This window comes from Trachurus trachurus, assembly GCF_905171665.1.
Source record: "Trachurus trachurus genome assembly, chromosome: 21".
Taxonomy (NCBI): Eukaryota; Metazoa; Chordata; class Actinopteri; order Carangiformes; family Carangidae; genus Trachurus; species Trachurus trachurus.
The window spans coordinates 29,409,163-29,474,016 of NC_139899.1; the positions used below are offsets into that span (position 1 = coordinate 29,409,163).

General features: G+C 40.1%; 3 protein-coding genes across 3 annotated transcripts in view; 2 read left to right on the top strand and 1 right to left on the bottom strand.

Moving 5' to 3' along the window:
* The window catches only part of LOC311004104 (alpha-N-acetylgalactosaminide alpha-2,6-sialyltransferase 1-like), a gene marked incomplete at both ends in the record, with an annotated part of 14,187 nt that extends 5,629 nt beyond the window's left edge, over window positions 1–8,558 (top strand). The window contains 6 exons of the mRNA XM_083996051.1: window positions 5,812–5,974; window positions 6,445–6,583; window positions 7,248–7,351; window positions 7,520–7,603; window positions 8,054–8,153; window positions 8,367–8,558. Coding sequence (XP_083852177.1) covers window positions 5,812–5,974; window positions 6,445–6,583; window positions 7,248–7,351; window positions 7,520–7,603; window positions 8,054–8,153; window positions 8,367–8,558 — 782 coding nt within the window. The remainder of the gene's footprint in view (window positions 1–5,811; window positions 5,975–6,444; window positions 6,584–7,247; window positions 7,352–7,519; window positions 7,604–8,053; window positions 8,154–8,366) is intronic.
* A 4,376-nt stretch (window positions 8,559–12,934) lies between these two features.
* Window positions 12,935–23,222, bottom strand: LOC311004879 (dual specificity protein phosphatase 19-like; the record flags this gene model as incomplete). Its single annotated transcript, XM_083997070.1, has 4 exons — window positions 12,935–13,141; window positions 19,060–19,212; window positions 19,311–19,357; window positions 22,997–23,222. 4 exons carry the CDS (start codon window positions 23,220–23,222, stop codon window positions 12,935–12,937), a joined length of 633 nt encoding a protein of 210 aa, XP_083853196.1.
* Window positions 23,223–32,472: 9,250 nt separating this feature from the next.
* frzb (frizzled related protein) lies at window positions 32,473–56,832 on the top strand. Its single transcript, XM_083997061.1, has 8 exons — window positions 32,473–32,784; window positions 46,292–46,540; window positions 49,903–49,938; window positions 50,515–50,574; window positions 51,495–51,560; window positions 53,876–54,080; window positions 54,167–54,230; window positions 55,636–56,832. The coding sequence occupies exons 1-8, from the start codon at window positions 32,571–32,573 to the stop codon at window positions 55,699–55,701; spliced, it is 960 nt and encodes a 319-aa protein (XP_083853187.1). The 5' UTR covers window positions 32,473–32,570; the 3' UTR covers window positions 55,702–56,832.
* The last annotated feature ends 8,022 nt before the right edge of the window (window positions 56,833–64,854 follow it).

Sequence of the window (64,854 nt, forward strand, 5' to 3'; positions counted from 1 at the left end):
ATTTCACCAAAGACCGACGTCCCGTGGTAAAACTAGTCCCGTGCGAATCTGCATCTCAGTAATTGAGGGGCATTTTTTGTTGTAGCCTATCTGTGTTTTTAAGAGCCAAGTCACCACCACACACACCTTCACTGCTGCCGATAAAATAAAAACTATCACTGAGTGCTGCATTTCGATTTGAATTTGTGAGCCTATCAAGTGCATTGTTTATCAATACGGCATGCGTATGGTCCGACCTGACCCGAGTTAGTTTGAGTTTATTTAGAAGAAGTTTAATTGGTGCTGATTAAACTTGTAAAGTGTAAATGATGCTGCTCTGGATCCGATTCTTTCCTTATATTCTGACTCTTTTAAACAGTGCAACAGAACCATTTTATTATATTAGACTATAGCCTATATTTCCATCTTTGCTGAGCATATAAAGGTTTGTTCTAAATTAAATAAAAGCCTGTCCCATATAGACGCGTGTCCATAGTGCGAAATACGGGGGGGTTTGGGGGGGTCGGACCCCCCCGATTAACCCCTTGAGACCCCCTGAAAGACTCAAAAGCAAAATCTGAGGGGGGTCTCAATCTTGTCAAAAAATGAATAATATAATATAATATAATAATTTTATTGTGGTCAATTAAATGTGTTTAAGATCACCATGTCCAGTATTCATAATTCAAAACATTTATTCGTTTAACATTAAGCTGAACCACGTCACCTGCGCATTATGCAAATTAGCCATGTGCGCCAGCCCAGCGCAAGAGTCGAGCCCACTCGCTATCAGAACAGAGGATCCCGTTCCTCTCCACCCTCTGCCGAAGAAAGTGAAGTTGAGGCTGAGTGCTCTGAAGACGTAGCCGCAGCCCCTGCTGCTAGCACTGGTGATTGGCCGCTTTTTTTTTTTTTTTTACACCTAAGCAGGTGGGGTAATGGAAATACCGCAACCCTGGGCTTGACATTAAGGCAGGAAAATAACTTGAGGTAAGAGGCTAGCCTGCTTCAGCATACTATGGCCTGAACCCCCAGTGGTGTTGTTTGGCCAGGCGCCTGTTGTGAGCTACAGTATTTGTCTGTGCTTTTTCAATTTTCATGATGGCCCGTTATACGAATGTGATTTGTGGATGTGTTCGATGCTGTGTTTAAACGTATTTGCCAGATGGATGGTTAGATAAGGTTACATGATCGGTCATAGTTGCAGGCTGAGGATCTCGTGCACATAATTGCACGTCAGTCTCCGATCTCCAGATTTATACAGTTGGTTGTTATTTGAGTGCACGAGTTTGGTGTCTTTCATTCATTTTAATTATTGTATTTTATTTATTGTCTATTCGTTTCTGCATCGCCCTGATCGCGCCAGTCTCCTATACCTGGCATTTATTCATTGTTCAAGTGCGCCAGTGTGGTGCCAATTATTGTCTTTTATTTATTTGAATTATCGTCTATTTATTGTCAATTACTTTCTGCATTGTAGTGCACAACTTTGCCTCTCCTTTTTAGGCTATAGGCTAATTTTCTTGGCTTATTGTAATGTTATAGTCCTACTTTATAAAAAGAAAAAAAAATAACGGTATTGCGCAACAATCGCGAGTTAGGGACCCCCCCGAATATTGATGGGTATTTCGCACACTGCGCGTGTCTCTCTAGACGGGTCCGCTCGGCGCACACACACACACCCTCCAAAAAAACTATTGTCAGAAGTCCGGGCTGTGAGAACCGACAGTCTACCTCTGGTATGGATAATCAGCGTGATGATCCAATGGATTTGATCGATCCCGGAAAATCTGTTGTTGTGACTCATGTGTTTTTATAATGTTTCATAAACTGGATACAATCACCGCAACTCTGTCCGGAGCTTCCCTACTTTTATTTCCGTATCCTTGGTAACAATAACCCCCGGTACAAGATACCCCCCCCTCTCCCCGCTTGACTTGAAGTTATGCCCCCCCCCCCCCCCCCCCCCCCCGTCCAGATGCGTTCCGCGGTCCATGCAGCAGCGGATGTTACGACGTGCACAGCTTTGACGTCATATCGGAGCCTTAATGTCAGTAAATTCGAGTAAAAATACAGACATCACTTATCCCGTGCGAATGCACCGCAAGAAACACAGACGTGGGGGGGTAATTTACAAATTACCAGACGTCCCCAGGTAATACTAATCCCGTGCGAATAGGGCAATATTTGAATTTGTTTCCAGATATTGAGTTACTGGTATTGTGACTTTGCTGTTGTACCTAAATATTGCTGCTGAAACATGCACAGTAGCAGTCATAGTCATTTCTTGGTTTTGTGTGTGTACCCTGTAGGCTTTTTTTCTGCAAGCCATGTTAATGTGCACCCAATACCATATTAGCCTCAGCCTACCAGTTCAGAAGTCATGACTCTGTTTCGGGAAGTTGGGAAATTGGTCCAACATGTTGACTGCAGTCCTGAAGGCGTGCAGGCTTTCTCTACCGACTACATAGTAACTGTAATTTATTTTAATTTATTTATTTTGATATTAAAGCAGAAGTGAGCGATATTTTTGTGTTAATAAGTCTTAAATAGTTATATCTTCCGACAGCAATCACTTACATAGAGTGTCTGTCAGTCACTCTGCTCTGCTCTGAGCCGAGGAGAAAACATTTCTCGTATCCTACAATTTTTATCCAATGAGGAGAGAGAACGGCATGAAGGGCTGTGTGTGCAGCCAAGGGATGCGCGTGAATGTGGTGACGTAGGGACGAGGACTGTTATGGTGCGTTCAAGGCAACTCGTAACTCGTGTTTTTCCGACCTGTGAAGTCGTACCAGTTCGATCTGGTACGAGTTCATGGGTCGGAAGTTCCGAGTGGCCGTTATAGTGACTTTCACAGGTAAAACAGGTCGGAAAAACACGAGTGGGTTGCCTGGAACGCTACAAAGTCGTAAGTTGTGACTTGAAGCTGTAATTTACGGTTTCAAAAGCCTGCCTGTAACGCAGCATTAGCCAAAACGACCGGATTGCTTACTTCTGTTTTAAGGCCTGAAAAAATTGCCCTTTTCTGATGTTGAGCCCCTGCCCCTCTATAGTCATGTGCACATCCCTGCTTAGAAAGCAGTACAATATAATATTTAAAAATAATAAACAACCATTTCATGAAAAGAACACTTCTGATACACATAACATTGTGTAAATATCATCAATATCATGTACGCCTATCTAGACTGAAAGAGGCTAAACAAAAAACAGAAACTTCATGAACCGTGTAGTAAGGCAGATTACACATTACACTCTCATACATCAATTTCTTGACCTATCTACACTTTCATCACATACCTCCATTTCTTCACCTTCCCTTCTCCTCATCCATGAATGGCCAGTGGGAGGTTTTGTCTGAGCGCATTTCATTCAATGTGAAACTTCACAAAACAGTTACTCTGTGTAGTAAAGCAGAGGTGCACATCACATTTTCTGCACATGACCTTTGGTGTTCCTGGACACCCAGGGACCCTCTGGGAGACCAAACAGTGACATGTGCAGCACTGTACCAAAGAACTCTTCAAGTTCTTCAACTGTGAGGTTGAGGGGCTTGGTAGGATTGGCCTGGACACTGTACAGGTTTGTCTCATTGACAGTGTGCTCAAGGATCTCATCAGAAAAAAAACATTTGAAATAGTGGTAAGGAGACTGAATATCACCAGGTGGAGGAGGAATGTCTGTCCATTCAGGATGTTCTGGTGGAGTAGCTGAATGAAATGTTCTCCATCGAGGTTTTTGGAAGTAATCTTCAGGAGGCTCTTCATCATTCGGGTCTTTCTCTTCTTCCTCTTCCTCTTCATCCTCGCTTTCTCCATCTTGAAAGGTTATAGAGATATTTAATTAAATGTTTTTAATATTACCTTTAATAACACAATATGATGACTACAGCTTGATATCTCGAACCTCATCTCAACTAACACAGTTCCCTTCCACAATGTAAAAATGAGATCAATAATAAACAGAAACAATATTTTATGCCCTATTTTTTCACTTCTGCTCAAACCTTGCTGTGGAGTCCAGTCCTCATCATTGTCTATCTCACTGTCCTCACTTTCCGATGGGATTTCCCTTATGTGCTGGTTCCTCACTTTCCCTCCATAAAACTGTCTTACGTCCATGTTGGCTGTCGAAATGTGTGAAAATTAGTTATTCCCAGTAAACAAATTGGTTAAAACTCATATTTAGAACTAAAACTCTTCACACAAACATGTAATAATGTGATTACCCCTCCAAAACAATGTTCACACATACACTTTTAAAAGTTACCCCTTGGCTTAGTGCACAACGTTGCCCTCGGGCAACAAATAGAAAAACTGTATTTCTGAAGAAACTAAATGAAAAAAACTTCATAAAACCTGACAAAAGGCTTATTTACACCTTTATGCGTGCTAACATATTTTTTATTTGCAGTTTATATCAGTCTAAATAAGTTTAGTAGTACAAAAGATCTTACCTTTTTCTCAGACCATGTGCTGTGATGGCCGCATGTCAGAAAAGAGCTTCCCGCCTCCAAATGATGCATCACCGTGACTCCCACTCCTCATTGGATTATTCTTAGATAGTTCTTTGACTAATCTGATTGGTTTTTACAATTTAAAGAAACTTGTATTGGACATGGGGCCTAAGAAAACTTTGCGTTGCCTGAGGGCAACGCTGTGCGGTAGAGGGTTAATATAATAGGACTATTATTGCAAAAACGAGAAAAACCAGAGGATTCTGGGAAATGAAGTCCTACTTTACTCTGTCTTCTAGAAGCAATATAAAAGGGATAATCTGTATATTTTTAACATGACTAAGATTATAGAAACCCAGTAATATAAAGAATGAATGTTTATACACATTTTTAGAGGTTTTTAGAGAACCCTACATTCACTTTACATTCAAACAAACTAATGTGGCTGCCACAGTTGTAGAAGACCAACATTTATCTGCCAGAAGGAATTATATCAGCGTCAACTCCTCATTCCTAATTACGTTTAGGGTGACGAAAACGTCCTCTTTTGCCCGGACATGTCCACTTTTCATGTCCTGTCTGGGTTGTCCAGGTTTTTTTTTTTTTTCAATAAAATCATGAATATGTCCGGTGTTCATTGTTTTTCACGGGACCGCGCCCTGACAGATTAAATTACCGACACACGGGGGCTGAAGCCCAGACCGGCGTGGCCTGACTTAATTCTCAGTACCGGCCCGTTGAGAAGTTAAAGCAGAAGTAAGCGATATTTTTGTGTTAATATAAGTCTTAAATAGTTATATCTTCCGACAGCAATCACTTACATAGAGTGTTTGGACTGAAACACGGGTCTCTCAGTCACTCTGCTCTGCTCTGAGCCGAGGAGAAAACTTTTCTCGTATCCTACAGTTTTTATCCAATGAGGAGAGAGAACGGCATGCAGGGCTGTGTGTGCAGCCAAGGGATGCGCGTGAATGTGGTGACGTAGGGACGAGGACCAATAGATCCATGACGAGGGCGGGGGCTGCTAACTCCATCGGCTGACAAGACGTTATGGTGCGTTCAAGGCCACCCCGTAACTCGTGTTTTTCCGACCTGTGAAGTCGTACCAGTTCGATCTGGTACGAGTTCACGGGTCAGAAGTTACGAGTGGCCGTTATAGTGACTTTCACAGGTAAAACAGGTCGGAAAAACACGAGTGGGTTGCCTGGAACGCTACAAAGTCGTAAGTCGTGACTTGAAGCTGTAATTTACGGTTTCAAAAGCCTGCCTGGAACGCAGCATTAGCCAAAACGACCGGATCGCTTACTTCTGCTTTAAAAGTAGGCTAAGCATTTTAGCATCTTAAGTCATGCTATGTGTTTCTTGTTTTGCAGATGTGATGTCTTCAGTGAAGCTGATCCCAAAGCCAAAGGAGCCTCTACTCTCCCCAAAGCCAGGTGGTGATGGCTGTGTGCGCTGTGCTGTGGTGGCAACTGGGGGGATCCTCAATGGCTCTAAGATGGGAAAAGAGATCGATTCCCATGATTATGTTTTTCGGTAAGAAAGATGGAGACCAAACAGCCATCAAGGGACAGTTGTTAGAATAAGCTGTATTTACCAGGACAATGTTTAGCTAGCATGGTAATATAAGTATTTCTTCTTCATATTTTTAAATACTCAAACAAAGTTTCATTGTATTTCTTTACCATGGCAATAAAAAACAATCTATATGTAGAGGAATGTGTGTGTCCACTGTCCAGAATATTTCAGTCACACTGCTGTCTTCAGTCAATGTACTGAGACAGACATAACTGGTTGGTGCAGATTTTTATTACAAAACCTTTTTTTTTCTTTCAGAACAGAGCAATCCAGTTTTTTTCACCCATTGTCATCTCAGACTCTTTAGTCTGATTCTCTGTGTGTATCATCAGTTCATTTTAAAACCGATGAAATTTCTTTCCAATGTCAACCCTGTCAATCCTGTTGATTGCAATTATGAAAGACGTGTGGATGTGTTTGTGTGGCAGGATGAATGGTGCCGTCATCAAAGGTTACGAGGAGGACGTAGGCAACAAGACATCGGTTTATGTCCACACAGCCCACTCCATCACCTCATCACTGTACTTGCTCAAGAAGTACGGATACACCTCTATTCCTAACGATGAGGTACTGAAACTCACACGTCAAAGGTGTTAATACGGGGATTGTTTAAAGCAGAAGTAAGCGATCCGGTCGTTTTGGCTAATGCTGCGTTCCAGGTCGGCTTTTGAAACCGTAAATTACAGCTTCAAGTCACAACTTAGGACTTTGTAGCGTTCCAGGCAACCCACTTGTGTTTTTCCGACCTGTTTTACCTGTGAAAGTCACTATAACGGCCACTCGTAACTTCCGACCCGTGAACTCGTACCAGATCGAACTGGTACGACTTCACAGGTCGGAAAAACACGAGTTACGAGTTTCCTTGAACGCACCATAACTTCTTGTCAGCCGATGGAGTTAGCAGCCCCCGCCCTCGTCATGGATCTATTGGTCCTCGTCCCTACGTCACCACATTCACGGCGTTCCTTGGCTGCACACACAGCCCTTCATGCCGTTCTCTCTCCTCATTGGATAAAAACTGTAGGATACGAGAAAGGTTTTCTCCTCGGCTCAGAGCAGAGCAGAGGGACTGACAGACCCGTGTTTCGGTCCAAACACTCTATGTAAGTGATTGCTGTCGGAAGATATAACTATTTAAGACTTACAGTATATTAACACAAAAATATTGCTTACTTCTGCTTTAAACGTGCTCCAAATACAAACTCATCAGTCCTCCTTCTCCTTTTCACAGGGTATAAAGCATGTGCTGATTCCTGAGGGGATGAGGGATTGGCTCTGGCTCCAGGGTCTTCTGAAAGGAGAAAGGGTTGAGGCTGGTTGCTACCGGAACAAGCGGCAAGTACACACTAATACACATGCAAATATCCTATGACATCTACAACAATGTACTGTCCAGTGATTATAAATATGACGCGACTTAACGGTAACAAAGTAGTAACTAAACTTATTACCATCATGTCGTTCTTCAATAATCACTTTAGATTTTGTATTTTCTCCCCTCAGACCGAGGACGTACTATGGCGGGCAGTACAATGAGAGTCGTTTCTATGTCCTGCACCAGGATTTCCTCAGATATGTGCGAAACAGGTCACACTCAAACTTTTTACTTGATGTGGTTTATTATAACAATAATGAAACTTTTCATGTAGCGTAACAGCCAAAATATCTCACAGGACACAAAAATTCAAACCAAAAAAAGAATAATGATAAACAATAGCAACAACGGCAAAACTATATGTATGGCAATGAAACCAATAGTAAAAGATTCAGTTGAGTGTCAAATTAAAACGATGGGTTTTTTTGATTGACTATTTCTAGAAACCACTGGTGAAACTATACAGTTGTGAATCGTCTGCGTAAAGTGATATCTTACCTCACAGACCTACTTCCCAATGTATTCATTAAAATGCCACAATCAACCGTATTAAAACCAAGATTCTAAACATTGAGGTCATTTTGGAGGCTGAATTATGTTTTTTTCTTATAAAACACATTTGAATACATTATGTTGATTTTATATTTCACCATCACTTACAGGTTTTTACTGTCTCGTAATGTGAATGCCTCCTTCTGGCCACTTGTCAGACCGACCAATGGGGCATTCACTCTCTTCCTGGCTCTACACACCTGTGACACTGTAAGTTAATAATTGATAGTTGCTGCACCTTTGTAATATGACCTAATATGTCACACTTACTGAAAATCTATAATAACCTCACACAACCCCACATCAAACTTTAGATGTAGTTTGTTAACTCTTAAAGGAATAGTTTGACATTTTATTAACTGTGCATGTACCTTGATGTAACTTCTTCTTCTGTGTTAATACTCAATTTATTCCTTTTCTCAGGTAAATGCGTATGGATTCATGACTGAGGACTACAAGAAATACTTCAACTATTACGTAGAAAGGGGCGCCAAAACCCACGTCGTTTTCTACATCAACCACGACTACACCCTGGAGATGAAAACTTGGAAAAAACTACATGACACTAAAATAATGAAACTGTTTCAAAGAACAGACTCAGACACAACGACATGAGAGCAAATGTAATACTGATACAATGAAGATTTAGTACACTTTTTTATTCTTGTGATAAGTGAAACTAGATAAGCTCAGTGTAGTGGCTATTTGTCTTTAAGTCCAACTTAAAAATCAACAGGCCTCACCCAGAAAAAAACATGAAGTAGTAAATCAATAGATAGATCGGTCATACTGTGACCGAGTGAGATTAACATAAAGACACAGTTTTAGATCTTCCTCTGCTGTTCTCCCTCTGGTCCCATCCCCATAAATTCAGTTTATGTTTTCATATGCAGCACATCGTGAAGTGTATACTGTACAAATAACACTAGTTTGACAAGGTCAGTACTGAAAATATAGACTTTACCACAAACAAGAATGTTTGTCAGACCTGTTTGTATTTGAATCCATAGTTTAAGTAAGGGATAATGCCCGACGAGGTGTCCATTATCAGAAATTAATGGACGACGCGGAGGCGTGAACCGTCCGACGCGAAGCGGAGGACGGTTGCTTTCGCGAAGTCCATTAATCTCTGATAATCGGACACCTCGAAGGGCATTATCCCGCTTATACCATGGTCACTTACGAGATAAATACATATTAAATCAATTACTTGTAATTTAATGTTGTTTTTACCGTTAAAATGTTGTTTTTACCGTTAAAACCATACGTCTTTAAGCGGCTGCCGAGCGGACTATTTAATAACACTCGTCGGCGATAAAAGAAAAAAAAAGAGGGACCCGCTGTGACCGCAGCGTAACGTTACAGCCAGTGACTCTGCCACAGCCTGGTAGTTGATCAGTGAAGGGAGGTGAGGTGACCATAGATATAGAAACATAGATGCCGCGTTCCATACTTTCGAACAGCGCCACCATGCGTCTGCTGGCCGCCATGTTGTGCAGGGCATAAGTTCTAAAGGACTGACGTTCTAAACGCTGTAACCATGGTTGCAACCCCAGATTTTGATTAAATCTATTCACAGGCGTCATTTACGCTGGGGACGTTAACTACATTATCCTAGAAGCAGCTGAAACAGTGTGCACGGCACAGAGCTTCCTGTACGCCGGAGCCAACTCGCAACAATGTAGCTTCAATTAAGTAGTTCTCTGACTCTTTCTGTCATCTCCCGCTTTGGACAAAGAGGGATTTCAAGACGCACCACGGTGATATGCTTAATGTTTGGGTGCAACAAAGTCCCTATACAAAATCAACATCTAACCTGCATCTGGTGCGCATCTGCTGTTTCTCTCGCGCTTGCTCACTCGCTCACTCTTGATCCGCATATAAATTAATATTATATAAAAAATAAAAAAGGAAAACACACAGACACGCAAATTGAAATGACCAAACTGTAGTGTAGTCTAACAATTCAGTGACCTAGAGCTGTAGACCTGTAGATATTCCCAAATAAATTTAAATCAAACGCAACTGGACTTGGTTATTTTGTCTAGGAAGACGTTTCACCTCTCATCCAAGAGGCTTCATCAGTTCATGTACGCATCAGACTGATGAAGCCTCTTGGACCTGGACAAATGAGAATATTCACAGGCTTTAGACGTTCTGTGTCCTGCACAATATGGCGGCCCCGCTGACGTATCGCCAGATATAGAACGCGGCATCTACGTTTATATATCTATGGAGGTGACGGCTCAAATGTTACGTGACACAAAGTTTTTCAGAGGGCCAGTGCACTTCTTACCGCTGGTGTGTTTACAGACTCCAGTGCCGTGATGCGCTGAAAAAAAGTTGTTATGGTCCGAGTGTCCGTTGCCGTGGTTACTAACAAGCGTTTGAGCCAGCGCAGTAATATTTAGAACGTAATCAGGCTATTTTACCGGAACATCTTTATGGGTGTCCATTATCACTTTTTAATGGACACCCAGCAGCCAATCAGAATCGAGGATTCACCCAGACCATGGTATAAAGGAGTGTAAAATAAACTGACTAATCACTTAGTTCCTGAACAAAAATAGTTACCGTATATCTGTCTATCTGAATATCATGAAATTGTGAACATTTGCATACAGTTTATTTTTGCTTTGTGCATATACGGTACGGTTCTTTAATTATTGTATTTCTGCTGGTGCCATCTCCACCTGGATTTTACAACACACAGTGACAGGTGGTAGGGGAAACCAGGGCTGGTTGTAAGATTTTTTTACATTTTCAAAAGTGTTCAAAATGTGATACTAACTAGTTACATGTGTCTGCTATTAAATGGCATGTTGGCAACTGTTAACTCTGCAACACAAACAGAAAATGCATGGTTTAGTCTCAAACACAAGGAGTCAAATGTTACAGTCTGGGTTAAGCTGGGGACACACTATGCAATTTTTTTTGCCCAATTTTACCCACGATTCACAGTCAGGTCTAGTCTACACCAGTCGGCACTAGTTGGGGACAGTTGGCATGGCGAGCTGGCGCAGAAATCTGTTAGTGTGTGATGGGGAACAGACTCAAAATGGCAAGTGTGTGAGGCGAACAGTGATGTTATGAAATTGTAGCCTTGGTTTTTTATTTGTTTGTTTTTTTGTCTGTTTTGTTGCGGTTTTGTTTCTTTGAGGTAATGTGGGAGATTATTTTTGGATTATTCTATTATATGTATTTAAGTGATATTATGTATGGGTTATTGAAGTTTCTAATGGTATATTTGTGTTTATTTTTTGTATGTTGTCATTATTTTGAGTCCGAAGTAGAGGATTTATATCCTGTATCAGATGTATTTTCATTAAATTTCATTAAAACAATAAAAACACAAAAAGTTCTCTTACTTGAACCTTGAGTGTTTCCTGCCAAAATGAAGCATGTGGGTCATGTCAGAGTGCAAGTCTAAAAATGTCAGTGCCAACGTTTTGTGGCAGCGCCCCCTAGTGGCTGAGATATAATGAATGTGACAACTTACCCACGAGACAACTTACCCCACTCTCCCCTACTTCAGCACTCCGACCGAGCCAAGGAATTTCTTTAAAAAGCCTTTATTTTAATTAGGGCATATCTCTTTTTAAAATATGAGATGAGATTTCTGATGTTTTTCTTTTCTTTTTTAGGCTACTGGAAAATGTATACCTCAATCATGGCGCCATCTGTCCAGACAGTAGGCTAGTATCAAGACGCCAATAAACTGAATGTGATGTTACATTTTAACTTTTTCCATCTCAGGCAAAGAAAAAAAATAACTGCAATAATTTGATTATGTGACAAGGTATAGGCCTACACAAGACAACAACAAGGTTCAAAGACATAGCTAACTAATTTCAACAGAGAAATGTGTAGGCCTATAATTAAGAGAATTGCCTTTTAAAAGCTTAACGTTTAGCAATACCAGTGAAATTTGCAGCAATCACAAGTTTTTATTGATTTTTATGTTTAGAAATAACATTCTGGAGTTTGTGGCAACCCACCGTTTCAAAACAATGAGGATGGGTCAAAATTCAGAGGATAAATCTCATTTCTTAAAGCAGAAGTGAGTGATATATTTGTGTTAATATAAGTCTTAAATAGTTCTATCTTCCGACAGCAATCACTTACATAGAGTGTTTGGACTGAAACACGGGTCTCTCAGTCCCTCTGCTCTGCTCTGAGCCGAAGAGAAAACATTTATCGTATCCTACAGTTTTTATCCAATGAGGAGAGAGAACGGCATGCAGGGCTGTGTGTGCAGCCAAGGAACGCCGTGAATGTGGTGACGTAGCGACGAGGACTGTTATGGTGCGTTCAAGGAAACTCGTATTTTTCCGACCGTGAAGTGGTACCAGTTCGATCTGGTACGAGTTCACCGGTCGGAAGTTACGAGTGGCCGTTATAGTGACTTTCACCGGTAAAACAGGTCGGAGAAACACGAGTGGGTTGCCTGGAACCCTACAAAGTCGTAAGTTGTGACTTGAAGCTGTAATTTACGATTTCAAAAGCCTGCCTGGAACGCAGCATTAGCGAAAACGACCGGATCACTCACTTCTGCTTTAAATATTAATCTAATGTAACAAAACACAGAGATGACTATGAGAACGACAGCACCAAAACACAACTAAGACACCATCATTAAAAACAAACAAACAAGACCATAACCATTTAGAGTCAATATTGTAACTCTAAAGTCTAAAATTCAAAGTCAAAACTATCTGCACAGGTTGATACGACTAAGACTTTTTTATTTAGATAAAAGTCTATCCTTTTATTTTCAACTTGTGGCATCAACTATTTAAGTAATGTTTTATGTCAACCTCACATTCTCACATAATAGATAAACAAACCAAAACAGATCTTCCTTCTCAGTCCAAACACAGAAAACACACACAATTTGTACATTGCAATACGTGTTCTAGTTTTCATTTAAATCTACCTCCTTTATTTTTAAACTGTCTAATTAATAGTGTAGTATTGATCAGTATGAATATTCAGTGTTTGGATCCGTTCATCGTCGGTGTTTTGTAGCTCCTGAGCTGGTCCAGGAAGCCCGGGTTCGGGGAGGAGGCGGGCCGAGCTGATTTGACCAATGAGAGGGCGTCGTCGAAGGACTGGCCGTCACATGACATCAGGTAGCCCATGACCACAGCCGGCGCCCGGGACACGCCGGCGTTACAGTGGACCAGCACCACACCTTTCTGATAGAGACAATAACACATAGATAACATTATTAAAGGGATAGTTCAACATTTTGGCAAATTGGCCCATTGCCATAATCCCTATAGTCATAGCAGTAGGTTTGTTACCTTTATTTGTCGGTGCAAGCTATTTTTAGAACGGCGGAGCAGAGCCGCGAGCTGCTCAGAGCTACGCTACGGAGGCTCATGGGATTTCTTGGTTTCCCTCATCAAACTCATCAAATACACGATCCAACAACTCCACAACGCTCTGGTGGACAAGTTGTGACCTGCACATTCACCACGCTATGAGATAATAACACAACGTTACCAGACAGAGTTGTTTTAGAGGGAAATTCATGCAAAACCACTGATGCACGTTGCCTTCAGGGACAGTTTTTCATCAAGCAGTCTCTGTATTTACCTCTAAAACAACTCTGTCTGGTAACGTTGTGTTATTATCTCATAGCGTGGTGAATGTGCAGGTCACAACTGGTCCACCAGAGCGTTGTGGAGTTGTTGGATTGTGTATTTGATGAGTTTGATGAGGGAAACCAAGAAATCCCATGAGCCTCCGTAGCGTAGCTCTGAGCAGCTCACGGCTCTGCTCCACCGCTCTAAAAATAGCTTACACCGACAATTAAAGGTAACAAACCTACTGCTAAAACTATAGGGATTATGGCATTGGCCCAATTTGCCAAAATGTTGAACTATCCCTTTAAAGAAGCTGCACGATTGTTGTTTTTTCTTGTTGGTCACTCGGAGGCAATAGAGCTCCATGAGGCGTTCAAGAACACACAATGAGGAAAAGTTTGTTAGTAGCACATCCAGCAACATGATTAGTATCCCATTTTTATCCCAATATAAAGCTGCAGTGATGCTGTGTGAACACCAGGGGGCTCCACAGACCAACAACAGACCATAGACTCTCAACAACAACATCACAACCGGTGAGTTCCTCCACTGACGTGCTGTTTAGTTAATAGGCGGCTTGTTTTGTTAGTTTGTTGGTGTGTCTGGATTCTCATTACGTCTCCATTACAGCTTCTGTTTTCCTTCTCACCCACAAGCTGCGAGTCCCAGGTGTCAGTGCTGCGTGCGTTCACTCACTGCATCCACAACTACACAAACACAAACACAACAAGCTTCTCATGTGACCCCGGGAAACAAAAACCTTGTTGCTATTGACATGAGAATTATGTAAAAGAGAAATGTGAGAAATCTTCTGAACATTCAGGTAAAATCAGACATGAAATTTGCAGCCGAAGAGACAAAAAAAGAAAATTCAAATGTATAGACACACATAGCTCATCATTTGAAGATAAAATTCAACTGGAAATTTGTGCTTAATGTGCTTTTAGTTTTGTGCCAGAATTTCTTCACTTTTCCACAATACCCAAAAATATTAGCGTACATCTTTACACTACAGCTGATGAAGCACTGAGAATATTTATACAGTAGAAACATTCAGGTGAAACCAAACCTGACATTTTGAACAATTACATTAAACTTTCAGGCAAAAAATAAGAGAAAAAATGAAGATAAAGTTCAAAAAGATCAAGAAGATTCATCTGCTCTCAACTTTTTTTCATTCTTTATTTATTTATTTTATGTTTAATTGTGTTCTGTTTTCTTTTTTTCTTTTTCAGAGTATTTAACTGTGTTTTTAATGAAATATGTGTTTTTCTTACGGTGAGCCGAATGCAATTTTCCATGCTGGTGGACAATAAAGTTTTATTGTATTGTATTGTATTGTATTTGATCAGTTTTCAGATCTGAACTGGATTTTTTTTTACATTATTTCAACACAACATAGACTTTATTATTTTAAAACACTTCTGTGGGGCTTTATCTAAAGTTTCAAGTCATGTTTCGATCCTGTTTTTATGTTTTTCTTTCTGAACAAGCAGATCCAGTGATGATAAACTGGTGTGAACGTCTTTCCTGAACGCTCTGGATTTCAAATTTCTGAAAATGTGAGAAAACGTCGTCCCTCAAAACTCCAGTATCTGGGTCACATGATGCTGCTGTGTTGTCATGACAGCATCAATAACTGATCAGTCATTATTGCCTCCAGCCAGATGGCCTGCTGGGTAATCTGAGCTGGCTTTTCAAAGTAAAAGCATCAGTTTGATTATCAGGTCTGGAATTTCCACATAGAACCATATCATAATGAACACACACACTTTCTGTAATCATACACCCCTAATGACTGCTTAATGACTCGCCACTCGCCGTGTGTGTGTGTGTGTGTGTGTGTGTGTGTGTGTGTGTGTGTGTGTGTGTGTGTGTGTGTGGTATCATGTTAAGGTGAGTCGCAGGCTTCGCTGCTAAAAGCTTGTATGACACTGAGATCTGATCTGTGTGCAGTTTAATAAAACATGAACAAAACTACACATCTATTATTCAGAGCAGAGGAAGAGGATGACGAGGAAGAGGAGGAGGAGGAAGAGGAGGTTTTAAGACCCTGGGATCTGCCTCACTCTGCCCATAATCCCAGAGCATTATGGGATTGTTTCTGGTTGTTCAGCCTGATCCAGTCGTTTTGCTTCACCTGAGCTACAGAAGCGTCTGTCGCCTTTTTATTTAATTAGTTCAGTGATTTAATGATGGAGACAAAAAAAAGCAACGTCAGTGACTGTTGTTTTATAGTTTTTGTATGTTTTTTGTATATAAACTTAATGTTTATTAATTAAGTTTTTTATTAAGTTTGAAATAAGATGTTTGAGAGAGATCAGAAGTTATTATTTCACCTTTGACTGTTTTCTACGGTGGCCCTGAGGGGTCAAGTCACTGCCAAATACAGACATGCTTCAAATTTGGAAAACAACTTCATCAATTTGACAAAAAAAAACTCCCAACACAACAGGAAGTGTTTCTGAACGATAAAGTGAGTTACCAGGCTAAAGGCTAATGCTAAGCTAACAGAACAGTCCATGTGATAATAACATTATTATTAATATTATAACGATATTGACGTTCTAATAAACCAAACAAACTCAGCTTATAGTCAAACTCACTAACAGGAAGCTGTCTGCACAACTTCTAAAGTCAAGAAGAGGAACAACTCAAGGCTCCAGACCGGTCCCTCGTTTTATTGGGCCTGTCCCAATTTGCACACTCGATCACACTTAGACACTTGACGTGTGCGTTAATCATGGGCTTAGTCTAAGTGTGTCCCGTTTCTCCAATGACCAAAAGTGCAGCGCGCTTGATTTCCACTTTATCCACTTAGATTAAAACGGGGTCATTCCCGTGTTCCCTGGGTCCTATGTTCCCCGCTTTTCCCCAAAAGGACCTGGGGAACATGACATTTTTGGTCCCATACCTGGAAGTGGAGTTGTGACTTTGCAGATTTTTAGCCTATTTTTGAGTGAGAAGTTGAGTTGTGGCTCTGAGTGAGAAGTGTAATTGTCCCATTGGTTGGGTTTAGGCAATGAAGAAAGGAGTTGGTTAAAGCAGAAGTAAGCGATCCGGTGGTTTTGTCTAACTTCCTGTCAGCCGATGGAGTTAGCAGTCCCCGCTCTCTTCCCTACGTCACCACATTGACGCGCATCCCTTGGCTGCACACACAGAGAGGACCGCCCCTTTATGCCGTTCTCTCTCCTCATTGGATAAAGGTTGTAGGATACAAGGAAAGTTTTCTCCTTGGCTCAGAGCAGAGCAGAGTGACTGACAGACCCGTGTTTCAGACCAAACACTCTATAGAAGCGATTGCTGTCAGAAGATATAACTATTTAAGATTTATATTAACACAAATATTCTGCTTACTTCTGCTTTAAGTTTAGTAAAAAGACCAGGTAGAGGCTAGACATAGATAGATAGAGTCCACATAAGTAGAGAGTCCATCGACCAGCAACAGCGGGGAACACTCTTTTTCAGAAAAAGGGTCCTATGTTCCCCAGTATGTATTGCGACCGGGGAACATAGGACCCTTTTTAGGCAAAACGGGAAAGGATCAAGGGAACATAGGTACAGTACGCTCCCGACTGCAGTAGAGCGGTATTTGGCCAAGTATAAATCCCACAATGCACCAGCTGGTGATGTCTGCCATCACCGGGAGCAACAAGCCACGTTTGGGAAATGCCACTGAATACATTTCAATAAAATTAATTTGACTTTCTATCTCATAATTATGACTTTTTAATGTCAAGTTTTATCTCATATTTTTCAATTTCAGTTTTGTTTTCTTTAGGCTTCGTTTACTTTTACATCTGATCCTTTTTTACCTGTTATCACAAATTATGAATTATCTCTATTGATTATACCTTATGTGAATATTTTTCATCACACACTCACACTTTTTAATACTATGTGTTTTTCTTTTTTTCTCTTTTTTTTATTTATACTTACGATTTAAGACCCACTGATTGAGTTATAGGGCCCTAGTTTGCTGGCGCAGCGCAGGTGGCGCAAGGTAGTGCAGCCGGTCTAATGCAAGTTTCGACCAGCGCAGCCTAGCGCAAAGTCAGATTGGAAGATTGGCAGATCGCGCTGCGCTGAGATAGGCGTGGCCGCGCAGCAGGGGGAGGCGTCACAGATTCAGCTTGGTGCAGTGGAAGTTTTGTGCGAAAATGTCTCGTCGAGGTTGCGCTGAAAGCTCGCCACCTCCAACCAGGTCTAGTCTCAGCGCAGGGCGGAGCGCAGCAGGTGCAGTGGAAGTTTGGCTGACTGACCTGCAGTGCACACACGTCACCAAGACCTCACAGGCAGATCTCCACAGTTCCAGACACATTTCAATGCAATAAATATCCACAATAACCACTATTTAATGCAACTAATTGAATCAACAGTGAATTTATATCTATATAGATTGTCCCGTCACATCTGACGTCAGATCAAAGCAGAGATCAAAGGCTGTCGGTGCGTAAAGGAAACTCCACCTGAATTAACACAGCAGGGACGAACTGGCACTGAAAAGCAGCTGTGGATGTCCCAAGCAGGACTGAGGGTGGATGACTGCATGTCGCTGCCGTGTTGAGATACCACTCTGCCCTTGTGATGATCGCTTTATTTATTTATTTATTTATTAATTAATTAGCGCGAGCGACCGCATCAGGCAGCCGTAATGAAAAACAAAACACAAATCTTCATCTCTCTTAGTCCACCACCACAGCCTCGGTATCAGATAGTCAGTATATAGCCTACTACAGTATACTCAGCATCTCTTTCACAGAAAAAAAAGAGAAAAAAAGAGACGGACAGAGAGAGAGAGAGAGAGAGCGTCCTTTACGCTGATTTCATCCGTTACGCATGGTGTTTGTTTATGTTGTGATTAGTGTAGCCTACACCTCTCATCTTGCTTACACAGCGTTTGAATAAATGTGAGTTTCTTTATTAGTTTATTAGTTGTTGTTTCTTACATTGGGCAGGGGTTCTCAGTGTATCAGATAAAACCTGATTAAGGATATTTGTATTATTATTAGTAAACTCATTGGTCACTCTGAGCTCGGACCTCCGGACCGCACAGCTGTTTCCTCCGGGGAGAGGTTCGGCCTCTGGCGTCGCTGTCTCCTCCGTCCATGTCCAAGTATAAAATGACAAACTTGCAGCGCGCATCACCCGTGGCGCAGTTAAAGGTGAGGAGAGGAGCTCATTTGATTGGTGAAGATCTGACTCGGCTGTGTCAAACCCACTCCACGCCTTTATCTCCTCCTCCTGTCTCCCTCCCGCCCTCTCTCCTCCCTCTTCGCCGTTTGCGCCGGTGGGAGGGACGAGGGGAGGGCTTGCGCTGGTCTAAGTCTGACTGCGCGGCCCACCAATCTTGCGAAATGGACCTGGTCCACGCCCCGTTGGCGTGGCGAAGCTGCCCTGAGGTTAGACTTCGCTCGGTCTAAGAAACTAGGGCCCATAGTGTAAAAGATGACGATGGTTCATTGATAAATTGATAATAAATTGATGACACAGTGACAGTGACAGTGTGAGTGAGTGTGTGTTACCTCGCTGCGAGCCTGCTGGATGAAGTCACAACAGTCCTGGATGTGAAGCAGCAGATCGGCGTCGGGGAGATCCAGGATACTGACGGTCTTATAGATGAACAGGTCGGGAAACACGTTCTCCACGCCGAAGGCCACGTTCAGGATGTGAGACACCTGAGGAGGAGGAGGAGGAGGAGGAAGAAGAGTCTGTATCTCCATAATAAACAGACTCTAGTCACAGTTGCACCCAACAGAGATCAGTTCAGACTCACCTTGTGTTTTCTCAGCGTCCCAAAGTCGTGCGCAGCATCTTGAGAACCTACACACACACACACAGGTGAATAATTAGTCATTAAGTTAATTAGTTAAAGGGATAGTTCAACACGTTGGCAAATTGGCCCATTGCCATAATCCCTATAGTCATAGCAGTAGGTTCGTTACCTTTAATTGTCGGTGCAAGCTATTTTTAGAACGGCGGGGCAGAGCCGCGAGCTGCTCAGAGCTACGCTACGGAGGCTCATGGGATTTCTTGGTTTCCCTCATCAAACTCATCAAATACACAATCCAACAACTCCACAACGCTCTGGTGGACAAGTTGTGACCTGCACATTCACCACGCTATGAGATAATAACACAACGTTACCACACAGAGTTGTTTTAGAGGGAAATTCATGCAAAACCACTGATGCACGTTGCCTTCAGGGACAGTTTTTCATCAAGCAGTCTCTGCATTTCCCTCTAAAACAACTCTGTGTGGTAACGTTGTGTTATTATCTCATAGCGTGGTGAATGTGCAGGTCACAACTTGTCCACCAGAGCGTTGTGGAGTTGATAGATTGTGTATTTGATGAGTTTGATGAGGGAAACCAAGAAATCCCATCAGCCTCCGTAGCGTAGCTCTGAGCAGCTCACGGCTCTGCTCCGCCGTTCTAAAAATAGCTTGCACCGACAATTAAAGGTAACGAACCTACTGCTAAAACTATTATGGCAATGGGACAATTTGCCAAAATGTTGAACTATCCCTTTAAGTGTTTGTCTTTGATGTTTTGGGAGCAATGAGCCGACGACCTCACTGTCGGGTCACAGTGTCATCAGGCTCCACCTGAGCAGGTGAGCGCACACACATATACACACCACCACATCACATGTGTTTAGCTGTAATTTAGTAATTAGCTGTGACCAATCAGAAGCCATGAATTATAAACCACTACGTTACCGTGGCAAAGCAAGCTTCAATTTCTGCCACATGTGACGAAATCTACAGTATAAAAAACTGTTTTAATGTTTTATAAAGGTTAAGATCCAGATGTTTCTTGTTATGAAGCTGCGACATGAAACAGCTGACGAAGAATAAACTTTATTTATTTTTATCCTGATGATAAAATATTTAATAGGTAATTGGCTGACATCACACTTTACTTCCTGATGATCCTGTTTTACCTGATCCCTACAGCCTTTTTAATACTTTAATTATTGTTAAGGTTTTTAATTCAATGTTTTTGTGGCTTTTTGTTGTTTGATTTCTCAACACTTCTTGATTTTCATGTTGTTTTGCTGTGGTTTCTTGTGTCTAAGACATTTTTATTTATCCTTTGTTCAGGTCTCTGCTACTACTAAAGTAAAGGTTGAATAAATTAATGAATGAATGGATTTTGTTCCTCTGTAAAACACTTGAGTTTCCCTCATGTTAAATGTGCTACACAATTAAAGCTGCGTCACCTTTATACACTCACAGAGTCAAATGTTAATGACATAATGTTTTTGTTATATTATTTAAATCCTATTCAGTAAATTCAAGATGTCATTAATGATTAAGTATCATTAATAAAGTTCCAGGTCAGACTCAAGGAGCCACTTCGCTCAGCTAATCAATAAATCAGCGGTTGTTAACCTTTAATCACACAGCACCTGAACCTGAGTGTGCTCATTTAGTATCAGTTGGTTAAGTAGATGGTTGGTTAAGATCATGGGTCGGGGTTTTACAGGTGGACCCGTGACGTCACCACACGTCATGTGACCGGTGTGGTGGCGACCCTCCAGCATAGCGGATTTAGTCAAAAAAAACATTTCAGATATCCGCAACATTCTTCCTATCCACAATTGTCATTTCAGATACATTCTTCCTATGGGACAAATGACATCACTTTTGCCATTCATGTGTTTGGGGTTTGTCATTACAGATATCTACAATTCAGTTGCAGATATCCGCTATGTGAATTACAGATATCTGTAACTGAATTACGACTAGTAGTAACTCCAGTTTGAGATATCTACAACGTCATTTCACCTTGTCAAAACTTAATTGAAGATATCTGAAAAGGGACATGTAGATATCCTTAATTGAGGTGAATTAAAGATATCTTGAACTGGAATTATGACTAGTCAGAATCAAATTGTAGATACCTCAAACTGAATTACTACTAGTTGTAATTCAGTTACAGATATCTGTAATTCACATAGCGGATATCTGCAACTGAATTGTAGATATCTGTAATGACAAACCCCAAACACATGAATGGTTAAAGTGACGTCATTTGTCCCAGGAAGAACATAGTTGTGGATATCTGAAATATTCTTTTCAACAAGGCAAAACTGAATTACAGATATCTGCAACACACATCCAGTCTGGCTTTTAAATGTTAAAATGGCTAGTTTACCTGGTGACATCATACTCTACAGGTACCTTTTTTTAAATATATTTCTTCTCAACAGCTTTATTTAAAAGGAGTTGAATACAAATAGTATACAGGGAACAGTACTGTATACAAGGAGAACTTAATGTTCATTATACAACAAGGTTATACATACTGTATTACAAAGGTAGTATATGGTTTTAAAAGCCTTTTCATTTGCTGATTTGGTGATTAGCTTAAAGTAAAGTTCAATTTCTTTTTGAAAAACATAAAAGCAAGGGGTTTTCTTAGAAAATTCACTTATGAATATGAAATTTTGCAAGAAATAAAAACAGATTTATTAAAAAGTAACACTTTCTTAGGGTAATTATGGAAACCAAAAACAACATTTTCCCAAAGTAAAATAAAATCTAGTGAGAGAGTCAATAATACATTTGCTAATCAAGGTCTGCCCATAGTTTTTTGGTGTAAGAGCAAAGAGTCAGTTAGCAGTCCTCATCCTCGTCCCTACGTCACCACATTCACGCGCATCCCTTGGCTGCACACACAGAGAGGACCGCCCCTTTATGCCGTTCTCTCTCCTCATTGGATAAAGGTTGTAGGATACAAGGAAAGATTTCTCCTCGGCTCAGAGCAGAGCAGAGTGACTGACAGACCCGTGGTTCAGACCAAACACTCTGTAAGAGCCATTTTAGCTTTATTTTGTTTTCTATTTTATTGTGATAACCTCCGTTGACATCGGAAGTGACATCACACGCTTCCGGGTCGCGGGGGTGATTTAAACCCAGACAATCAGTGCCAGGTGTTGCTGGTCCGAAGGCACACAGTTTTTGACCGTGTCATCGTGTTGTTTCATGCCTGCCACTACACGCAAGAGGTATTGTGTTGTTAATAAATGTTGTTTTTACTATTGGAACCTTGTCTTGGGCACTTTTTGATTGATCGCACATGCACGCGTCCGAACACCTGCAAGACCAGCCGCCGTGACCTTCTCCTATCACTGGGACGGGAAGAAGGCCACTTCACACTCTATATAAGTGATTGCTGTCGGAAGATATAACTATTTAAGACTTACATTAACACAAACATTCCGCTTACTTCTGCTTTAATGTCCTTTTTATATTTTTGATTAGCTGGATAATATTTGTGTATGATTTTGTAAGAAACCTCCTTAACCTTATCTGTGATTAAAAACTTGTTAGGAAGCATCCATGTTTTTTTCCAATCAATACGATATGTGAAACGATTCCAATAATAATACTCTACAGGTAGCCTACCAGCACCTGTTTTACTTCCTGTTTGTCATCCGGTGTGACGTCACTCACCCAGCAGCAGGTGCGGCTTCACGGTGCCCACCTGCACGTCCCAGGAAGTGTCCGGGACGTATCCCAGAGTCTTCTCCTCCGGGGGGGCGGGGTCTTCCACCACCGTGATCGTGGTACCTTTCCACGTCTCGATGATGCGGCGGCCGCTCAGTGACGTCACGCGAGTGCACTGCTTCCGCAGGCGCGTGCGCGAGAAACTCTGGATCTCCTCGGTCAGGAACTGCATGGCCGAACCGGACCAGACCGGACCGAACCGGACTGTGATGAACTGGACCGGACCAGACTAGGTTTAACTGAACTGGACCTGAAAGATGAAAGATGAATAAAGTTAGTGAGATTATTGATTTCCTACACGTGCATCTCAATAAATCAATAGGCTATATCATGGAAAAGTTATTCATGTTAGTAATTCAATTCTAAAAGTGAAACTAAAACATTATATAGATCCATTGCACACAGAATGAAACATTTCATGTCTTTATTTATTTAATTTCTTTTTAATTGTAATGATTATTGCTTCACATTTATTGAAGAGCTAAAATTCAATATCTCAACAAATTTAAATATGACAAGAGACCAATTGAAAAATAAAAAGCATTTTAACCTAGAACTTAGAAGACTTTATTGTCACTGTACAATTGTACAGCGAAATTCTAAGGCTTACAATCAATCAGACACAATCAATAAAAGACAAATAAGACCATAAAAGGACAGTAAGACAAATATAGAAAACACCAGCAGATAAAAATAAATAAAAGTAAATCCATCTATTATGCACTCAAGGCTACTTGTTTGGGGCTTTTTGGCCACTGGAAATTGACTTTTTCATGATATTCTAGTTTATTGAGATGCAGTGGAAAGGAAAGGAAAGGAAAGAGAAAGAGACGGTGGCCCGAGGGTCCAAAACACTGCAGATTAGTAAAAACATAAAGATGCTACAAAAAAACAACTTCATCAGTGTCCCTGCCTGGTCACTCACTTTATTGTGTTATCACAGAGACTCTGATCAGAGGAGTGATCGATCAGGTCCTGATCAATATCAAAACATCAATAGTCAGAAACATGCAGTTCTCAATTATAAATGTGCATCATGAGACGACCTGTCAAATACATTAATTTAGAGACAATCACACATTAAGGACAGAGATGAGTTAATGATCAGAACCTGTTTCTGCAGCTCTGGTCCGACTCCGATCAGCTGACTGGTGGCTTCAACACCAGGAACCAGGTCTGAGTTTAGATCCAGGTCAGTTCCCAGGTCAGAAACACACTCCTATCGTCCCGTCATCATCATCATCTTCATCAGGTACAGTCCACAGTGGTTAAAGTCCTGCTCCTGTTGTTGCTGCTCTGACAGAACCAGGTCCAGGTCTGTGTGGAGCTCTGGTCCTGAGGTCGGTGTCGGGCCGAGCTCGGAGGGTGAAGTGTGAACTGGGCCATCGCTGCTGGAGGTGAGGCTGACCTGCTGCTGCGTAACACGACACCTGACGCCGGCCTACCTGTCCACCACCTGTCCACCTGTCGTCCACTAGTCTCTGTGTAAAATAATAACAGACACACAGTGAAGTCCAGATAAGGAAACGTCAAATATTCACAGTTTAATTTGATGCTTTTATTCTAATTTAATCTGGATAAGATGAAAATTAGTGCATCAAATGAATAACAGTGCAAATGTGTTGTATTATTAAAATATTTTACTGCTGCAACCTATGAACTCACAGCTGAAGAATGAATTATTTATTTATTTATTGTTTAATTAAAGATACTCACACTATGTTCTTCATAGTCAAAAGACATAAAACTTAACATCCTGTATGTGTGTTTGATCCACACATTGCATGTTATATTATGTACATTAAATATGTTAAATGCGTCTGTATAAACCTGTTTTTATACTAAATCACAATAATATCTGTGAATGACAGAAACACTATATTTTCCCAACTTAAAGGACCAGTATCATGTATTATAGGCTATATCTTTCCCTTAAAGGACCAAGTTGTTACTCCTTATTCTCTATCACTGTCCTGCATGGTACTGATAATACAGACATACATTTCTTCATTTAAAATGGAGAAATACACAAAACACTAGAAGGTGGGCCAGTAGCAGCTTTTGGCATAAAGTGCGAGGCAAGAATGTACAAAGTGCTAGTTTTAAAATTTTAAATAGCAACAGAAACATGTTGATATTTAATTCATGGGACATTTACACACTTAATAAATCTCAGGCTGTTTCATAAGGTTACAAATATTGATCATACTATTAGATTATTAGTGAGGAAAATGATCCAATCTACACAACTGGGCTCATTAGTGACGATGGGTGTTGTTCCCATGGTGACCACTAGATGGAGACAGTCAGCTGCTGCAGACTTTACAGTCACAGAAACTGGTGCAGCTGCTGAAACTAATTCTCACTTTGGTGAATGAAGTAAATGAAAACAATGGATTCAATTTAATTTAAAAAAAACTCTATGATTTGTGCCTGAGAAGCTGTGAACTGTAAAGGAAGCTGTGTGCTGCTGACGGTGTTGAACTCGTGTCCTCCTCCTCCTCCTGCTCCGTGTTTTCACAGCTCTCCAATAAAAACCAGGTGAACAGGTGAAACCACAGTGACTCTGCTGCAGCCGCCAAATAACACAGACCAAAAAAATGAATATGTTACTATTAATAAAACAGATTTTTTTTTTCTTTCCGAAGACTCAGTGACCTGAACTAAAACTGTGAGTGACTGGAAACTGAGAAAAGTGTTTTATTAAATAAGTCTGGGAACTAGTTTCTGGTGTTTTGGCTCGATGACATCACTCATCATCCTGCTGCACAGAGGATGAACCTTCAGGATCAGGTGGTTGAACTCTGCAGGTGTTGGAGAAACTCTGCCTCCTTAAAAATAGGTTTCTGTGTAATTAAACTGCACTGGTTAAAAATGTTTTGTTGTTTTGTGCAACTAGAAGAAATTTTCTTTACCATTAATGAGGCCATGCTGTTGTATATATTATAATTAAAGCAGAAGTAAGCAGAATGTTTGTGTTAATATAAGTCTTAAATAGTTGTATCTTCCGACAGCAATCACTTCTATAGAGTGTTTGGTCTGAAACACGGGTCTGTCAGTCACTCTGCTCTGCTGTAAGCCGAGGAGAAAACTTTCCTTGTATCCTACAACCTTTATCCAATGAGGAGAGAGAACGGCATAAAGGGGCGGTCCTCTCTGTGTGTGCAGCTAAGGGATGCGCGTGAATGTGGTGACGTAGGGACGAGGGCGGGGACTGCTAACTCCATCAGCTGACAGGAAGTTAGACAAAACGACCAGATCGCTTACTTCTGCTTTAATATTTGTCTGCCAACTGTATTTGTTTAATACCAAGGCTGTCACCGTTAACATGATGATAAGCAAATTTATTTTAAGATTACAAATCTTTTTATGCACATGCAATAAGAATGTAGTGTTTCTTTTGCACTTTATATTTTTTATATCTTTTATATTTATTGCATTTATTGTCATTCATCGTCCTTGTTTTTGATTTGTGGTTGCGTTTCCTCGCATGGCCGACCACCACCATCGCTGTATCTCTGTGTTTATGTGTCTGTTTCTGTCTTGCTGTCCCCTTGGGACTTTAAATAAAGTTGGAGTTGATTCTGTGACTTTGTGGTTTTGACCTTTGACCTTTTACCCGTAGTGTCAAGCTAAACCATCTCTGTTACTGTAACAGCTAGTGCTCTGATGGAGCTGTCATGATCTTACTGGAAGAAATGTTTCATGTCAAATGCAGCAAGGCCTTTTAAAGTTTCTGAAAAATAATTAATTGTGATTGATTATCTTGATCAACTATCGTATTTATATTGATATTGTCAGTTAAAATGCTCAGAGACAAATCTGTGAGTATGGTGAATACGACTGTTTCTCTTCTTTTCTCTCTGAGTCAACTTTGGTCCAGTTTTAGAAACAGCGTTGACCTCTGCTCACACGCAACAATAACTTTTTACATTTTTAGCTGCAGCAAAGCTCTGAAGCAAAATCTGTAATTGTTGAAGATTAGCTACAGTCCTCTGCAATATGAGCGTGTGTGTGTGTGTGTGTGTGTGTGTGTGTGTGTGTGTGTGTGTGTGTGTGTGTGTGTGTGTGTGTGTGTGTGTGTGTGTGTGTGTGTGTGTGTGGACAGCTGCAGTCTTATTTATGTTGGAAAAGATTCTGGCAGTTTCCAAGAATATTTCCACACGGAGAGAGAGAAACAGTTTTCTCTCTGGCTGAAATCGGACCTTTTCATTCCCCACATTCAACACACACACACACACACACACACACACAGAGAGAGAGAGAGAGAGAGAGAGAGAGAGAGAGAGAGAGAGAGAGAGAGAGGAGGGGGGTTCAGGTTTCTACAAAAGTTTGTTTCCCAGAAAGAGAAGAGAAGAAAGAAAAAGAGGAAATAAGAGGGGAAAGAAAGAAAGAGAGGAAACAAAAAGAAGTCAAAATAAATATTTCAGAGAGATTCACAATCAAAAAGCATCAAATAGACAAAATAAAAACACACACACACACACACACACACACATGGAATGAAACAAAAACACAAACAAAAGGAAACAAAACAAAGATCCACAAACATCAGATAAGAAACTGTTTAAAAGAGTTGATTGGATTTATTTTTGGAAGTATGTAACATGAAGAGAAAACACAAGGAGAAAGGAGGTGAGGAAACAAGGAAAGGAGGGAAAAGAGGAGAGGAAAGGAAGAAGAAGAGAAAGGAAAGAGAGGAGGAGGAGAAACAAGGAAAGGAGGGAAAAGAGAATAGGAAAGAGAAAGAGGGGAGGAAAGGAAACAAGGAAAGGAGGAAAAAGAGGATAGGAAAGGAAGAAGAAGAGAAAGGAAAGGAAAAAGAAAGAGGGGAGGAGAGGAAACAAGGAAAGGAAGAAGAAGAGAAAGGAAAGAGAAAGAGGGGAGGAGAGGAAACAAGGAAAGGAGGAAAAAGAGGATAGGAAAGGAAGAAGAAGAGAAAGGAAAGGAAAGAGGGGATGAGAGGAAACAAGGAAAGGAGGAAAAGAGGAGAGGAAAGAGAAAGAGGGAAGGTGAGGAAACAAGGAAAGGAGGAAAAAGAGGATAGGAAAGGAAGAAGAGAACGGAAAGGCAAGAGAAAGGGAGGAGGAGAGGAAACAAGGAAAAGGGGGAAAAGAGGATAGGAAAGGAAGAAGAGAAAGGACAGGAAAAAGAAAGAGGGGAGGAGAGGAAACAAGGAAAGGAAGAAGAAGAGAAAGGAAAGAGAAAGAGGGGAGGAGAGGAAACAAGGAAAGGAGGAAAAAGAGGATAGGAAAGGAAGAAGAAGAGACAGGAAAGAGAAAGAGGGGAGGTGAGGAAACAAGGAAAGGAGGAAAAAGAGGATAGGAAAGGAAGAAGAAGAGAAAGGAAAGAGAAAGAGGGGAGGAGAGGAAACAAGGAAAGGAGGAAAAAGAGGATAGGAAAGGAAGAAGAAGAGAAAGGAAAGAGAAAGAGGGGAGGTGAGGAAACAAGGAAAGGAGGAAAGGAGGAAAAAGAGGAGAGGAAAGGAAGAAGAAGAGAAAGAGGGGAGGAGAGGAAAGGAGGAAAAAGAGGATAGGAAAGGAAGAAGAAGAGAAAGAGGGGAGGAGAGGAGAGGAAACAAGGAAAGGAGGAAAAAGAGGAGAGGAAAGGGAAGAGAGAGAAGAAAGGAGAGGAAACAAGGAGGGGAAAGGGTGTTCAACCCTCCGTGCGTGCGATAAGAATTTCGTGCCAAACGCGAGAGGGTTTTACGTCAGAAAGTCAAATACACTTGCAGAGATGAAATCATGAGAACGAAGAAAGACAGAAGAGGAGGAGGAAGAGGAGGAGAAGGAAGAAAAGAAAGAAGAAGAAGAGGAAGGATAGAGGGAGGAGGAGGAGGAAGAGGAGGAGGAGAGGAGGAAGAATAGAAGAGAAAACGCTGACTCAGCTTTCTGCATGTTGATCCATGAGTCAGAAAACCCAGAGAGACCCTCTGCATGCGTGTGTGTGTGTGTGTGTGTGTGTGTGTGTGTGTGTGTGTGTGTGTGTGTGTGTGTGTGTGTGTGTGTGTGTGTGTGTGTGTGTGTGTGTGTGTTGGCTGTAACTCAACCCTAACATGGGAAGCTCCACCAACATCTGACAACCATTACTGCTATCACACACACACACACACACACACACACACACACACACAGTTGCAGTTTGCAGCGTCATATTCAGCTTTAATGGCCCAGTAACGGGGCTGTTAATGCTACGGGCCGACCGGGGGTCAAAGGTCAACATCTGCCACTGAACCATTGAAACAGTGACATCACCGTCCGTCCGTCCGTCAGTCAGTCAGCTGAGCTCCCTGATTGGTCGACACCTGTTTGAGCCGTTCACTGGTTAAAAGAGCAACACTTGATACTATGATGGGAGATGGACCTCAGACTGGTCATCGGGACATCCCATAATTCCCTTTTCTTCTGTGTTTTATATTGAAGTGTGAGGAGATCTAAAAAAAAAAAACTAAAAAAACCCATCTCAGTGTAGTTTTCCATCTCCTCTCTCTCTATCAGCTTCTCTCTGGTGCTCTAGTAATGATAGGTCGGTGTCAGCCAATCAGAAGATAGGAGGAGGCTTTGAGCCTCTCTTCTGATTGGCTGACTGTTTAAAGTGTTAAAGTGATCCAATAAAACTAGAAGAGATTTCAGAATAAAACACTCAGAGAAACCAAATCCCGCAAAGTTGTTGGATGGATGGTGGGTCCAGGTGGTGAGGGGGCGGGGCTTAGTTGTGACATCACAAAGTGACAGGAAGTCCTGACGGCTGGTTTTAAGGCTCAGTTTCTGAATACAGGCTGTGTGCATTTCTCTGTGGACTGAGGCTTTGATACTTTCACAGTATTAATATAGAAGCTAGAGCTGCTTTATAATCACACTACACATGGACATCTACCTTTATACTGTATGGAGCTTTAATACAAACATCTACCTTTATACTGTATGGAGCTTTAACACAAACATCTACCTTTATACTGTATGGAGCTTTAACACAAACATCTACCTTTATACTGTATGGAGCTTTAATACAAACATCTACCTTTATACTGTATGGAGCTTTAACACAAACATCTACCTTTATACTGTATGGAGCTTTAACACAAACATCTACCTTTATACTGTATGGAGCTTTAATACAAACATCTACCTTTATTTTGAAGGAGCTTTAATACAAACATCTACCTTTATACTGTATGGAGCTTTAACACAAACATCTACCTTTATACTGTATGGAGCTTTAACACTAACATCTACCTTTATACTGTATGGAGCTTTAACACTAACATCTACCTTTATACTGTATGGAGCTTTTACACAAACATCTACCTTTATTTTGAAGGAGCTTTAGTACAAACATCTATACTTCATACTGTATGGAGCTTTAATATAAATAAACCTTGTGTATATTTTGATGCTCCCTATGTTTCTGTCATGTTTTAGACTTTTCCCCTTTAAACCTCTTCTATGGTTTTATTTCCAATATTTTACAATAAAGTGAAGATTAGTGAAAAGTAAATCTCTGCTGACTCAGGATCAGTCACAGGGGAAGTTTCCTTTTTATATATTTAATGACATTTTGATGATAATACTACTCCTGCAGAGCATTTAGCCCTAACGCTGGTGGTGGTGGTGGTGGTTGTTGCACTGGTGCGTTCACTGACCACTGAACCAACCGACTGCACATGAAATGTCCCACTGACGCACATCTACGAGCTTTTCGCGGCTTTACTGCTGTTGACTTTTCATCTAAAAGGAATCTGTGTTTTAGTATGGAGGATAAGAGGAGAGAGAGAGGGAGGGAGAGAGGGGGAGGAACAAAGAGGAGAGGTGAGGAGGGGAGGTTTTTTTTTTTGTTTTTTTTTTAGAAACTTTATTAAGTCAACATGGTGCAATACAAATCAATACACCAACAAAACATCGCCAGGGGGTTTCAATACAGACAATACAATGCAGAGACAAGCTTTCATACAAAAACATTGTAAAGTGTAGGCTACAGTTGATGGATTTTTTTAATAGACTTAATATATTGTTTGGCTTCATTTTCAAAAATAAGAAAAAGTGGTTTTTGATTAGTGTAACGACATTTACAGTATGAATGTGCCATTTGGCTAACTGTATAATTGATGATATACAGTGGTGGATAGTAAATTTACTTGAGTAGCCTACTGTACTTAAAGCAGAAGTAAGCGATCCGGTCGTTTTGGCTAATGCTGCGTTCCAGGCAGGCTTTTGAAACCGTAAATTACAGCTTCAAGTCACAACTTACGACTTTGTAGCGTTCCAGGCAACCCACTCGTGTTTTTCCGACCTGTTTTACCTGTGAAAGTCACTATAACGGCCACTCGTAACTTCTGACCCTTGAAGTCGTACCAGATCGAACTGGTACGACTTCACAGGTCGGAAAAACACGAGTTACGGGCTGCCCTGAACGCACCATAACTTCTTGTCAGCCGATGGAGTTAGCAGCCCCCGCCCTCGTCATGGATCTATTGGTCCTCGTCCCTACGTCACCACATTCAGGCGCATCCCTTGGCTGCACACACAGAGAGGACCGCCCCTTTATGCCGTTCTCTCTCCTCATTGGATAAAAACTGTAGGATACGAGAAAAGTTTTCTCCTGGGCTCAGAGCAGAGCAGAGTGACTGAGAGACCCGTGTTTCGGTCCAAACACTCTATAGAAGTGATTGCTGTCGGAAGATAGAACTATTTAAGACTTATATTAACACAAATATATCACTTACTTCTGCTTTAAGTACCTTTAAAAGCAAGTACTTTTTTACTCTTGCTCGAGTAACATGTCGACTGAGCTACTTTTACTTGTAACGGAGTAAATTTTGACCAGTACACTGTAAAAACTCAGACTCTTACCAAGAACATTTGTCTTATTTCTAGTCAAAACAATCTCATTATACTTAAAATAAGACTCATCACACTAAAAGCAGCTTGTTTTTAGACACTTTTTACTTCTTTCAAGCATATTTTCACTTGGAATAAGTAGAAAAATCTGATAGTGGAGCAAGTTTTTCTTTCTTATTACAAGCACAAAAAAAACTTCCTTTCACTGGCAGATTTTTCTACTTATTTCAAGTGAAAATTTGTTTGAAACAAGTGAAAATGATCTAAAAACAAGTTAATTTTTAGGTGATGATTCTTATTTTAAGTGGAAAGAGATTAGTATTGAGTAGAAATTAGACATTTTGACAAGAAATAAGACAAATATTCTTGGAAAGATTTTGAGTTTTTGCAGTGCAGGGGGGAAAAAATAGGTTAAATGGAAAAACAAATCAGGTTGCAGTGAGGAAGGAGGGGAGGAGGTGTAGCAGCGAAGGAAGGAAGGAGGGATAGAAGAGGAAGAGGAGGAGGAGGAGGAGGAGGAGGAGGTGAAAGTCTGAATAAGAAAGCGGCTCCTCCCGCTTCCTCGAGCTGCTCTGCAGACCGGCTCGGCAGGAAAACCACGTCGGATTAAACTCAGTGAGAAGAAGGACCGAGAGAGACTCAAACCCGAACCGAACCAGACCAGACCCAGACCAGACCCAGACATGCTCTTCTCCCCGGGACTCTCCGTGTCTCTGCTGGCCGTGTCCTGCGCTCTGTGGCCGCCGGCTGCGGTGGTGCGGGCGGCGTCCTGCGAGCCGGTCCGAATCCCGCTGTGCCGGTCCATGCCCTGGAACATGACCAAGATGCCGAACCACCTCCACCACAGCACGCAGGACAACGCGGTGCTGGCCATCGAGCAGTTCGAGGGGCTGCTGGGTGAGTGCAGTGCAGTGCAGTGCTACTCTTAATTAACAACCTTAATTAATCCTTTAATAATGGAGCCACAGCCTCATTAACTAATTAAACTAACACTATTTTTAAATGTCTGTGCAGCTGAAGTTCCTAATTTATGCTTTTATAGGTTCTTTTATGACAACAATTAAACATTTCTCACCTTTTTTTGTTCATTAATTAGAGCTAATAATTCTCAACTCAAACTTTATTTATATATCACTTTAAAAACAATCCAAGTTGACCAAAGTGCTGTACAGATCAATAAAACATACCATTATTAAATACCACAAAATACATAAGTAAAGTGCAATAGAATACACACTATTGGTAAACAAATAAAGTACACTTACAGTATGATTAGGCTATTAATTAAACAAATGATCCACAAATCATTCTAATATTGTCCCTAAATCATTATATGGAAATCAATCAACTGATCATGCCAAGTGTCAGTGATATAAAGTTTAATTGTCTAATAGGGCGGCAGTCAGAAACATCATCAATTAGAGTTGAAAAAACTAAAAAATAATCAATCAGCAGCTATTTAAATGATTAATTGTGATTAAAGTGTTTTTTTAATTGAAGAAATTACAAATGGGCTATTTCACAAGTTGCAGCTTCTCAGATTTTAGGTTTTTTGCTTCTTAAACTGAAAAAATGAAGGGAAACTGTGGTGTCACTCATTTTAACCCCCTTAAGAGTGTTTGGTCGATCAAAGAGTGAAGGAAATTAATGAAGGAAAGAGGGAGAGAAAGAAAATGTTTCATATCAGATCAGATTCATTTAAAGGTCCAACTCATGATCCTCCTCCATCGCCGTCATCCCTGAGGACTCGTCTCTCTCTGTCTCCACCCAAACACTTGGAGGCGACTGATGCTGAACGTTTTCAGAGGGACTAAACTTTCTCTTTCTAGCCTGACAAGCCAGACTATATCATTAAAATGTCTAGTCTGGCGAGATGAAGGCTGTCTTTCAAACTGCCTCTGCACCAATAGGGTAGCGCTACGACCAATCAGAGCAAAGAGCAGGATGATGTCACGTCGGTAGATTAAACTTTTCCCATATCCCGTCGGCAAAACACCAAATACATCCTTCTTCGAAATGAATGCCTTCAGTGCAGTTTCTTGCTCAACTTTTAAAGAAAATGACAAGTTTAATTCTTTCAAAGTTGATGCCAACGCCGATTCAAACGATTCCTTTGCCAAAGCAATCTTGTCATGTTTTTTTTTTTACTGTCGCAAGTATGTCGCCCACCCATGACTCTCTAAACAGATAGAGCGCTGTGATTGGTGAACACAAAAACGGTGTTCGAGACTCAAAAAGTTCCTATGGCTTGTTTCTAGACCCACCTACACTGCAAAAACTCAAAATCTTACCAAGAATATTTGTCTTATTTCTAGTCAAAACAAATCTACTTATACCTAAAATAAGACTCATCACATTAAAAAGCAGCTTGTTTTTGACACTTTTTACTTACAGATTTTCCACTTGAAATAAGTAGAAAAATCTGATAGTGGATAAAGTTTTTCTTTCTTATTACAGGCACAAAAAACTTCCTTTCACTGGCAGATTTTCCTACTTATTTCAAGTGAAAATTTGTTTGAAACAAGTGAAAATTATCCAAAAACAAGTTCATTTTTAGGTGATGATACTCATTTTAAGTGAAAAGAGGTTAGTTTTGACTAGAAATTAGACATTTTGACAAGAAATACGACAAATATTCTTGGAAAGATTTTGAGTTTTTGCAGTGTAGCTACGGAGCAGATATATTTGCTGCCGGCCACTAGGGTGCGTCTAGATTTCTAGGCTATTCTCTTTCCACAGACTGAAGTGAAACGATCTTGTCTTGTGTAGATGTTTCCTCTCAGATCTGAACCTGAACCTGCGTGACCGCCCGGTGGGTTCAGGTGCTTCTGTTCACACATGCAGTCGATCCAAACGGCAAACTGCTCTGGTGTCGTTTTTAGTGTTGTAGTGATGAGCCGTCACTTTTGTCCAATATTTATTCCTCACCCACATATGAACTGTGACTTCATTCATCCTCTGGGCTCAGTTTGGTACGAGGCGGCTCAAGTTACCCAGCAGGACCTGATCATGATGATGATGATGATGATGGAGGTTTTTAAAGGGATAGTTCACCCAAAATTGAAATTTCACTCATTATCTACTCCCCCTCATGTGGACTAAGGGCTGGGAGAAGTTTCAGAGTCCTCCGTGGCTTCTCTGAGTTACAGGGGGTCTCGGCGTAGCAGTGCATGTCCATGTAACGGTTGCAAATGGATACCAACTGTCTTCGTAACAAAAAGACACACCAAAAAACATCCAAATACCTCCATGCTGCTCGTATGTAATGTCCGTCTTGTATTGAAGCCCTGAAATGCGAAATTGTCCCGAAAAAAATCAAATAAGTCTATATTTCAAGCTTGTTTTGTAGCGGAAGCTTCTCGAAGCTCCTCTTCCTGGTTCGTCAAATTTGGACGGACATTACATACGAGCAGCATGGAGGTATTTGGATGTTTTTTGGTGTGTCTTTTTGTTACGAAGACAGTTGGTATCCATTTACAACCGTTATATGGGCATGCACTGCTACGTCGAGATGCCCTGTAACTCAGAGAAGCCACGGAGGACTCTGAAACTTCTCCCAGCCCTTAGTCCACATGAGGGTGAGTAGATAATGAGTGAAATTTCAATTTTGGGTGAACTATCCCTTTTAATCTGTGGGGTTTATTTCTGGTTTATGTCGCTCATCGTGACACCAGAGCTGCAGGCTGCTGTCACACAAAGAAACGTAGTTGGTTGAACGTGGATGTAAACACGATAATGTTTTCCATCCGTCCAGTGAAAACCACTGAGTGTAAACATGAGTTTGTTTGTGAGAAACGAGTCTAAGCGGTGCGGACGCCTCACCACACCCTTCAGACCGGCTACAGTGTGGTCAGGCAGAGCTCAAGGTCTGTGGTCACATAGAGAAACCACCACTCAGACCAGATCCACTACAGCCTGAAACCACCAACCAAGCAAGAGAATTATTTGTTTTTGTATTTTTTTTTTTTTTTTACCATAAATCTGTGTGATTTGATCTGGCAACCATTTATAAACTATTGAATTTCTTTTGAGTTTCTGTCAAAAGTTTGTTTAAAAGCTCCATATTGTCTTTCTTGTTGATCAGAAGAAGATGTATTTGTGGTTTTAAGAAACAAAAAACATCTATCTCCTCTCTTTCTCTCTCAGCTTCTCTCTGGAGCTCTAGTAATAACAGATCGGTGTCAGCCAATCAGAAGAGAGGAGGCTCTGAGTCTCTCTTTTGATTGGCTGACTGTTTTCTGTAGTGATCCAATAAAAATAGAGCAGATTTCAGAATAAAACACTCAGAGAAACCAAAATCCTGCAAGTTGTTGGATGGTGGGTCCAGGTGGTGAGGGGGCGGGGCTTAGTTGTGACATCACAAAGTGACAGGAAGTCCTGACGGCTGGTTTTAAGGCTCAGTTTCTGAATACAGGCTGTGTGCATTTCTCTGTGGACTGAGGCTTTGATACTTTAACAGTATTAATATAGAACCTAGAGCTGCTTTATAATCACACTACACATGGACATCTACCTTTATACTGTATGGAGCTTTAATACAAACATCTACCTTTATACTGTATGGAGCTTTAACACAAACATCTACCTTTATACTGTATGGAGCTTTAATACAAACATCTACCTTTATACTGTATGGAGCTTTAACACAAACATCTACCTTTATACTGTATGGAGCTTTAATACAAACATCTACCTTTATACTGTATGGAGCTTTAATATAAACATCTACCTTTATACTGTATGGAGCTTAAACACAAACATCTACCTTTATACTGTATGGAGCTTTAACACAAACATCTACCTTTATACTGTATGGAGCTTTAACACAGACATCTACCTTTATACTGTATGGAGCTTTAACACAGACATCTACCTTTATACTGTATGGAGCTTTAACACAAACATCTACCTTTATACCGTATGGAGCTTTAATACAAACATCTACCTTTATACTGTATGGAGCTTTAACACAAACATCTACCTTTATACCGTATGGAGCTTTAACACAAACATCTACCTTTATACTGTATGGAGCTTTAATACAAACATCTACCTTTATACTGTATGGAGCTTTACCTGGCTACAGGTGTACTGTGACATCAGTGTGAGGTTATAGGTGCTTACAGGTGCAGCAGCACTCGGTTCTGACAACTTAAATCCAAAGTGGACGATAAAAAGCAGCTTTTCTGGCTGCTGTTAAGTTAAATATAACTGTACGATCTGATAACGTCTTTTAGAAATAGAAATCTCACAATCTGAATAAGTAAAACCACATGTGTAACTTTTTTTTTTTTGTGATTTGGATGCAGTAAGTCTCGGCCTTCAGTCTGCAGCTGCCATCGCCTCGACAGGAGCAATAAGACCTGTGGTGTGGGGGATGTTTAAGTGGGTGGAGCCACTGTAACGTCAATGGACCTTTTATTTCTGCTACAGTAGCTTATTTAATACCTAATTGGCAAAAAAAAATACTTTGAGTGTTTGCCTTCCACTGCTGTACATACGTAACATGACTGCAACACACACAAGTATCTGTAGATATGTTTCATTGAGTGTATGGTGAACAGTGTTGACCTGCATGAACTCGCCTCTACAAGATAATAGAGTTAAAAACACAAAAAATCTGTTTAAACTCAAAGAGAACTGGATGAACAACAGATTTATGAACCAGGTCCAGACTAAACATGAAATCCAGCTCTGACCAAGGATGACTTATTATATCCACAGACATTAAAGGGCTCATTTACATAATTAACTAACTGGCTGACCGTAAAGCCTCAGAACATTTCAATACCAGGAACCCACATCTTGGCATTTCTCATAATTTTTTTTTTTTTTTTTACCAAAAATGTGTTCTAGGTTCCCAGGAAAAATAACAGTGGTTTTCCTGGATCTTTGAGCCGGTGTCTGGAACAGTGTGAAGGCCACACGCCCCAAAGTCACTGGGATCAAATTTAACCAATATTGAGTCATTACAGAACAAACACAACACTGGATTATCGTAATGAGAGCCGTGAAAACCGCAAAATCACAACAATGGGCTGTTTGGACGAGCGTCATCCTGCTGTTTTTTTTTTTTTTTTTTTTTTACATTTACCGAAGTAAAAGCTTTAAAACCTCAGAAATCCGAGAAGCTGTAACCAACAAATATTTGGCTTTAAGAGTCCATTATAAAATTATCTTGTTTAGTTTCTCATCGATCGACTATTACAGCTCTAATGTGAATCATATAAGAAGTATTTTATTTCACAAATGACAATACATTAGTGGAAAGTAACAACCAGTTGACTGACCAACAACTTTAGCCAAAACATTCTTGATAATGCAGGTTTTTATCTTTCTATTCGTTCTTTGTGCAAAGTTCATTGGTTATAACTTAACCAACTTGACCAATAATCAAAACTTGAATTGGTCAAACAAGATGCATCATGTTTGGTGAAAATCCGATTGGTCAAACAAACACACTGCAAAAACTCAATATCTTACCAAGAATATTTGTCTTATTTCTAGTCAAAATGTCTCATTTCTAGTCAAAACAAATCTCTATACTTAAAATAAGACTCATGGCATTAAAAAGTAGCTTGTTTTTAGACACTTTTTACTTCTTTCAAGCTAATTTTCACTTAAAATAATCTGACAGTGGAGCAGGTTTTTCTTTCTTATTACAAGCACAAAAAACTTCATTTCACTGGCAGATTTTTCTACTTATTTCAATTGAAAATGAGTTTGAAACAAGTGAAAATGATCTAAAAACAAGTTAATTTTTAGGTGATGAGTCTTATTTTAAGGGGAAAGAGATTAGTTTTGACCAGAAATGAGACATTTTGACAAGAAATAAGACAAATATTCTTGGAAAGATTTTGAGTTTTTGCAGTGAAGTTCGAAGCATCGGTTGCAGCCATGATGAACCAAAGAGAAACTTGTGGTTGGATGGATAAAAACTGATCCACAGTTCTTCTTATGATTAATTACCATCCATAAACTTAATTTAAGGCAGCAAACCTCAGGAGTCACAGAAAATGAGTGTTGTACATCACTGGAAGTAATAATACAGATGGTATCAATGTCAAACCTCCATGACTCATGACTTTATAATTCCTCTTCCTCCTCTTCCTCGGCCTCTCAGGTCCAGGTCAAACTGAAAGATGAAAGAGAAACTGAATCATCCATTATTCTTCTGCATCACTTTTATCTCCGACTTCCATTTGTTAAACATTAAAAGTTCGGCCTTGTGATTCATTCTCGAGTTACTTGCGCTCGCGGTTTTGCACAAAGCAACAGACCTGGGTGTGTTCCTGCAGGTTTTTTCTCTTCCAACTCAGTGATTTAAAGTTTCCCTCCGGACCCGAAAACAGCTGATGTTGTTCTGGCAGCACAACTGTTGGAAAAGGAGGATGTGACCAGAGCTGATAGAGGTGATGGATTAAACTCACCAAATAAGACAAAAGACTGAAGAAGGAAAGGGAGGGGGGGAAAAAAGGCAGAAATTTCCTTTAATCAGCCGTGACACTGAACTGTTTCCTCAGTTTGGTTTATTTGGCTGTAAATCCTGAACAGGACTCAACTGAGAACATCGACTTGGAACTGGAAAAAAGGTTTTTGGAGATTTGGGGAGGTTACAGCGTGTTTATAATAACATACTGTAGGACTCAGTCTGAAGAGTCCACAGCCGGCCGGGCGCGGGCCAGCGGCTAAGTGAGGCTGTAAATCCCAACAGTAGCCTGCTGTGACAACGCTAACACGCTAATGTTTAGCTGGTTAACCATATTCACAAGCTTGATTTAGCGTGTAAGCATGCTAACTTTCGCTAAATTAGCGCCACGAATCAAGTCGGGACAGAAATGGGAGGCAGATGTGATGTGAGCATCGAGTGGTTGGTCGGTTTCTGTAATGAGTTTGGTGCAAGAAATGGACATTTTGACCAGCTGGTGGCGCTAGAGAAGAGTCAGAGTGAAGAAAAAACGATGGGAGTCCTCTAGGGGTGTGGCCAAAAATTGATTCACATAAGAATAATCGCAATTCTCATTTAATACGATTCAGAATCGATATAAAATGTCCCAAAAAAATTAAACAAATCTGCTGGCTGTCGGCCTCCATTTCCTTAGAATTTAAAAGGCAGCATGTTCAACTGCACTATTCCTTTTTTTTAAATAAAGAGGCACTTTTAATTTTGTTACTTAAGCAATATGTGATATTGCTTTTATGCAGCAGTTTCAACAATTCCATCTAAGCATGGATACATGTTTAAAACTCCATAAATGTGAAAAAGGCACTTTAGTCATTCTGTCTTATATTGCAAAGCAGACTGGAGTAGATCATGAGGATCCTTTGCACACCGACAGACTGAAGCAGAAATCATTAGGAATCAAATCGTTTGGAATCGAAAATCGATTTTGAATCAAATCGTATAGCCCCAAAAACCAGAATCGAATTGAGTTGAATCGTGAGATAGTAAAAGATTCCCACTCCTAGAGTCCTCTGGAAAACATGAATGTGAAAAATTGTTGAGATATTCTGACTGGTTGGTTGGTGACAAAATCCATTGGATGGAGTCCTAGGAAACCATGAAGGTCTGCAAAACTGATCATATCAGTCCGTTCAGTTGTTGTTGAGATGTTTGACCAGCTGGTGGCGCTAGAGAAAAGTCAAAGTAGCTAAACCAAAACCAAAACCAACAGGATTAATCCTCAGGGAACCAGGAATGCCTGTGACAAATGGCTATATGATAGTTGTAGATGGGCTACTTCAGTCTGGATCAAAGTGTTGGACGTTATGACGACCAAGCTTCAGAGCATAAACCCCGAGTTTAACAGGTTAAAGGTGAATTCAGTGAATGTTACAGTTGTGGGTGTTTTCTTGTTCTTTTTGTTGGGTTCTGTCGAGCTGAGGTGGTTTTACAGTCTGACTGTTCACCGCTCCGTCCAGCTGCGCCTCAGCCAAACCTTCATTTTACGGTTTTTACTTGAGCCCAGAAAGGCAATAAAATAAACTCAGATTGATGCAGCTGATCATTAAACACAAACTGGCCTCGATGTTAAAAGTTCACACAAATTATATAAAACTGCATATTTTTCCTCCCGCCCTCTGCTGGTATGTGACCATGCAGATAGTTTTGGTTTTAATTGTCAATATTCTGAGGTTTCTGCCTCCACCCAACACGGTGAACAGAGTTTAAGTCAGTGGATTATGTGCAAAAGGTTAAATAAAACAATTCTGGTTCTATATTTGACTGGACCAGTCCGGTGTTTTCTCTCTAAGCCTGAAGTGTTTCTTCTCCACATACCTGCTGATACTGAATATCACAACCTCTGTGTGCCTTTGATAAGTTGAGCTAATAACACCGCTCTGAAAATCTGCACGTTCTGTACATGCTGTCCTTTTTTCTTTCTTTTTTTTTTTACAGTAGGCTACACAGACTGTCTCCAGTTTTTCCGTCTTTATCTTGATGCCACGCTCTGTAGAAAGTAAATATTACACAGTTCTTTTTATTTAAGGGTGAAGTTGATTTAGTCTGAGCGGTAAATCTCTTTTCAGGCTCCAGCTAGTGTCATTAATTCACCACATTATTACTCCTCTTTAATAAAAGATCAGAGCTGAGGTTTGTGGTGCAATGGGCTCAGGATCTCAAGTTCCCGATCAAACATGTGAAAAATATTTTTTTTTTGGTCATCATTTCGTAACTTCCTGAAACAGACAAGTTGAACAATCCGCAGCTGTTTAACATCTGATTGTGGACATTCTCAGACATGGACGACATATTGTATAGTCTACTGTTGTTTGTTTGGTTTTAGTTGCAGATTTTACATTTATTTTTAGAAATTTGGGGTCTTAGTCAATCAGTTCCTGCTTGTTTTTCATTAGCATTGTAGTTTTAGGGTTAGCAAAGTGGTAAGTCCGCCATTTTGGTCCCGACTCTAACATCTGGATAACTGTTTCACATTAGATGTTCATGTCATCACAGGATGAATTATTTATATTTGTTGACCCTCTGACTTTTCATCCGGTTGTATCATCACCCCAACATTTTAACTTACGAGATCTAGTGACCTTTAGTGCTAATTAGCAAATATGGACATGCTAACTAGCAGCTAATGGGAATCCTTATAAACATTAAGAGCACTAAACCAATTTGATAGTGAATGCTTCACCTGCTAAACATTAGCACTGTTGATTCAGATTCAGATTTTTTTTTTTTTTTTTTTAAATGGGAACAGTATATATTGATGGACCTTGACATGTAAATATGTGGGATTGTAGCCAAATGGCTAATTTCCATCCCCAGTCCCATTGGCAGGTTGATGTTAAAAAACAATGACGATAAAAAAGTACAAAAAGTAAAAAGTACAAGAGGCAGGACTAGGACAATAAAACACCTTGACATCTTACACAAAATATGAACGACATACATAAACCACCAGTTAACTGACCATAGACGGTTAAAAGAGTGGGTAAGGGGACCAAATGATTACAAAGTGCTACAGTGCTAGTTAAAGTGCTATGTGCTAAAGTGACGAGTGCATAAATGCAAGATTGAATTGAATTGAATTGACAGCTGTAAACACGCAAACATAATGATATTATCACCTTACTTATGGCTGTTGAATCAAAAGTCACCTTCGCCAGAATTTCCACAATTAAAGGGACCCCGAGGAGTTTGCTTTTGGTTATAAAAGAGTCTCATATTAATGTGGATGAATCTACGTTACCACTTGTTAATGGGTCCATTTTCTATAAATATATCGTTTTGTCTTTATAGTTATTTTGTTATTATTATTGAGTGGTCGACTCGCCCAGCATTTCCTGGTTTCCCGGACGCTAGTTGGCATCACTTATGGTCGGAACTACGACGGTATCTGATCGTCCTCCAACCTCCGACTTTTGTTCTTGATTAATGAGAAAACATTCTTGGCAAATGCTTTCGCTTTCATCCATCTTGTACTGGTCTAAGAATTTCACCGTGCGCACGGAGGCTCATGGAAAACAAGGACTTTCCGAAAGTCCTGGTAGTCACTTTAAAATGTTATTAATACTTTCTAAAATAAATGTTAATATACGTATGTTTTCATTTAAGGCCCTGTATGTTTCCATTTCAGCTTACTGCTAGCTATAGCTAACTGCTGAGTCATCTTGTTTATGTGCTTAATTAAAACCAGAATGCTTTACATTCTAGTCTCTAATTGGATTTTGTTGTTTGATGATCTTCTTGCGAATATAATACAATTACAACAGATCATTTATGAAGGTATTTTAATTGCGGTCTCAACATCCATCTATGAAATGCAGCATAAGCCAGTTAGCCAGCTCAGCACTTTACTTCTGGATGTTTGTGGTTTCAAAATAATATATAAATAAAATTAAAATGTTTTTAACTGCGAAACAAAATCAAATTTAAATGTATGTGGATAACCCGATTAGCTGCCATGATGTTTCATGGTGCGTGCTCCGTACTGATAGGCCCTGGGTGCAGTTAGGAGCTCAGCTGAGGTCGGAGAGAAAGTTGGGAAAGGCCAAAAAAAAAAAAGCTCTGACCAGAAAAATGTCCTAATGAAAGATCTGCAGGCCAAAAACCAGGAGGTCACAAGTTCATAATATTTCTGTGACTTCACCGTGAAGCCGAGCAGCCAAACCTCAGTCATCCCTGCAATAAAAACGCTGATCCGTCCTCCTCTGCACCCGCTATTGAACTCTTAACATGGCATGTGAGGGAGGACCCTGAACGCACCGCACTCAGGTCTTTTGTGTATTTGATCGTTGTAGTTGTACTCTCGTGTACTGTTGCCAACAAGTTGATCGATTTTTAGGGTGAGAAACGATAGAAAATAGAGAAAAATGTTCATCATCGCTCCATTGAAGCCCTGGTGAACATATTCACACTGCAAAAACTCAAAATCTTTCCAAGAATATTTGTCTTATTTCTTGTCAAAATGTCTCAATTTTAGTCTAACCTAACCTCTTTCCACTTTAAATAAGACTCATCACCTAAAAATTTACTTGTTTTTAGATATTTTTTACTTGTTTCAAACTAATTTTCAATTGAAAGAAGTAGAAAAATCTGCCAGTGAAAGCAAGTTTTTTGTGTTTGTAATAAGAAAGAAAAACTTGCTCCACTGTCAGATTTTTCTACTTATTTCAAGTGAAAATATGCTTGAAAAAAGTTTAAAGTGTCTAAAAACAAGCTACTTTTTAATGTGATAAGTCTTATTTTAAGTATAATGAGATTTGTTTTGACTAGAAATGACATTTTGACTAGAAATAAGACAAATATTCTTGGTAAGATTTTGAGTTTTTGCAGTGCAGTTCGTTTTTTAATGTCCAAACCATCATAGAAATCTTGGAAAACACTCAAATATTCAGATAGAAGAAGCTGGTACCAATGGATTTGCGGCATTCCTGCTTTGAAACTGATTTATCTGTTGCTCATGTCTAAAGAAGACTTGTATCTCCTTCAGCTGTTTCATGGAAGAACCAGACTTTATTTTTTTTTTTTAAACACAGTTGTTCATCTTCCGTGCTGACGACTTGAGTGGGAAAGATTTACGTCCATCCAAACCGCAGAAGAGCTCCGACTGTCATGTAACACTGTCTATGAGGAAGATTAATGGGGTCTGTCCAAAATCGCTTCTCCCTTTTTTTACAACTGGTGTGACATGCTCTAGTTAGTGGTGCATCGTGGCAGCTGACAGGGCGTCCTCTATCGATGCCAAATCTCAAATGTTATTCAACTGCTGCCATGGGAAACATCCGCCCAGAGGTCTGAATCACAGACAACTGTTTCCCCTTCATGTCCAAGAGTGGTTTTTAAAAAGGAAAAACATGCACAACGCTGTCACTGAAGAATTATTATGGTTTATATATTTTACTCGCACGAAAAGCTCTGTTCAAATTAAGTGTTTTCAGGTGACTCAAATTTACTCCGTTACAAGTAAAAGTAGCTCAGTCGACATGTTACTCCAGTAAGAGTAAAAAAGTACTTGCTTTTAAAGGTACTTAAAGGCACAACGAGGACTTTCTATTTGGTTATAAAAAAGACTCATATTAATGTGGATGAATCTACGCTACCCACACTTGTTAATGGGCCCATTTTCGATAAATATATCGTTTTGTCTCTATCGTTATTTTGTTATTATTAGTGGTGGCGGAAATGCTGGGCGAGCCGACCAGCGTTTCCTTACTTTCGGTTTTGTGGCGAGTCATGAGAATAACGCAGCCGAATCACCGTTTATGGTCGGAACTACGACGGTATGTGATCGTCTTCCAACCTCTGACTTTAATTCCTGATGAATGAAAACTCCTCGTTGTCCCTATAAGTATCCAAAAGTACATGCTTTTACATTTACTTTAAGTAAAAGTAAGAGTAAGAGTAAATTTCTTATTTTTCACATCAATGAATTACTATCATTTTTTTCTAAATGAATTTAAGCACCTTTTAACTCTTGTTTCTGAGAATGAACTCTTTGAAACCAGCTGCACTGATGTGCTGCTTTTAGGGGTTAGGGTTTCCTTCTTTGACAAACACAGCTTGTTGTGTCCAATAGGATTTTAGAAAAAAAAAAAGAGCAGACCTGAAAGTAACCAGTACTTTTCAGCCTTCCTAGAAATTAAAGCAGAAGTAAGCGATATTTTTGTGTTAATATAAGTCTTAAATAGTTATATCTTCCGACAGCAATCACTTACATAGAGTGTTTGGTCTGAAACACGGGTCTGTCAGTCACTCTGCTCTGCTCTGAGCTGAGGAGAAAACTTTCCTCGTATCCTACAACCTTTATCCAATGAGGAGAGAGAACGGCATAAAGGGGCAGTCCTCTCTGTGTGTGCAGCCAAGGGATGCACGTGAATATGGTGACGTAGGGACGAGGACCAATAGATCCATGACGAGGGCGGGGGCTGCTAACTCCATCGGCTGACAAGAAGTTATGGTGCGTTCAGGGCAACCCGTAACTCGTGTTTTACCGACCTGTGAAGTCGTACCAGTTCAATCTGGTACGACTTCACGGGTCGGAAGTTACGAGTGGCCGTTATAGTGACTTTCACAGGTAAAACAGGTCGGAAAAACACGAGTGGGTTGCCTGGAACGCTACAAAGTCGTAAGTTGTGACTTGAAGCTGTAATTTACGGTTTCAAAAGCCTGCCTGGAACGCAGCATTAGCCAAAACGACCGGATCGCTTACTTCTGCTTTAACTCGAGTAAAAGTAAAAAATATTTGTCTTGGAAATGTATTCAAGTAAGAGTAATAAGTACCAAAGAAATCTAATACTCAAGTAAAGTACAAATCCTGTGAATATGTACTTAAGTACAGTACTCAAGTAAATTTACTCCGTTACTGTCCACCACTGCTCAGCTCAAACTTTGAGCCACAGACCATAATAACAGAACTCACCTGTCTTGTTGTGTCTCGTGTGTGTCTAGGTACCGGCTGCAGCCCGGATCTGCTCTTCTTCCTGTGCGCCATGTACGCGCCCATCTGCACCATCGACTTCCAGCACGAGCCCATCAAACCCTGCAAGGCCGTGTGCGAACGGGCCAAGTACGGCTGCGAGCCGGTGATGAAGCGCTACAACCACAGCTGGCCCGACAGCCTGGCCTGCAGCGAGCTGCCGCTGTACGACCGCGGCGTCTGCATCTCCCCCGAGGCCATCGTCAAGGCCGAGGGACCAGGTATCAACAACACTCAGCATTTACATCATCAGCATCATCATCATCATTGAAATGTTGTAGATATAAATGCAACACCAAAGGTAGAAACATTAAACATCAGAATGTAAATAGTACAATTAATAACTGACTGCAAATTTACCTGTAGGATTTAAGACTTAAAGGGATAGTTCAACATTTTGGCAAATTGGCCCATTGCCATAATCCCTATAGTCTTAGCAGTAGGTTCGTTAGCTTTAATTGTCGGTGCAAGCTATTTTTAGAACGGCGGAGCAGAGCCGTGAGCTGCTCAGAGCTACGCTACGGAGGCTCATTATGGGATTTCTTGGTTTCCCTCATCAAACTCATCAAATACACAATCCAACAACTCCACAACGCTCTGGTGGACAAGTTGTGACCTGCACATTCACCACGCTATGAGATAATAACACAACGTTACCACACAGAGTTGTTTTAGAGGGAAATACAGAGACTGCTTGATGAAAAACTGTCCCTGAAGGCAACGCGCATCAGTTTTGCATGAATTTCCCTCTAAAACAACTCTGTCTGGTAACGTTGTGTTATTATCTCATAGCGTGGTGAATGTGCAGGTCACAACTTGTCCACCAGAGCGTTTTGGAGTTGTTGGATTGTGTATTTGATGAGTTTGATGAAGGGAAACCAAGAAATCCCATGAGCCTCCGTAGCGTAGCTCTGAGCAGCTCGCGGCTCTGCTCCGCCGTTCTAAAAATAGCTTGCACCGACAATTAAAGGTAACGAACCTACTGCTATGACTATAGGGATTATGGCAATGGGCCAATAATTTGCCAAAATGTTGAACTATCCCTTTAAAGAAAACTGCATTAGATCTGACACATGTTTACAGCTTTGTGCAGTACCTGTTTTGTGTATAGGGTTGTAAAATCATTGATCTACACAAAACTCCCTCAGTAAAACTACAGAATTTTGGAAATTAAAGGTTTCATTCATTTTACCTTTTGAAGTCTCGAGAACAGACCCTTATTTTTGATGATGTTAAAAGCTCAGAAGAAAAAAAAACACTTCCAAGTTCAGTCAAATAAAAAGAAACAACAGTTAAAAACAGGTTTCATTCAAAAGCAGAGGAATTGTTCATCATAATTTAATTTTAAACTGTTCTAAAGCAACAATTGTGTTGAGTTTGAGTGTTTTCTAAAAATTTGTAGAAAGTCAACAACACAGAAGCTGTCGGGTATCATCGGCATCTTTAAAGGTCCAAACTCTCGACAGTGTGAACACGGAGAGTCTGGTTCTGACCGAGGACGTCTCAGTCTCTGGACCATCAGGAAGCAGTTTGTTCCTTCCTGCTTTAGCTGAAGCTTATCGGTGTTTTCTATCATGTTTCTGGTCTCAGCAGTTTGTTTCTGCTGCTCCCCTCTCCAACAGATAGCGTGAGTCATTTCCCCTCCAACTTCACTCCCACTGACTTTCTCAAAGAGCTCTTTGATACCAGGCGGCCCACTCGTTTTACACTCAATAAAACCCTCACTGTCCTCTGCTTCTTTAAACAGGCCATGGACCAGTGAGTCCCTGAGAAAAAAAAAAACCCTCATCTCGAATCCCCTCGACTTCCATAACGATACACCCACGTAGCCTACACTGCAAAAACTCCAAATCTTTCCAAGAATATTTGTCTTATTTCTTGTCAAAATGTCTCATTTCTAGTCAAAACTAATCTCTTTCCACTTAGAATAAGATTCATCACCTAAAAATTAACTTGTTTTTAGATCATTTTCACTTGTTTCAAACACATTTTCACTTGAAATAAGTAGAAAAAGTTTTTTGTGCTTGTAATAAGAAAGAAAAACTTGCCCCATTATCAGATTTTTCTACTTATTTCAAGTAAAAATATGCTTGAAAGAAGTAAAAAGCTACATTTTATGTGATTTTACGTATAATGAGATTAAGTTTTGACTAGAAATGACAGTTTGACTAGAAATAAGACAAATATTCTTGGTAAGAGTTTGAGTTTTTGCAGTGTATCGCCTATAGCCGGCCTGGCTCGGCTCGGCCCGGCTCAGCTCAGCGGGGTTTGGGGATTTTCCCTCGGTGTGGGTTGTTGATTCGCTGAGGTTCAGTCGGGGTGGACCGTTTGAGCCGTGCCAGTGATTTTCAGCAGGACTCCGCTCTGAATGTTGCTTTAAGGAGTTTCGTCTCCTGTTGGAACAGAAATCTGAGGCAGCCTCGGTTTTGTCTCTTTATTTATTGCTCCGCTAAGTTTCCTGCGTGTCACACTGTGCAGGATGGATCCAATAATAAAAAAATAAAAGAAAAACCACCGGCATCGGGTTTTTCGGCGATGTCAGTGTGTGAAGGACGTGACGAAGGTCTGGGCTCTGCTGCTGCTGCTGTGTCAATAGAAACAAAACAGACAAACAGCAGAGAGGCTGAGGTCATCACAACCATCGTGCACCAGACTTCAGAGGAAAGAACTTGAAATCTGTGGTGAATGAATCCAGATATGCACCAGTTCTCCTCTGGTCCGGTCTCAAACACTCAAGCACTCCAAGTTTGGATTAAATGGGTTCAGTGTTTTTACGTAATTCTGCCGACAAACACGCAAACAAACACAACACAAGAGCGAAGAGACTAGAGAACCTCCTGAGTGGAGCTGATAAACACACTTCACTCACTTATAAACATTAAAGGACGACAAGAGAGGAGGAGGAGAGTGTGAACATGGTCAAAGTTTCATGTCAGAGCTGCGTAAAGCACAAGAAGCATCATATTGTGATATTTTTCTGTGTAGATGTCATTTCTGCTTAAAGGGATAGTTCAACATTTTGGCAAATTTTGCCCATTGCCATAATCCCTATAGTCACAGCAGTAGGTTTGTTACCTTTAATTGTTGGTGCAAGATGTTTTTAGAACGGCGGAGCAGAGTTGCTCAGAGCTACGCTGTTTTCGAGGCAAATGCAGAGAAAAACTGTCCCTGAAGGCAACGCGCATCAGCGGTTTTGCATGAATTTCCCTCTAAAACAACTCTGTGTGGTAACGTTGTGTTATTATCTCATAGCGTGGTGAATGTGCAGGTCACAACTTGTCCACCAGAGCGTTGTGGAGTTGTTGGATTGTGTATTTGATGAGTTTGATGAGGGAAATCAAGAAATCCCATGAGCCTCCGTAGCGTAACTCTGAGCAGCTCACGGCTCTGCTCCGCCGTTCTAAAAATAGCTTGCACCGACAATTAAAGGTAACAAACCTACTGCTATGACTATAGGGATTATGGCAATGGGCCAATTTGCCAAAATGTTGAACTATCCCTTTAAAATTAAATTATTAATAAAAAAATAAACATCAGTGTGGCGGACCTTCATGTTGTGTCCACTGTGTCTCTGTCTCTGTAGATACGTACAACCAGGACCCGTCCAGGTGTAACCCAGGTGAGGCTGAAGCTCCGTCTTGGTTTCCCTGCACTGCAAAAACTCCAAATCTTTCCAAGAATATTTGTCTTATTTCTTGTCAAAATGTCTCATTTCTAGTCAAAACTAATCTCTTTCCACTTAAAATGAGATCATCGCCTAAAAATTAACTTATTTTTAGATCATTTTCACTTGTTTCAAACAAATTTTCACTTAAAATAAGTAGAAAAATCTGCCAGTGAAAGCAAGTTTGTTTGTGCTTGTAATAAGAAAGAAAAACTTGCTCCACTATCAGATGTTTCTACTTATTTCAAATGAAAATAGACTTGAAATAAGTAAAAAGTGTCTAAAAACAAGCTACTTTTTTACGTATAACTATGTAATAGATGTATAAATATACATATTTTAAGTATAATGAGGTTTGTTTTGACTAGAAATGACATTTTGACTAGAAATAAGACAAATATTCTTAGTAAGATTTTGAGTTTTTGCAGTGTGAAGCTCCGGCCGGTTGCGTTCACTGGTCGATGAGATGTTTAGCAGCATCATCTGGTTGTTTCTCAACAAGAATCTTCTCCGTGTTTCATCCTCTGACAGAATCCAGTCCAGACTTCCCAATGGACTCCAACAACTTCCACTGCAGAGGACCGAATGGAGGTAACCCGTCTGTCCACCTGTCTGTCCACATGTCTCTACGTCAGGATGATTCAGAGCTTCTAACCCGACGTCCAGGCTGTATCACACCTGGGAACATCTGGAACATCCAACTTATTAAACCCAGAACACTTCAATATCACCAAAGCGCCTGAAAACCAAACGAACCCAAACTGATTTCTGTTCTTCAACGTGATTAAACCTACATTTACTATATTATACCAATCCATATGACAAGAATGTAGCATGCAATGCATTCTGGGATACCAAGGATCTAAGGAAACACTCACCACTCAAATTGTGCAATGATAAAATAATATTTATAATTTTTATGCATTGCCACACACTTAAAGGGATAGTTCAACATTTTGGCAAATTGGCCCATTGCCATAATCCCTATAGTCATAGCAGTAGGTTTGTTACCTTTAAATGTCGGTGTAAGCTGTTTTTAGAACGGCAGAGCAGAGCCGTGAGCTGCTCAGAGCTACGCTACGGAGGCTCATTATGGGATTTCTTGGTTTCCCTCATCAAACTCATCAAATACACAATCCAACAACTCCACAACGCTCTGGTGCACAAGTTGTGACCTGCACATTCACCACGCTATGAGATAATAACAGAACGTTACCAGAAGGAACTATCCCTTTAAACATAGACACTAAAACATCTATGTAACAACAGACAGAGAGATGTTTGGAAAGAGACTTATAGCTACAAGTTACCATGACGACCAGTTTCCGCTTTGTACACCGGTCAGATCAACATCCAAAAAGTCAGATAACTTCAACCCAAAGTGAACTCTTCCATCACCTCACATGATTAGACACATAGGAGTTGAAAACAGGAAGATTGATTCAATGCAGCAGTGTGAACTTTGTGTGTGTTTGTGTGTCAGTTTTTTTGTTGTGTGTGTTTGTGTGCAGATCGCTGCAGGTGTAAGGCCGTGAGAATGATTCTGAAAACCTACCTGAGGAACAACTACAACTACGGTGAGTCGACCTGGACTGTCTCGACTTTTTATTATGACCTATAATAATAATAATCATGATGATGTTTGTGAGAGAGTTATTTCATGTTTCATTTAATTTATAAAATGAGCACAGACCTCAGAGCAGTGATGTGTCAGTTCACACTTAAAACGAAATAGTTCACATTCATTTGTTTGGTTTTTGTTTGATTGATTGTTTTTATAAATATCTGGCTTTTCCATTTCAATAGAACCTGAACACAACTCACTGCAACTTCCAAACTAAATCAAAAACTGCACCACTTTAGAATCACAGACATTCAAAGTTACATTTAAAACTAATAAATAATCATTATATTTAAAGTATATTATACTTAAACAATGTGTTTTATTCCGCTGAAAGTTAAAAAATCAGATGCAGTTAATGTTTATTATATATGCAAATACCTGTCGCAGACTATTTGCATAAAAAATTGCATTTTTTTATTTCCATCCAAAGACGTAGATGTGTCCGTTTTGCAGCAACATAACATTGATGCTGGGTCGTATCTATGGAGACGTCATGTTCATGATTTGTAAATTGATTGGTTCAGTTCGACGTCCACAAAAAGTAAAAATTTAATGTTCAACGCCGCCCCTAGTGGAGATTTCAGAGAGGGACGGGTGTGATAAATTTGTTGAACTGGACCTTTAAAGTGTGAACGTCACTTCACCGGTTTGAACTCTGTTTCTCTGGTTCGTCCTCTCAGATTTAGTTTTCCTCCTTCGTGTCGTGGGGTCACTGATACGTTACTTAGATTAAATTAGACACAGAAAGGCTTTTCCAGATGATTGCTGCTGCAGTACACACACACACACACACACACACACACACACACACACACACACACACACACACACACACACACACACACACACACACACACACACACACACACACACACACACGCACACACACACTCAGCCATGATTTGGCAAATCCAGCAGAGATTTCCATGTGGACTTCTCGGGCCTCACTAATGCCTTTGGCCTCAGAATCCACTCGGGGAAAAGTTTTTAGATTTTTTCCAGCCGTCGTTAAAAAACAAGAGCTCACGTAAAAAAAAAAAGAAAAGAAAAAAGAAAAAGAATCAGATATAATTAAAACAGAGTAGTTTAGAGGTGGTCTCTGTAATCACAGAGTCTGTTCTGGTTTATCTGAGTCATTGTTCCTGTGGCTCCTGTCGTCTCCTCTGACGCTTCATGATGTTGGAGCTGCAATAACACGACAGAGAAACGGTGACAAAGAGATAAACAACTCAGCGACCTGGTTTTTACTGTCAAATCCAATTAAATTAGTCTTTTTTATCTGGAAGTTCAGCTTTTTATCATCTTTGTCCCATAGATTTCTTCTGAAGGACCAAAACCGACATAAATATGAATATATAAATGTGGTAATACATTATGTAATTCCTAAATGAATTCATTTTGGTAATGGAGATGTACATTTATTTTTATTTATTTATTTTCAAATATTCTGTTCCTTATTCATAGATTTATTTATGTATTTCTGCGCCTATCTATGGAGGAATAAAGTGCCACAATTAAATAAATAAATACACCATTAAATAATTACTTAAATGTGTCATTAATTAAATAAAACTGGTATTATATTATATATATATATATATTATATTAATATATAAATGTGTCATTAATTCATTAAATTTGATGAAAGAAAAAGAAGAACGCCGCACACTCGGCTCCAGTGCAGAGATTTATTTTGACAACGTTTCGGCCAAAGCCTTTGTCAAGACTTGACAAAGGCTTTGGCCGAAACGTTGTTCTTCTTTTTCTTTCATCAACTTTATCCATCGCCAGCACCTCTACAATTACGGTTGTTCCTCATCTTAACATTAATTCATTAAATACCAATTAATTTATGTAAAAAACATATATATGAAATTATTTAATGGTGTTTTTATTTATTTCATTTTGGCACTTTCAGTCCTCCATACCTATCTGGTATTATTCCCAAATGTATTGATACATTTATTTATTTCTGTGTTTTGTCAAGTTGTCATTAGGATTGACACATACGTATGTATTTAAATAAATACAGACATGAAAATGAAAATGAATTTACAAACCATTCGTATGGATATTTATTTATATATTTCTATATTTGTTTGCTTATACTAGTGTAATTTCTTGTCCTGCAGTCCTTCAGCTTTTAGTGGAACCACCATAAACCACAGCTCTGGTTCTAAGACAATATTTAGAGACTGAGCTGCAGGCCAAGACAAAGTCGGATGATGATTTTAGTGTTTATATATTTTTCTACCTCTAACTCCTCAGTGATCCGGGCGCGGGTGCGGGAGGTGAGGAACCGCGGCTTGGAGCCGACGGCGGTGGTGGACGTGAAGGAGGTGCTGAAGTCTTCTCTGGTCAACATCCCCAAGGAGACGCAGACGCTCTACTACTCGTCCTCCTGCCTGTGTCCTCCGCTGACCCCGGGGGACGAGTACCTCATCATGGGCTACGAGAACGAGGAGACGTCCAGGTACGAGCCCGCGAGGACATGAGGGCCTGATTATCAATAAGATTATTGATCAGAGGAGCTGAAACACGACACTCTGGTCTCTGCAGGTTGCTCCTGATCGACGGCTCCATCGCTCAGAAGTGGAAGGACAAAATGGGCAAGAAGGTCAAGGTACGACTCTCTCACTCACACACACACACACACACACACACACACACACACAGAGTATATTCTACTTATTCTCCATTAAAGGGATAGTTCAACATTTTGGCAAATTGGCCCATTGCCATAATCCCTATAGTCATAGCAGTAGGTTTGTTACCTTTAATTGTCAGTACAAGCTATTTTTAGAACGGTGGAGCAGAGCCTGTGAGTGAGCTGCTCATGGAATTTCTTGGTTTCCCTCATCAAACTCATCAAATACACAATCCAACAACTCCACAACGCTCTGGTGGACAAGTTGTGACCTGCACATTCACCACGCTATGAGATAATAACACAACGTTACCAGACAGAGTTGTTTTAGAGGGAAATTCATGCAAAACTGCTGATGCGCGTTGCCTTCAGGGACAGTTTTTCATCAAGCAGTCTCTGTATTTCCCTCTAAAACAACTCTGTCTGGTAACGTTGTGTTATTATCTCATAGCGTGGTGAATGTGCAGGTCACAACTTGTCCACCAGAGTGTTGTGGAGTTGTTGGATTGTGTATTTGATGAGTTTGATGAGGGAAACCAAGAAATCCCATGAGCAGCTCGCGGCTCTGCTCCGCCGTTCTAAAAATATCTTGCACCGACAAATAAAGGTAACAAACAATTTGCCAAAATGTTGAACTATCCCTTTAAAGGGACATTGTGTAACTTCTCCTGTTATCTATTCAGGAAAGTCGATTATTTGGTTCTTCAGTCTGTTTTTAATTAATCAGTAATCCCCCCCATCAACAAAGTGAAGTGTTCCTTTCAGCTCTGAATGAGCCGTTCATATCATTCATATCTCCATGGAGCGGGTAAGCTCGGTGCTGCTGCCATGTGGTGTCTCCATGTTTTCACGTTCAGTGGCAGCGTGACGGTAGGAAACCACGGAAACTCAGCGGAGACACCGGAGCTGTCGGCTCAGGTGGAGGTGGCGTCTGTGAAAAGTCACCGCGGTAACGCAGTGAGGAGGAATGGAGCGTTACACTGATGCTGCATTCACCTGCAGTCGGGCAGACGGCCGTCGCTAACAAACCAGATGTCATTTTAGTCACAGAAGTCGAGAGAAAGCCAGTAAAACAATACGACATCGCCATGACAACATATTACAACACGTGTATTGTTTTGCCTCGTGCTGACGGACCACTTGTTTACATAGAGGCTTGTTTATGCCGTTACGTGCATCGGCTGTCGTCCGTCTGCCATCTGCTGTCTGCCCAATTTCACGTGAATGCAGCATGAAAAATACGATTTGAGTTGCTTGTTGCGATATACAACCGCAACGCTAGATGGGAGTAATTCTTACACAATGTACCTTTAAACACAGCTGCTCAGGTGTTTTTGATCTGACCTGTGTGTCACGTTTCACTTCCTGTGTTTCTGTGCAGAGGTGGGACTCCATCCTCCAGGGGAAAGGCCAGGGGGGGGCCAAGGAGCGCCGGAATCGCCAGTGAGATCTAACTGTGTGTGTGAGTGAGTGTGTGCATGTGTGAGTGCGTGCGTGCGTGTGTGTGTGTGTGTGTGTGTGTGTGTGTGTGTGTGTGTGTGTGTGAGTGTGCACGTGTGTGTGTGTGTGTGTAGATATTGCACTATCACAGGCTGTTGTAGCTGAATGTAGTTCATCTCTTCATCCGTCAGACTGTTGAGTCTGATTTTTGTCATTTACTTTCTTTGCACAAACATTATTTAGTGTGTGTGTACATGTGTGCGCATGTGAAATGTGTGTGCGTGTGTGTGTGTGTGTGTGTGTGTGTACACCTGAAGCACTCAATAAAGACAAGAGGAGGGGGCGGAGCTTGTGAGCTGTCGTACTAACCCTACGCAGCCCGACAGTCTGTACATGACACTTTTTTGGAACAAAAATTTCTTTTCAGTGGCGGCCATGTTGGCTCCACGGCTCCTCTCCTCTCCACACGGTCACAGTTCTTTTAGTAAGAATAATAATAATAATCCTGGATGAAGGCCACGTTACCATGGCGACGGGATGGGAGGACATTTTTAAATGATGCGAAAGCCATTCGGACTGTGATCGGTCTGCAACCGTGACCGGAACTTTAACTGAACTCTGCAGAAAGGAAGGAAAGACGATTATTCACGCTGTGTTCAGACGGCAGCAGCAGCAGCAGCAGCAGCAGCAACGACTGAGTTCACTGGCTTCTTCAGCACGGATCACTGGACCGGCCACAGCGTCTGCTTGAACAGACCCGAACAGTGGGAAACTCAATCATACCACAACGACAAAGGGAGGAAACAGCTATAAAAAGACGAAAAAGATACGACAGAGAGACTGAAAACTACCACAAAAAGTCCCAAACTACATTTAGACAAGACACAAACATGCAGAAAAGAAAATAATGACGATAGCAGCCGCAAAGAGACTAAAATGACTGCAAATGAAATAAAAATGAGACACAAAACTACCACAAAGAGACTCGACCAGAACAACAGAGACACAAAATGACCACAAAGAGACAAAACAGCCACAAAGAGACATAACATGACAGCTGATTGTAGAACAACGATCACAAAAAGACTTAGCAAGTACAACAAAGCCACTATCAAGACACAAAACTTACTACAAACTACTCATACACCATACAAACACTGATAAAAGAACACAAAAATGACCAAAAACAGCCACAAACTGTGTCTCTGGTGATTTCTGAGCTTCCCAACAAAAAGTCTGTTTTACAAACTTGTTCATTTGTTGTTCTAGTTCTGTGTTTTTTTTTGTGTGTCCCTGGAATCATTTTAGACTTTTCTTAGTGTTTGACTCGATTGATCAGTTAAAATGTAATGAATATAAACAAAAAAAAGTCCTGAAGCAGCTCTGTGGGTCAGACCTCCATTAAAGTGTCAGTAATGTGAGGTGAAATATGATATGTGGTTTAAAAAAAAAGACATTTTAAAGCCTTTTTAATTTTCATAATTTCAAATTCTTTTTAAAACTGAATTAGTTTTTTAATTCATAATCTACACAGACACACTCCAGACCCTGGTTTACTGTAAAGCGTAAATATGAAATGCTCAGGTTCCACTTGTTTGTGAGAATCGGAAAACTGTTGATGAATTAATTGACATCAGAAAGAATTGGATTGACTTGGTTTTCTTTTTCATCATGTGACATTGTGACAGTTTTATATGTTTCCTGTTGATCTGTGGAATTTAAACTGTTACTGACTTGGTGTGATGCGTTTACTGTCGCATGACTCTTCTGTTTTACTCAGTTTCCATGTTTCCTGTTTTGATGTGACCCCAAAGGTCAAAGTTTGGAGATTAACTGTAATGTTGCTCTCATGTCATTATTGATCTGATAAGTATTTCAGCATTGATTTATTAGCTGCATCATCCTGACTTTTCCTGGGACTAAGTGAAGATCACAAGTTTTGAAAACAGAAGACGAACATGATTGTACCTGAATGCACCATAAAAATCTGTTTGTTTTATTAGTGTTAAAGGTGAAGACCGACTGTCATCAACTATATCCTGTGTAATTATGAGACAATCCTGCCTCCTCCTGTTGTAACCCAGAGAGTCTGCTGTTTACCTGCTGTCTGAACATGGCCTCTGATTAACAGTATTCTCATTATCGCACAGTATCTCTGTTCATGTAAACACACTAACGCTCAATACTACACGACTTTTATCAGTAAACTATACTAACACTCTGATATTGTGAACTCTGGACTTCACAGCAGTTTGAACCATTAAACGTGAATTTTAGACAACGTGGTCCGAGTGGGTTTGATGTCGTTATTTTATGAGTTTGTGCAGAAGAAGTCGTTCCCGTATGTTGGTCTTTAAAGAACTAGACAAAGTAAAGAAAGTCACAAAGCTAATAAGTCACAAATGTAGGACTTTAAAGGACCAATTAATTGGGTCTGTGCATGACCTCAATGACATGTATGCACCAATACATATCAGCCAATAGTGTCCTAAAACTTAGAGGTCAGTTAGCATGTTAGCGCTCACTGTTTTTGTTTTCATTCATTTTCAAGACAATTTGAGACGTTATAGTCCAGAACAGAAAATGTCACATGTTGAAATTTGCAGGTGATGCTGAAGTCATGTGACTCTGTTGTTGTAGGTTTGTTGACTAACATTAGGTCAATAAAGGTCAATAAAAGGTCAATAAAGTAGGCTAAATTATCCTGCTAAATGAAATCACTCGGGATCATAACCTGTTGTTTGTTTTCTGGAGTTAAACCTCTGATGGTTCATCCCATCTGAACTCGGAAGTCAGATTTACCAAGTCCCCAGTCGACCAGCTGCATCATCAGAGACGCCCCTGAAGTGAAGTCACCGATCCAACTCGGAGGAACCTAACCCAGAGCTCACAATCCAAGATGGCCGCTGCGTCCATGAACAGCGAATAAAAGCTGAACATTAAACGGTTTATCAGACACTATATTCTTGTTTTTATGGCCTTAAATTGGTTGCAGCAACAATATTATACAAATTTTAATGGGATATTTCAACATTTTGGCAAATTGGCCCATTGCCATAATCCCAATAGTTTTAGGAGTAGGTTCGTTACCTTTAATTGTCGGTGCAAGCTATTTTTAGAACAGCGGAGCAGAGCCGCGAGCTGCTCAGAGCTACGCTACGGAGGCTCATGGGATTTCTTGGTTTCCCTCATCAAACTCATCAAATACACAATCCAACAACTCCACAACGCTCTGGTGGACAAGTTGTGACCTGCACACATACAATGCAACAACAACAATAGTTTTCTGACTTTATGGAGCCTCCAAAGAGATGGGCGGGGCTTCCTGTGTGGTCATGTTGCTTTAGGCCAATTGTTTAATCCAAATCCACATTTCACCTCGATGACACACAGATTTTTACAATGAAAAACAAAGTCTAACATCATATTAATAACTATGAGTTGACCTGTGATTGGCTAAGTTTGAATCTATGCTGGTGCAAAACCTTAAAATGACAGGAGCTGTGTGATGATATGTATTGTCTTTAGTTCAGTTTAGTTTAGTTAACATGAGACTGATCTGAACTGATCTGAACTCAAATGTTAATAAGCTGCAATAAGCTGGTTGATGTTGAGTGAATCTAAATATAGGCAGGAACAGACCAGCGGATCCAGAGCTGAACCTTCAGACCCTCGGTGATGGGAGTAAAGTTTGTTTAACAAAACTGAGCTGCGGCATGAAACACAGCCAGCGTGTAGTGTGTGTGTGTGTGTGTGTGTGTGTGCTAAGTATGTGCTATGTTCAGTGTGCAGTGTGTGTGTGTGTGTGTGTAGGCGTGCTTCCAGTAGTTTCTGGCTACTAATTTCCAGCAGTGTTTTCTCAGCTGCAGTTTCCATGAGAGAGAAGAGAAAATGTTTTCATGGATTTACTGCTATTACGCCTCCTGATCCTCCTCCACCTCCTCCTCCTCCTCCTCCTCCTCTCCAGCGTGACTTCAGCTGACTGCCTGACTGAAAACACACCTGGTGTTGGTATAAGGTGCAGTTTGTTTCTTGAGCCTGAGTGGCTCTATTCATGTTGCTGAGTGCTGACACAGCAAACAAGTCTATTTTCATCCTGACTGACCTCGTTGAGACCAGATGAAGCTGCATTAAGTGAGTTCTCGACACTAGAGGGCAGAAAGTGGACAAACACAAACTGTTACAAATCCCAGGGTACTGCCTGAACTCGTCAAGGTCTAAGGTTAACGCGTTAACATGAAAATAAAGAAGCTGCACAGAAGCTCAGGTCATTCAAATGTAGCTACCTGTATTTGTTGGTGTTTGATTCTTGGTTTGGTCGACTCTCCTTGGTGTTTCAGCCCTGATTTGGTTCACTCATATCTAATGTTTTGGCCTTGGTTTGATGGACTGCCCTTTTGTCTTTTAACCTTAGTTGGTGGACTATATTCTTGTATTTTAACCCTGGTTTGTTTGACTATCCTAAGCCTTTTAGTCCTGGTGGATTGGTCAAATCTTTTCTGGTGTTAGGCCTTGATTTGTTCAACTATCCTGTGCTTTTTGACTGTACACTGCAAAAACTCAAAATCTTACCAAGAATATTTGTCTTATTTCTAGTCAAAATGTCATTTCTAGTCAAAACAAATCTCATTATACTTAAAATAAGACTTATCACATTAAAAAGTAGCTTGTTTTTAGACACTTTTTACTTTTTTCAAGCATATTTTCACTTGAAATAAGTAGAAAAATCTGACAGTGGAGAAAGTTTTTCTTTCTTATTACAAGCACAAAAAACTTGCTTTCACTGGCAGATTTTTCTACTTATTTCAATTGAAAATTAGTTTGAAACAAGTAAAAAATATCTAAAAACAAGTTAATTTTTAGGTGATGAGTCTTATTTTAAGTGGAATGAGATTAGTTTTGACTAAAATTGAGACATTTTGACAAGAAATAAGACAAATATTCTTGGAAAGACTTTGAGTTTTCGCAGTGTAGCCTTAGTTTCGTCTACTTTGCTCTGGTATTTTAGCCCTGGTTTGGTCGACTATGCTCAGGAGTTTTAGCCCTGTATATTGGTCAATTCTCCTTTGGTGTTAATGCCTTATTTGGTTTGGTCATTTTTGTTCATTAGAGTTTTAGCCAAGGTTCAGTCTTGCATTATCTAGAGGTTTAGTCCTGGTTTGGCCAAACAGTCACTGGTGTTTAGTCCATGTTTGATTCTGACCTGGGCCCAGTTGTTCAAAAGGTGTAATCTGGATAAAAATTATCCGGATTTTGAAATCCCCTTTTTTGCTATCCAGGATCACGTAATCTGTTTTACTTTTATCCCAGTTGTTCAACGCAAAGTTGGATTGGATCAGTCTGATCCAAATCCAAATTTTCAAGATTACCAAATCCGGATAATGAGTGCTCTAGATGGGACTGTGCATCACACTGAAGGCTGATTGGTCTGTTAACAACAGGTAGAACAGCAGCATGAGGTCTCTCAAAGTGTGTTTATTTGAAAACAGAGTGTATGTATTGTTTTCTGTGCTCTTTTTTGTTTCTTCAATGTCTTTTAAACAGCCAGACTCCATCTGGTTGGGCTGTTAAAATAAATTTTAAAAAGCAAATATACAGTTCATTAGTGAAATTGTGAATATTTCCCCATGTGTTTCAAATTCAAACTTCAAACTTCAAACTTCAAATTTTTAAATTCAAACTTCAAATTTCAAAATTCAAACTTCAAATTTCATTAAATTTAGTTTGGGGAAAAGTAGTTGGGGAAAAGTTTTTCAGTTGTAGAATATTCAAAAGTTAACATTATTTACTAATCACTGTTGTGGTTTAAAATTAGGTGCAAAATATAAATCAAGAACTGTATATAATACTACTTTATGAATATTGTTTATTTGACCAGTTTGAATTTAATTTAAATCACATTTGTTCCTGTAATCCCCCCTGAATCCACCCAACTGCTGGGATCAGAAGAATCCTGATTTTTTGGATCAAAGTTATCCCGATCCTACTGAAAAGTTTTGAACAACACAAACTGAGGGTTTTATCCAGATCAAAACCAAGATTGGATTACGTGATCTAATCCGATCTCAGAATCCGTTTTTGGTTTTGAACAACCCATTTTCAAGATTTGATCCAATCCATTATCCAAAATCCGATCGGATTACCTTTGAACAACTGGGCCCAGGTTTGGTCCAATCCTCTGGGCCCAGTTGTTCAAAAGGTGTAATCTGGATAAAATTTATCCGGATTTTGAAATCCCTTTTTTTGCTATCCAGGATCACGTAATCCGTTTTACTTCTATCCCAGTTGTTCAATGCAAAGTTGGATTGGATCAGTCTGATCCAAATCCAAATTTTCAAGATTACCAAATCCGGATAATGAGTGCTCTAGATGGGACTGTGCATCACACTGAATGCTGATTGGTCGGTAAACAACAGGTAGAACAGCAGCATGAGGTCACTCAAAGTGTATTTATTTTAAAACGGAGTGCATGTGTTTTCTGTGCTCTTTGTTGTTTCTTCACGGCCAGACTTTGTTTATGACTTAAATACTTGTTTGGGACTTGTTTTTAGGACACTATAATGTGTTACTTATTTTATGTGACCTTTTTTTTCTCTTTCTTTATCTTTTTTAATATATTCGTAATAGAGACTAATCAATCAATCAATCAATCAATCAATCAATCAATCAATCAATCAATCAATCAATCAATCAATCAATCAATCAATCAATCAATCAATCAAAACAGCCAGACTCCATCTGGTTGGGCTGTTAAAATACATTTTAGAAAGCAAATATACAGTAGGCTACATTAGGGAAATGTGTTTCAAATTCAAACAACAAATTTCAAAATTCAAACTTCAAATTTTAAAATTCAAACTTCAAATTTTAAAATTCAAACTTCAAATTTCATTACATTCAGTTTGGGGAAAAGTAGTTGGTGAAAAGTTTTTCAGTTGTAGAATATTCAAAAGTTAACATTATTTTCTAATCACTGTTGTGGTTTAAAATTAGGTGCAAAATATAAATCAACACATGTATATATACTACATTATGAATATTGTTTATTTGACCAGTTTGAATTTAATTTAAATCGCATTTTGTTCCTGAAATCCCCCCTGAATCCACCATACTGCTGGGATCAGAATAATCCTGTTTTTTTGGATCAAAGTTATCCCGATCCCACTGAAAAGTTTTGAACAACACAAACTGAGGGTTTTATCCAGATCAAAACCAAGATTGGATTACGTGATCTAATCCGATCTCAGAATCCGTTTTTGGTTTTGAACAACCCATTTTCAAGATTTGATCCAATCCATTATCCAAAATCCGATCGGATTACCTTTGAACAACTGGGCCCTGTAGTGTTTTAGCCTAAATTCATTGACTAAATTTCTGTGTTTTAACCCTGGATTGGTCAACCATCCTAAGGAGTTTTTAGCCGTGGGTTGGTTGACTCTCTTCTGGTGTTTGGTCAACAATCCTCAGGGCCCAGTTGTTCAAAGGTAATCCGATCGGATTTTGGATAATGGATTGGATCAAATCTTGAAAATGGGTTGTTCAAAACCAAAAACGGATTCTGAGATCGGATTAGATCACGTAATCCAATCTTGGTTTTGATCTGGATAAAACCCTCAGTTTGTGTTGTTCAAAACTTTTCAGTAGGATCGGGATAACTTTGATCCAAAAAATCAGGATTATTCTGATCCCAGCAGTTGGGTGGATTCAGGGGGGATTTCAAGAACAAAATGTGATTTAAATTAAATTCAAACTGGTCAAATAAACAATATTCATAATATAGTATATATACATTTATTGATTTACATTTTGCACCTAATTTTAAACCACAACAGTGATTAGTAAATAATGTTAACTTTTGAATATTCTACAACTGAAAAACTTTTCCCCAACTACTTTTCCCCAAACTGAATTTAATGAAATTTGAAGTTTGAATTTTAAAATTTGAAGTTTGAATTTTGAAATTTGAAGTTTGAATGTTGAAATTTGAAGTTTGAATGTTGAAATTTGAAGCTTGAATGTTGAAATTTGAAGTTTGAATTTGAAACACATGGGGAAATATATGTATATTTGTATATATTAGCCCAACCAGATGGAGTCTGGCTGTTTAAAAGACATTGAAGAAACAACAAAGAGCACAGAAAACACATGCACTCCGTTTTCAAATAAATACACTTTGAGTGACCAACAAAGTCTGGCTGTGAAGAAACAACAAAGAGCACAGAAAACACATGCACTCCGTTTTCAAATAAATACACTTTGAGTGACCTCATGCTGCTGTTCTACCTGTTGTTTACCGACCAATCAGCATTCAGTGTGATGCACAGTCCCATCTAGAGCACTCATTATCCGGATTTGGTAATCTTGAAAATTTGGATTTGGATCAGACTGATCCAATACAACTTTGCGTTGAACAACTGGGATAGAAGTAAAACGGATTACGTGATCCTGGATAGCAAAAAAAGGGATTTCAAAATCCGGATAAATTTTATCCAGATTACACCTTTTGAACAACTGGGCCCAGGTCTTTAATCCCTGGTTTGGTCAAATATCCTTTAGAGTTGTAATCAAGGTTCAGTTTTGCATTATCTAGGGTTTAAGCCCTGGTTTGGTTGGTTCTCATCTGGTGTTTATGCCATATTTTAGTCAACTATCCCCTTTTAGTCCTGGTTTGGTCAACTATCTTTTAGTTTTTAGCCAAGGTTCAGTCTTGCATTATCTTTTTAGCTTTGGTTTGGTCAAACAGTCACTGGTGTTTAGTCCATGTTTGACCAGGGGCGTCTCTAGGATTTTGACACATCCGGGGCTTAGCCCGGAAGAGTGACACATGCAATATATGCGCGCACAGAGCGCGCGCCGAAATTTTTAGGCATAGAGACATTCTCCATCATTGGTGAAAAAGGTGAAAACGATGCAATCCACAGATCATCAAATGAATGACCCATTTTGAATTTAGTTCTATGTACTGACATTAGCTAGCTACGTAACAACACATTGTGTTTCCATTTAACACATTAGCAGCTACAGTAAAAGAGGCAGGCTGTGCGGGATCCCTGTCTGCTAACTAGCTGCTATCATGCATGAAAAATAAAATAAACAAGATGGTTCGATGTTATAGCACATTAACTTCAGCAACTTTCCCCTCTAGAAGAAGCCCAAACTT

Excerpts from the sequence above, each read along its gene's own strand:
- frzb (XM_083997061.1), top strand. The coding sequence starts at position 32,571 with ATGCTCTTCTCCCCGGGACTCTCCGTGTCTCTGCTGGCCGTGTCCTGC. Across the intron at positions 54,081-54,166 it reads GAGAACGAGGAGACGTCCAG|GTTGCTCCTGATCGACGGCT; the intron begins GTACGAGCCCGC and ends TGGTCTCTGCAG. Across the intron at positions 54,231-55,635 it reads AAATGGGCAAGAAGGTCAAG|AGGTGGGACTCCATCCTCCA; the intron begins GTACGACTCTCT and ends GTTTCTGTGCAG.